This window comes from Artibeus jamaicensis, unplaced genomic scaffold (genome assembly GCF_021234435.1).
Source record: "Artibeus jamaicensis isolate MK-2021 breed Jamaican fruit bat unplaced genomic scaffold, CSHL_Jam_final contig_484, whole genome shotgun sequence".
Lineage (NCBI taxonomy): Eukaryota > Metazoa > Chordata > Mammalia > Chiroptera > Phyllostomidae > Artibeus > Artibeus jamaicensis.
This window is the reverse complement of record NW_026521859.1, coordinates 1,603,148-1,675,236: the sequence shown is the minus strand read 5'-3', so window position 1 is coordinate 1,675,236 and position 72,089 is coordinate 1,603,148. Positions and strand designations below refer to the sequence as shown.

Genomic DNA, 72,089 nt, shown 5'->3' with positions numbered 1-72,089 from the left:
CACCAACAGTGAACTAAGGACCCCTTTTCCCCACAACCTCAGAATGGAGAGTACTTTGAAGGTGACTGACATTTAAACATGTAAGAATAATACACATTTTTTTTATAAATAATTTTGGGTTTTTTTTGGCTCCCCCTTGAAAATATTATATGGCTATGTATGTATGAAATATATGATGTATGCATGTTTGCATAAATTAACTATCTAAAATATTTTTCTACATCCAGAAACAGTCAAATAAAAATTGTTATTAAAATTAGGCAATCAAGGAATAAAACCCAAACTGGTAGTGGATATTAAGTACTGAAAAAACTGGAATTATTAAAAAACCCGAGATAAGAAATAGCACAAAATTCAGTGAAAAAGGAGAAAATAACAATCAACAAAATAGTTTCTCTTTGTCGTATTAAACAACATATTTGCCTGTTTTGTAATTTAAAACTGAACTTATGAATAATATTTTGATTGGTATATAAAACCAATCAATTGTTTGGGCAATATATGCAAACAAGTTATTCCTCAAGTAATATTAGGAGAAGAAGACTCGTGGGGAATGGGAAAAGGAGTAACAAGTTGCTTCTACACCAACAAAGTACAGTATGAGTTTTTTAGTGTTGCATACTTAAGTGAGAATATTCTTTGTGGGAGCGACTTCTTTGCGAGTCCCCCCTGGTGCCACAGACACGAGTGAATGAATAATGACAGACCTGGTGAGATCTGTTTGGGGAGGAAGAGTGGGATGTGGCCAGTTTTTCAGGGGAGACAAAGGCCCAGAGCACCCTCTTCCACAGTCTTTTATAATACACAGGAATGTGTTATACACAGGTTGTAATACACAGGAATACAGGGTGGCAAGGATCAAACAGTAGATAACATGTCAAAGAAATCTGAGGGCTTAGGGCTTAGTCTGAGTCAGTGTCTGTTAGGAAGAGAGTTGCAGAAGCTTTGGGAGACATACTCATTTCCTCTCGGACCCTTATCATATGAATGGAAGCACTCTTAGCAGAGCAGATTTCACAGGTTTATCAGCAAGTCTTTGTGATGCCAGATTTTTCCTGAGGACACACTCCAGCAAGGCAAGGAGCTGCACCCCTCCCCAACAGGTATTCAGGCTTAAGAGGATTAGAGCCAGGAAGCCCTTCTCCCAGAGAACATGGGGACTCGGACTATGTCATAACCAGGGGGTGAGAGTCCATTACTCTTTGTTGAAACCCCTCCCCCTGCCCCCCCACCAGTCCTTCCATGATGGCCTCCCAAATGATCGAGTCTGGCTTAGGTTGCCCCCCCCCCCCCCCCCCCCGCTGTGAGGGGTCTTACCTGTCATTGACTTCTGACCAAGCTTTGGGGACAGGGAGAGGAAGTGAGGCAGCTGTTTGCTACCAGAGACAGGCTTTGTCTCCTGTGGCTCACGTTCCAGAGGTCATTTCTCACCCTTAGCCACAAGGGATCGAGATACAATTCCTAAAACTAGGCAGAGCGGTCTACAACAATTCTTGAAGTTTCCATTTTGTAAATCTGGTTAACGTGTCAATGACTTATCAAAACAAATCAACCAACAAACAAAATATGTATTTTTTATCTAATTACATTTTGGAATCATTGCATTTTGCAATTTGTTTTTAAGACTTTTTTCCCTAGGATTTGTTGAGAATTAGTGAGGAAAAGCCGTGACAACCTTTTAGTGCTTATTACTGACATAATGGAAACCGTGTTTGAAGGTGCCCTGGTTTCCTCTGAGTTCTCTGGGGATTCAAAGGAGAGCTGGGTAGAGTGGAGGGAAATGGCGACAAATTTGTTGTCGAATTGCACATCCTCAGGAAAATAAAACTTTTATTTGCCCTGAACTCAGGTGGCAGGATGGCATCTTCCTCTTCTACCTCACTCCAGTCCGAGGCTGAATTCAAGTGGAGGAAATGAGTTTCTCCTCTTTCCCAAAGTGAAAAATGAACACTATTGTAGGTTGCCTAGTTTATTCCAATTAAATGAGGTGTTCCTATGGATTATTAGAAGATATTTCTGCAGAATGTAGAGGGTATCGGAAAGGGCAAGATTTTCAGAAGTATTTAAAAAATATTTTTTCTTTGCCTAAATGAAGTACTGCTCATTTATATGAGCAGAAGCCATTTCCTTAGAAAAAATATCTGGATCCCACTTAAAAATAATGAAGAGAAGATAAATGTAAAGATTGTGAAGTAACCCATATAATAATTTACCTACCTCTTATCAACATTGACTTAGTATTTCAATATTCAGTAGGGAAATTATTTAATGTTTGAAATATGTTAGACCACAGGATATCATAGGACATGGTAATGGCTTTATGGGGACTGGATAGTTGGTTCCATTAGTTCTACATGTGAGCTAACAGAACACACTTACCATCACGATATAAATGGAGTGTAATGAATACCATGAGGTTCTCTTAAAACTTACATGTCAGCTGAAGAATTTTCCCAGTAATGCCAACATTTTCATTACTCAAAGCTTCTGCAGAAATAAATATCAAACTAAAAAAGAAATCGATAATACCTATCATGTGTCATGCACTAAGTAATATATACAAATAAAATCTTTTAAAAAATCAATCCAAAGATGCATGTACTGGTATATTCCAATGCAAAAGGCAGAATTATAAGGTGTCCCTGTAATTACCTTCTCCTGAGGTGCACGTGTTTGGGTAATCCCCTCTCATTGAGTACAGGTGGGACCTGTGGCTTGCTTCCAACCAATAAATATGGCAAAGGTGAAGGGATTTTGTAGGTAAAATTGAGGCACCTAATCAGCTGACACAGAATGAATCACAAGGGGGAATATCCTACGTAGGCCTGACGTTGTCAGCTGACTGCTTTGGAAGAGGGCCCGTGCCCTTCCAGAGAGAAGAGACTGGAAGAAGAGACGCTCTCCTGTTTGCGTTGAAGCTGCTAGTCATTTGTGACCCCCGAGAAGAGAGGCAGTCGTCACGGCCGGGCGTTTCCGTTCCACATCCTCGAGAAACTAAATCTGCCAACAACTCAGAAGAGCTCTGGAGAGGACTCCCAACCCTGGAAGAGGGTGGAACCTGATCAACATCACTAGGTTCGTGGCAACTAGATACATAGCAATAGATCATCAATACGTCCCATTTTACAGGTAAGGAAACTAAAGAAATAACTTGTACTCCATTGTAGCTAGTTCTGTGGGAAACCACGAGTCAGTCCCAGGCAGACAGATTCCGGAGCTTCATGGATAACCACTTTGGCATAATTTTTAAAGCTTGGTTGAAGACGCTCAGATGGTGTGGGCATAATATATGAAACACACAATATTGAATGTATGATGACTATTAAAAACTATTTAGTAAAACCTTCCACCAAAACCAAATTATCCTGAGAAGGAACGGATTCATTTTCTAAATATTTGATTGGAGAAGTAAAGATTTTGTTTTATTGCAAACTGTTGTGATTTAAACAGATTATTGTACAAATTATAGACTGCTAATTACATTAACACTTCAAAATGTTTTTAATTTCTACATGCCAAGTCTATTTTGACAGTTTTGATAAGATTAAAACTATTGCCTAATTTATATAATGAAAAGAAAATCTAATTTTTCAAAGAAGATATTTATGGTAGAATCTATGGTATTAAGTGGGTAAAGTGATTTCTTTGGCTATATAAAAGTTAACTACCCTAGAAATATTTTTAAATAGTATCATTTTCAAAAGTAACTTGAATTTCACAAGGCTTATTCTTGACACTTCAGAATCCTTAATATTTAAAAGTTGAGAGACTATTTTTAAACCCTTTGGCATGTAATGAAAAGTCCTAGTTAACTAAAATTAAATGGTCTATTATAAACTGATAGGCTGTGAGCGATTTTACTTCAACTACAAATTGCTTTCTTGTGAGTTAGTATCTAAATGTTTTCATGGGAAGCCATTAATTAAAACGAGCTGTTTTTATTTATATGTGACAATTATGGTTAGTGAGTCTTATTGGAAAAATTATATTTCAAGGACTGGACTTTAGCACCAGGATGGTGAGAGTGATAGGCCATTAGCATGGCACAGTAACATCAACTCTGCGACACATGTTTTAATGCACATTTGTTTAAAGTTGTGCTCTAATTGTGGTTAACTACTGATTTAATACACCTTTGATAAGCCCCTGACCTCAGTCCCTCTAGCAGTACAATACTAAGCGCTTGTGGAGTTTCCCGTTACCTATGCAAATGAAGCGGCCACTGTAAAGTCACAAAGTAAACTGTGTCAATAAACCCACCCAAGCCCCTAGGCAACTCTGTACAATACTATAGGGATGAAATTGGATACTCCTCAGACACCAGTGGAGGGAGGTAATTTGATGATTAAGAGTCTTGATATCCTGCTTATCACATCAATAGCAAGGCCTCCTTGAATATTCCTCCTCTGCATAGCATTATATTGGCTTTTCTTTGCATAGTCTCATTAGATAGGTAGAAACTGCATAAATTAGTATTTTAATTAGTTGAAAGCCTGGAGATTCTACCACATAAACAAAATGAAAGTCATTCGAATGAATTCTAAAATATTAAGGATGGTTAGCATTAAAGGTTTCCACTCCCCATCACTGTCTCCTCACCTTCCCCCTTCCCCCTCACCCTCTCACTGATCTGTCTCCCACCCCTAATTTCTAGGAGAATGTTCTTTTGCTGCCATGGCCCAAGGTTAGAAATATGTACTGAATAAAGAAATAAATCCTAAGGTTAAACAAATGGTGAAGAGTTTTTCCCAGGAAACCATTTGAGGGCACCGGGGAGGTCTGTTGACATGCTGACCATGAGGGGATTTTCCAGTGTATAGTTGTGGGCAGGCACAGGGCCCGTACAATGGGACACTTCTTTTTGACTTGCATGTGCAACTGTGGCAAATCACAGGCCCCCAAAATCTTTGCCCCTTGTTGTCTCATCTGTGCAACAGAGTAATTACCTTGACTTCTTTTTCTGAATTATTTTTAATGTTCTGGAGATGCTGCTGTGGACTCTAGCCAGGTCTTGCTCATACAGTACTTCCACTCAATCCATATTTAACTCCAACAAAAAAATGACATACTGTCATTATAAAATAAAGTGAAGCTCCTTTGCAAAGCCAAATGCAGAGATAAAGTAAGATTATACAAAAGTGGTTTCTAGTTCTCAATGAAGTTTTTAGTATAACTGTGTTTTTAAGTGTGGCTGCTCTTTAGTAAGGGCTTACCCTAGAACATAAACAGTTTGCATAAATTCTAGATCACCATAGTTCCTTATATGACATTTCCTTGTTTTTGGAAAAATAAATATCTTAGAGATTTCAGGGGGAGTTACCAGAATTCTCACTATTATCTCTAAAGTAGAATTAACTTAATAAAATATTTATGCTAAATAAACCCACCTTATTTTATTTGCCTATAGATTTTTGTGTTTCTCCTACTATTCATTATTGGCGTAAAATTAACACAAGGCTCAATGTTCCATGCCAACATTTCATCAAAGGTTGCCTCTCTATGACATCTGCCTCCTTGACAAGTTTGCCTTAGTTTTGCCCCAGCAATGTCTTTCAAAGTGGCCATAAACCCTCCAGCACCACATTCACCTGAATGGTTCTCCCAATGAAGGCAAACAATTTTGTCCTTCTCACCCACTTTGTAGTATTTCAGGACATCCAACTTAACCTTCGTTCTCTTATGCATATTCTTCTTGGTCGTGCCGTAAGACCTCTGCCTTTTTTTAGCACCACCTCGAAGTCTCAACACAAGATGAGGGGACGCCTTTCGAATGCTGCAGTGAGACAAAGTACATCCAACTTCCAGTAGCTTGGCAGCAAAGATCAGTCTTTGATGACCAGGAGAAACTCCTTTCTTATCCTGGACCTTGGCCATTACATTTTCCATTGTACCTGAGGGCTCGACCTTGAGAATGAGGGTCTTTTCTGCAAGGGTTTCCACAAAAATCTGCATCTTGGTGGTGATTGTACTGCAGATTGCAGATTAGAAAGATCTTACAGTGATTCTTCAGACACTGATTAGTGACAAGTGTCGTGAGTGCAGCATGGTGACTGTAGTTAACAATACTCTATATTTGCTAAGTTGCTAAGAGAGTAGACTTTAAAAGTTCTCATCACAAGAAAAAGTTATAACAATGTGAAGATGGATTGTAGCAATCATTTAATAATATATGCACATATCAATATATCAATATGTTCTACACCTAAAACTAATACGATGTTATGTCAATTAAGTTTTGATAAAAAACTTGTCATGCATTATTCTGAATATCATTATACATTTATTTAAATGTCACAGTATTTCTATTAGGTGAGTACTATTATCTGATTTACATATGAGAAAAGTATATCAGAGAGAGTTTAAGATCATATGGGAGGTGGTGGATCAGAGATTTGAACTTGATTACTAACTCCATAGTTCCTACTTTTAACTACTAGATTATTGCTATGAATTGAATTGTGTCCCCCTATAGTTCATGTTGAACCCTAACCCCTAAAGGGCTGTAGTTGGAGATAGGACTTTTAGGAGGTGATTAAGGTGAAATGAGGTCATAATCTAATAGTATTGGTGGCCTTATGAGAAGGGGGATCTCTTCCTTTCCACAAGCGCAGGACCAAACGGTAGAGAACGGAATCATCCTGGAGCCCTGAGCCCAGATTCCGGCCTTCAGACCTGTGAGAAAATTGATTTGCATAGTCTGTGGGATTTGGTTGTGTTAGCCTAATCTGACTAAAACAATGATTTTTTTCCCTAAAATGTGGACTGTAATTTTGTATATGATTCAACACTGTGTTTTTTGTAACCTTCTTGAATGGTATTACTCTCTTTCTAGTTTATATGCGTGGCTTCAATTAAGTGAAGGCAAAAGGCACATGATGCTCTTATTTCCACAACAAGTGTGCCAGCGTCGTAGGCTTCCTCTGCTTCTCAGGGTGTGGGAGCAACCGGGAAATGAAGGCATTAGATGGAAATCACGTTAACTTGGTGCTTCTGAGAAAAGTGATAAAAATATTATTAGATTCATTTTCTTTCTGTCACTTTGCTTTACTATGAATTTTGTTTCCATTTCTGCTGTAATTTAAATCACACTGTTTGATGCAGAAATATTTGGTCATTCAAATGGATTTTTGAAATTCAAAGTGATGCCTTGGTTTAGGCGAGTTTATTCAGATGATTCAAAATTCTAAGTGCTCTTTTGGTTGTTCAATTTGGGGAAAGTTTTGAGAAAAAACAGAACCTGCTAATGAAATAGAATATCATGTAATTAATAAGTAGCTGTCCTACATTCAACTGGGTTGAAAGGTGAGAAGCTGGCAGTATTTCTGAAATATAGATAGAAATTATTTACAGCAATACAAATTAATCTGAATACAGAAAAACAAGAAATTTTTAGTTACACATACCCTATCATCCCTGGATTAAGTATATTTTTAATTAAAGTACATCATATCTATAGCACTGTGCATAAATGTTAAGGACACAGCTCAGTGAATTTTACACTCAGGTTAATATATGGAACACAACCACAGAGCACTCCCAACCTGACTGGTGAGGCTTAGCAGATTGGGTGTCATCCTGTGAACCAAAAGTTCGTAGGTTTGATTCCCAGTCACGGCACAGGCCTGGATTGCAGGACAGGTCCCCAGTTGGGGGTATGTGAGAGGCAACTGGTTGATGTTTCTCTTCCTCTCTTTCTCCTTCCCTTCCCCCCTCCCTTCCCCCCCTTCCCCTCTCTCTAAAAATGAGTAAATAAAATCCTTAAAAATAGAACACTTCCAGTTACACTTCCCAATCAATAACCCTAAATAACCAATTCTTATCAGCATAGATTACTTTTGCTTGTATTTTAATTTCACAGAAGTACTCTTGTGTATGGCTTCTTTTGTTCAATGTTATGTCTGTCAAATTTATCCATGTTATAGGCAGCAGTCCATTCCTTTTCAAAATTTTAATTGCTCTGGAGTTTTCAATTGTATGAATATACTACATTTTATCCATTTTCTCTCTGGATGGTATTTCTATTTTTTAAATAAAAAATCATTTTGATTTTTTTATAAGCACATGTAGGTTCTACGCTCTTAGAAAACTTCAATTACACAATGCATGTTATCAACTCTAGTCACACATTGTAAATTAGATCATCATTTTATTCATATTATAGCTTAAAGTTTGTAGTCTTTTCCCAAACTCTCCATGTTTCTCCCACCCCCAGGCTCTGGCAAACACTTTTCTACTCTGTATCTATTGTGTTGAACTTCTTTTTATTGGAATCCACATATAGGAAGTGATGCCATGCAGGATGTGTCTTCCTGTGTCTGTCTGTCTTTAGTTAGCATGACATAAGTATCTCCTCAAGATCTATCCACATTGTCACAAATGTCAGGAATTCCTTCTTTTGCATGGTTGAATAATATTCTTATATATATATTCCTCATCTTGCATCTTGTGTGTGTATGTGTATAGATACAACGTCTGTCCAGAAAAAATCCAGCCATTGTTAATATAAGGAGGATAGTTTGCATGACCTTGATGTAACCCGGCAGCCAAGGAGAGTGGACTGGAATGTGCATGCTTGAATAATGGCAACTTCACTGTACTAGTTGGTGAGGGTGGTAGACACCACAGTGAGCATGTGAAAATTGTGGCCATCACATTCAAAATGACTGAGTGAGTAGAGCAACAAATCTGGATCAGATTTTGCATTAACCTTGAACTTTCCTCTGTGGAAACTATTCTGATGATTAGCAGATACATCCTCCAATTAGCAAGCAATTAGGAAAAATGTGTGTTAATTAAATAAAAGTTAGGGATTATCTTCTATCATTGAGAGGAAAATGGCTTTTTAGTTAGAAAATTACACACCCCCTCACAAAACACTCACATAAACATTCTTCTCATTTACTTCTAATCTTTTTCCTGTAAAAATTTACTGATAATATTATAATACAAAGAGGAGTCAAATGGTTGAAAAATTGTATCATTTCAGTGTTTATCTGGATCCCTAAAAATAATGTCTATTATTATCCAAATATATATTTCTAATTTGAGGGATATGTAAAATTATTAAATGTATATAATACACATGCAATTATATATGATTTAATACATTTAAGACCTGTGAGATATAGTAATAGAAATAGATACATATATATATAGTAAGCTTGATGACAGACATATATGTGTATAGATGTAAATGTACACACCAGGGGCTTTCAGTTTCCACTGCTCAACCTGGGCTGCTGCCTGTGACCACTCTCATCCAGAAATCGATTAAAATCGCAGTACCGGTGTTCTTTTGAAAGAGGCAACCTCCCCAGCCTTGAACTCACTTTTTACTCCATAGCTCAGTAAAGTTTTCACCCTCGCAGAGTAAGAGTGTGCTGGCCTGGAAAGTGACACCACAAGCAGGGGACCGAGAGGACCTTGCATCTAAATCCCTTTTGTAATAATTAAAACCTTTAATTGTGAGGCCAGGCAGACGTCTTAGAACAACATGTTGTCAGTTGATCAATAATTTTTTGATACCTTACATTTGACAGTGTTACATCAACCTTTCCATTATACTTAACTTGCTGAAGTATCATGTATACATTTGTATCCTTATAGAAGTACTATGATTTTTCAATTTGGTATATTTTTTAAATTTGTAGGCTTGCTATATTACTAATTATGATAATGCCCCTAAAACTATAAGATTGGAGAATTCTTATTATTTTTTGACAATTTTCCGTATGAAGAAAGGCCATTCCCGGGTCCCTTATGTTGCTGACAGTGACACACTCTTGTTCCAGACTGCACTCCGATGTTGGGGAGGGATGGTGAGATAGAAGAAGTGAGCTAAGGAAACCCTTGAGCTCCATTTGGGATTAGTTTACCAGGTGGACTGTGGGGCAAAGTGCTCATCAGCTCGATGCCTACTTTCACTGAGAGCACGTTCTGTTCCATGTCAAGTGTTTAAGCACGGCTCAAAAATCAGTGTAGAACTTTGAGATTGGTTAGTTTTCTTCCCACTTTTTCATGTACTCTACTGTGGAACCATTAAAAAGTATTGGCCCAAGAGGCATTGAAAACAATAATCCTAAAATGTTGTACCTCACGTTTAACCAAAGCACATTCATTTTTGCCCATTTATCCATGTTTTATTAAGTACATAGTTGGTGAGTGCTCCTTATGTGTCGGATACTGTGCTTGGAACTTCCCTCATGCCCTTTGTAATGCGTGGGGAGGCAGAAATCTTACAAGGTTAAAAATAAACAACTAAGGATCCAAAGTATAGAAATGCTGAGAAAGATAGTGTTTTAGAGCAAACCAAGTGGGGACCTACTTCAGGTTGTTTATTAGAAAAAAATGCTTTTATGAGGTGGCAATTAATACTCTGTTATTAATATTCATTAATAAAATAAGCAAAAGTTTGAAACATGGCCCCTAGACTCTCTGTCTCCCTATGTATATAAAGAGAGAATTTGTTAGTGGAAATGCAAAAAAAAAAAAAATGGAGTCAGTGACTTGTTTGTGATCTAATAGTGAAATAGTGACATGATTCACAGCGGAGTCCCAAGGCAGCCATACCTGTGTTGAGAAAAAGATGTGGGGCAAGAAATCAAAATAAAAAAATACATTTGTGAATCATGTTCTTAAAAAAGTATTTCAGGGTGCCTACTGGTACCAGAAACTGGGATGAAATACAGCAAACCTATAATTTTTTTAGAGCATTGGTTTGCTGAAAGAAAAAAAATTATAAACTCAAGGCAAACAAAAACTTTATTCTGAAACAAAACCATTCCAAGCCCACCAGTTTTGCATGAGCAAGAGTCACACTGGGAAAGTTTTAGGAGTCCAAAAATACCACGTCTCCAACAATCACTGCAGTTGTGGTCAAGGAGGAAAATAAACAAGAAAGAAACTTCCAGAAGGAGGAGCCCAGAGTCACAGAGAACAGAGAGAATAGATTTCTAATTCAGACCATTTGGGCAGTTGATTAATGATTGCTATGTTTCTTTCTATTCTAGTGTGGACTTTCACTGAAAATATTTTGTCCTTGTTGTTCTATAGCATATGAGGGTTAATAGCCTCATAGGAGGGAAGAACAGAGAAAACTTGAGTATTCCCATTCATTCATTCACAGATGACCATATCTAGACCTAAGGGATAGGACTTCATTCAAAGGTCCAGGGTTTGAGCTGGGTGGAGGGACTGAATGGGATGATGGCATTTCTTAGTGGAGGGAGATCCTGCAGGTTTGAAGAAGGACATTTATCTATTTTTATTTTTCATGCTTTTTGTGTGCTGCTTAAGAAATCTTTACTTCATCCAGTCAGAGTGTCTCCTGCATTTATGTCATACAGTTTTAGCTCTTCCACTGTTTTATGAATAATGATCTATTTGAAGTTCATTTTTATGTGCGATGTGAGATTAGGGTCCAAGTTTGTTTTTGCATGCGAATATGTTTTCTCAAGCACCATATGTTGAAACTTTTTCTGTTAAGTTATTTTGAAACTTGAAATTTATTTATCATGTATGTGTGGGTCTCTATCAGAACTCCCCATTCTCTTTCATTTACCTGTATTTTTATAGACCAATGACAGGGCTTTTCTTAACATAGTAAAAAAGTTAATCCTAAATGAAAAAGTATTAGTTTTAAAGGGAACATCTTAATGGGAAAACACTAGCGGCATTTTCACTAAGATCATGAATGTGGTAAAGACTATTTCCACTGCTGTTCAACATTTTACTTAAGATATTAACTAATGTGGTCTTGGCTGGTGTGGCTCAGTGGATTGAGCACTGGCCTGCGAACCAGAAGTGTTGCTGGTTCAATTCCCAGTCAAGGCACATGTCTGGGTTGTAGGCCAGGTCTCCAGTAGGGGAGCACTCAAGAGGCAACCAAACATTGATACTTCTCTCCTTCTCTTTCTCTCTCCCTTCATTTCTTTAAAAATAAATAAATAAAATCTTTAAAAAGATATTAGTTAATGTGATTAGAAAAGAGGAAAAAAAAATAGAAGTAGAAAAGCTGAAAAAAAAAACAAACCCCAAAATAGAAGTACATCTATTTACAGATTATATGATTGTATACCTGAAAATCCTAGAGAATCAAAACTAAAACTAACCCAGAGTATAAAGGGATTCAGTAAATTAGTAGGATATAAAGTTAACATACAGAAATCTACAGCCTTCACACACAAAACAATACCCAGACAGAGATGTTCTCTAAAGGGACCAGATGGACGTTTTTCTATAGAGGACCTTATAATAAATCTTTTGGTCTTTGGGGACTATAAATTCTCTCTTGAAATTACTCAGCTATATCGCTGAAGCATAGAAATATCCCCAACACATAAATAAACTAGTGCTGCTATGTTCCAATAAAGCTTAATTCACCAAAATAGGCGTTGGGCCAGATATGGCCCTTAGAAAAGAGATAGTCAGAAAAAATACAAAAGAAACCATTTAGAAATAAATGTTTTGTGTAAGAAGGAAAGGGAAGTAAGACATTTTTCAACCATCAACTAATTTGTGCAGAACACAACACATGGAGACTGAAGCAGAGAGTAATGAAATCGGTGCCTTCGGGAGGTGGGAGAGGATGGGGCAGGAGAGAGAGGAGGAGGAGGAGGTCCGAAGGCCATCTCTCTGGGCAGCTCTGCTTCTGAAACCGTGTTTATGGCTCACATAAGCAATGAGTAAAAATAACCGAAATCAATAAGAATAGGGGTAACGCCCAGATTGTTACAACAACAGAAACAAAAGAATGAGCTGTATTAACAAGTGACTAGCATAGCCACACTGAAGAGGAAAAACTAACCTTTAGGAAAATTTAAACATAGCATTTGGTTTCTATGCTCTCAGGTTAAAGACAAAAAAAAAAAACAACCCAGCTATAAACAAATATTAAACCCTAGTAGGTAGCATGGAGTAGAATTGATAATTCTGGAACTATTTTCTGTGTATTTTAGGATTGCGGAAATAACTAGATATATTGTGGTCACTGTTGGCAAAAGGATCTAGGTAAGAGAGAGAGGGAGATAGAATAAACCCTATGATAGTGGATTAAAACTGGAGATATCAAAACCTACTCATTTTAATAGACAAATATAACAGTAGATAAGGGTGGATGTTTGCATCCCCTGTTTGCGTGTACGTATGCATGTGTTTTCTAGTTGCTTTGCTGAGGAGGATCCAGAAACAGTGAGCACATATCACCTGCATCCCAGACCTTGGCTTCTAAACATCTTTTCCATTAGCAAAGAAGTAGGTCTCTTCAGAGAAATGCCTGATTCCAGTGCTGGATAACAGAACATTCATGATGAGCCTGGAATATTTAATTTGCAGGATATCATGAAATGATTAAAGAATAATACATGTCAGAATAATTCTGGATCTGGTTTCAAGGGATTCCCACATCTGGGATATGAGCACCAAAATAAACAATGATACAACATGTAATGCACAAAATAAAACAAGGATCCATGAGCCCACACCTGCAGGAAGGGAAGAAGGGAGAAAAGAATTGCGAGAGAAAAAGGGGGAAAGGAAAAGAAAATCCCTCTCTTACAGCAGAGTATCAAATAATAGTTATGAAAGAAATGATGGGATTTAAAATGACCATTTAGTAAACATCATAGCAATAATTCACACAAAAATCATCAAGGAATGGCAAAACTAAGTTGAAGCTTTGTGGAAAGAACAGGTATTTACATAATCACAAAGTATCTTCCCCCAAGATAGGTACTAGTTACAACAGGAAAAGTGACACCATTACAGTGGAAACACCCAGCTCTCAGGACCCGAACAGAGGGATCAAAGGCAGCGTCACCAGATACAGGAGCAATCAGCATCGTGTGTCTCTTGATTGAATTTTTTGAGGACATAAGATCACTTCTGTAGGGCACCTGCCAAATACGTGACTCTACTCAGGAGGAAGTATCAGGCAGACTCAAGTTGAAGTGCATTCTACAAAATTACTGGCATATATCTTGAAACATGCTGTCTGAGGAACTGTTTGAGCTGAATGTAAGAGACTAAAGAAATGTGACACCTGAATGCAAGGTGAGACATGGGATTTTCTTTAACTCTAAAGAATATTACTGGAACAGCTAGCAAAGTCTGAAATAAAGCTCACAGAGTAGAGCATAGTGTTGTATCAGTAATATTATTGATTTCGAAAATGATACTGTAGTTATATAAGAGGACATACCATTGTTAGGAACTATAGGGGGAGGCATTAAAGAATAAAGAGGCAAGATGATTGCAACTTATTTTCAAATAGTTCAGGAAAAAATGTGTATGGATAGAGAAAGTATAACAAAACAGATAGGGTAAAATGTTTATTTTACCATTTTAAAAACCTGAATAAAGGACATGAAGAAACTTTCTGTATTCTTACGATATTTCTGTAAATCTGATATGTCAAAAAAAAAAGTTAAGAGAGAAAAAGGAAGCAGAATCCACTAAATACAGTTCTCCCCTGAAGGTCAACAGCCTGCCGAGTAGAGGGTTGGAAATTGAAATATTTTTTAACATACTAGTCTTGACAATATAATTTCTGAGTCGATTGTTTACAACTTAAAGTGATGGTAGGATTTTCTATTACCTCGGAGTCACCAGAAAAGTTATAGATACTGTCAGAGTATATTCTTTTCCTACAACAGAGAAAACTGTCTCCACTGATTAAATTTTAAATAGATGGTGAAAGACAAAAATTAAACTGCATTTTTATCACCAAAGATCAGTAAAAGAAAATATTAATACCAGGTATATGTCATTTCCAAGTGAGGTTACTAGATTCATATCAGATTTGAAACTCTAAATCTGTGTACAAGTTGATGAACTGTTCAAAAAATAGCTACTTTAAATTAACAGTTATCCATGCAGTTTATATTTATATCAATAAATATCAATTCATTACTTTTTTCACATGGAAACACCAAATCCATACTGTGGAAATTTGATACCTTATTAAAATCAAGGCATGCAATCCATGGATCTTTTAAGGAAGGTGCTCATTCAAATATATTTAACCGTGTTTTTTACTACTGTAAGCTGTACTTACAAGTTTTCACTTTCATAGGAGGTTCAACAAACAAACAGTAACAAAAAAACAAACAAATCCTCCCATCTCAAAAAACTACTAAACTTGGCCCTGGCTGGTATAGCTCAGTGGATTGAGTGCGGGCCTGCGAACCAAAGAATCACAGTTCAATTCCCAGTCAGGGCACATGCCTGGGTTGCAGGCCAGTTCCCATCAGAGGACACATGAGAGACAACCATACATTGATATTTCTCTCCCTCTCTCCCTCCCTTCCCCTCTAAAGGTAAATAAATAAAATCTTAAAAAAAAAAGAATAGAAATTGGATGAAAATATATTTAAAAAACCCCAAACTACTAAACTCTCCCTGAAGAAAGCAATTTCAAAAATGACACAGGGAAAATTTTGTTTTTTTTTTTTCCCAAGAATGAATGGGCAAAGCTTTGTGTTCAATCAAATCTCTTTTGTTCTTGTTCTGGGAGTTGGTTTTGTTCCATTTCTATGTTCTATTTTGAATATGATGATCTGCATCCCAGATGAAGTGGTCTACTTTTAATCTGTTTACACTCTGATTTATTTAAATACAATTCTGAAGCTGGGAAGAAAATTTGAGAGATGCAGGCATCTTTAAGTAAAAAGGGATTATTTTGGACATTGTTTATCTAAATGTAACAACTATGCCATGGCTGGTGTGGCTTAGTGGTTGAGTGGTGCCTTGTGAACCTAAAGGTTGCTGATTTGATTCCCCATCCAGGCACATGCCTGGGTTGTGGGCCAGGTCTCCTGTAGGGGGCGTGTGGGAGGCAACTGACTGATGTTTCTCACACAGCAATGTTCCCCTCCCTCCCTTTCTCTCTCCCTTTTTCTCTCTCTAAAAATAAATAAATATAGTCTTTAAAATTAAAAAAAAAACAGATCCATGTTTCATTTAATTACAGCCTTAGCCATCTGTCCATGTCTTGGATCAAAGCGTTCATTTTCATATTAGATAAAAAATCTTAACCAGTCAGTTTGCATTCTCATTTGCTTGATTCTTTTAAAGACAGACAATTGGCACATCTGAAACATTTAAAATTTGTACAGAAAAATTAAAGCTAGGCCACAGATCATTTTACATATATTGTGTTCTTATTCTCACTACTGTGAGGAATGTCCTTTTTAAAGAAATCATCTGAAAAACAGGATAAGTAGTAAAAAAATCTGGTTCAATATTTATAATAAAATTTGTTTAAAATTAAAAATACATTCTACAACTCAAATCTTTTTGGTTTTACCAGGCTTTTCTTGACAACAGGGTTAAATCAAATCCTAATAATGAGATCAAACCCTGTTACCTATTAATGCATGATATATCTGCAGCAGGAAAAGCAGTAAAATTAATGCTATTTAAAACATATTTAGAATTATTTAATTTCAACAAAAAAAGAAAGATATTTTTATTGTAACATTAGTCTCTAACATTACGTAAGTGTAAGACGTGCAGCACTGTAAGTCAATATGTGTATGTACCGCATTGAGCTCACCACCGAAAGCCTGGTTTCCAACAGGGAAAACACAAATTACTCGTTTTGCCCACCCTCTATCCCTCTTACCAACAGATGGTAAGTTTCCATCTGTTGTCTGTGTCTATGAATTTGTTTTGTTTTTAATATTCCACATGAGCGAATCATATGCTATTTTCTTTTTCTGTCTGATTAATTCACTTAGCATAATACCCTCAAGGTTTATCTTTGTTGTCACAAAGGTGGGATTTCACTCAGTTTTATGACGGAGGAGTGTTCCATTGTATTTACACATCTTCTTTATTTATCCACTGATGAACACTTAGGTTGTTTTCATTTCTTAGTTATTGTAAATAGTGCTGTTGTAGACATAGGAGTGCATATATCTTTTTGCATTAGAGTGTTCTTATTCTCTTCATATACTTCAGGTAAATACCCAGAAGTGGAATAGCTGAGTCATACATATAGCAGTTCTATTCTTAATTTCTTGAAGACTGTTCATACTGTTTTCCATAGTAGCTGCACTCATTCCTACCGGCAGTGAATCAGGGTTCCTTTTAATCCCACAGCCTCTTCAACACTTGCCATTTTTTGTCTTTTTGATGATTGCTGCCATTCTAACAGGTAATGGGTATGAGATACCATCTTATTATAATTTGTATTTGCAATTCCCTAATAATTAATGATGTCAAACATCTGTGCCTGTCTTCTTTGAAAATATGTCCTTTCAAATATTCTTCCCAGTTTTGAATTGAACTGTTTGTTTTCATTGTTACGATGTATGAGTTCTTTATATATTTTATATATTAATCTCTTATTGTATGTATAATTGCAAATATCTTTTCCCACTTAGTAGGTTGCCTTTCTCTTTTGTTGGTAGGTATCTTTGCTATTCAGAAGCTTTTTAGTTTGTTGTAGTCTCATTTGTTTATTTTTGCTTTTGTTTCTCTTGCTATTAATGTCAAATTCACAAAAAACATCCATAAGACCCTTGCCAAGGAACAGTCTGCCCTTATTTTTTCTGTGTATTTCAAGGTTTTAGGTCTTACATTCAAGTCTTCAATTCATTTTGAGTTAATTTTTGTGTATGGTGTAGGATAGTGGTCTAGTTTCATTCCTTTGCAGATGGCTGTCCAGTTTTTTTTACCAATACCATATTTTAGATTTTTAAATTAAAATATTTAATAGTTTTTTTATTTTTCATCCCATTTGTACCCCTATATCCTCTTCACTTACCCATCTCCATCCCACTCCATAATCACCATGTTGTCGTCCATATTTATGAGTCCTTTTAAATTTTGCTCAGTTCCACCACCTGCAAACCTCCTCCTCAGATCTGTCACCCTGCTCTCTGTCAATGAGCCTGTGTCTGTTTTGCTTGTTTGTTCAGTTTGTTCATGAGATTTCATGTAAGTGAAATCGTATAGTATTTGTCTTTCTCTGACTGATTTACACTAATTTGAAAGAATAGAAACATCCCTATGTTCATTGCAGCATTATTTGCAATAACCAAGATTTGGAAGCAGCCCAAGTGTCCATCAGTAGATGAGTGGATAAAACAGCTATGGTACATTTACACAATAGACTACTACTCGGCCATTAAAATAATAAAAAAAGAAATAAATAAAATAAAGAAGAACAATTTACTGTTTCTGACAGCATGGAAGGACCTGGAAAACATTATGCTAAGTGAAATAGGCCAAAACTATTTGTAGGAGAGACTTTCCATTGTCTGTTCTTGGCTCCTTAGTTGTAAATTAGTTTGATTGTCCGTATATGTGTAGGTTTATTTCTTGCCTCTTCATTCTGTTTCACTGATCTGTGTGTCTGTCTTTCTCTGAATACCATACTGTAGTTGTTAAAATAGCTTTGTATTATAGTTGAAATCAGGGAGCATAATCCCTCTATTTTATTCTTTTTTCTCAAAATTGCTTTGGCCATTGAAGATTTTTTGTACTTCTATACAAATTTTAGGATTTTTTTGGTTCTATTTTTGTGAAAAATGTCATTAGAATTTTGATGGGAATTACATTGAATCTATAAATTGCTTTAGGTAACACGGACATTTTAACAACACTAATTCTTTCAGTGTATAGGCATGGAATATTTTTTTATTTTTTGTGTCTTTAATTTCTTTTAACTATGCCTTACAGTTTTCGTTATGCAGGTCTTTCACCTTCTTGTTTAAATTTATTCCTAGTTTTTTGTTTTGCTTTGTTTGAGAGTGTAAAAAGGATTGTTTTCTTAATTTATCTTTCTAATTTTTGTTAGTGCATAGAAACACACCAAACTAATATATATTGATTTTATACCCTTCAACTTTATTGTATTTGCTTATTATTTTTAATAGTTTTTTGTGGAATATTAAGGGGGTAAGCATTCTTAAAAATGAACTTGCCACTTTTCTCAAAAATGGTTTGTGAATTTAGCAATAAAATTCTTTTTATAATCAAAATACTCCATGGAGTTTATTAATAAAAGAGACCATATAGGTAGTATAGTTTTATGTTATACAGTCGAATTTCAAATACTTATTTCTGAAGCCAGTCATTGAAAACAATGAGAAAGGCCTTTGGATATACTGAAAACTTTGTAAGTAGTTTTGGATGAGTGTGCATTCATTGTTATAGCATCTTGAACTTCTAATTTGTTTTGTGATTATTGTTATTCTGCTTGTAAAACATAATTTGTTTTATAATTCAGTTAAGATGAGGTGGTAATAGATAATTATAAATAAACATATAACGAATTGGGCTAGGCAGTGAACACCTGAATCCCACTGGTGAATAGCACAATCTATCTAAATACTGCCAAGAAAAATATATCCTCAGCTGTCAGTAATTCAGTATTAAATACGTACATGCATAAATAAGACAAAGGAATATTTATTACTAGGTGATGTTTTATTCTTTATCCTCAGAGGAGATCTCTAATGAGCTTGGCTGGATACTAAATGAATGCTTCTGTTTAGTTTGACTTTCATTCCCACTCCACACCTAAACTAAAGTTGCTTTCTGTGCAATAACTTTCATGTCTTTCTGCCTCTGGAACACTCCACTCTGCTTCTCTCACCCCTACCCCCTCACACAGTGCCTTGCTTATTCTTAGTCACTTTTTCTGATTCCTCCTTCTCTACCCAATTTCTGAATGTTTGTGTTTTCCACTTTTGGAAGGGCAATGTCCTGACATTTTTTAATTTGAAGTCATGCTTTTATCTAAGATGACACCTTTATCCAGTTATCTGATATTAAACACCACCTCTGTGCACACAATTTTTACACTTTTATCTTCCTGTCCTCCAATCTCCTAATCTAGTTCTGTGCCAAAGAGAACTAGAACTTCAGCACCACATGTCAAAAAGGAACTTGACATTTTTCCTCTACCATACTGTTCTCCACCATCCTGGTTTTTCTGTCTCTTTATATGACTCAACAATCCAGCTTGAAACAAGTTTGAACATAGGAATTCCTATCTATTTCTTTGTACAAATCTCCTAGTGACAGTCTGACTGTAAAGTCCTCCAGTTCTACCACCAAAGTATATCTCATGTCTATCTTTATCTCTGCTGACACTATGCTAGTCTAAGCCACTTCCCTTCTGAACTGCCATAGTTACTTCCTGACTCATTCTTACCTGCTGTGAAGGGATGGTCAAACATATCTGGGCCAGCCCAAGGTCACAAGGAGCAGGGCAAAGGAGGGGCTACTGGAACCTGGTGTGAGCAGTGACTGTAGGACACCCCCGCCCCTGTTAGTAGCTGAGGCCTTTGGTAGAGGAACATGAAGGTTTCTAAACCTCAGCTCAGCAGGTATGTTTTGGGAGGAAAAATTTCCCCCAGTTTCTCTCCTTCCATCCTTTGAATTCTGCCATTGGCCAAATCCCATGGAAGTCAGAAGGCCAGAGTATCTGATTATACTGCCTAGAAAGATCAGCTTCTCAGAACAGACGAAGGAAGAAAGTGAATAGGGAGTACCAGAAAATATTCCACACACTCCGCCACAATCTTTTTTCCACACAGTAAAGTGGTCTTTCAATGTTACCATTTTATACCTTGTGAGCCAGATATGTCAAACGACCACTGAAGCTAGAATGAAATTCAGACTTCTCAGCAGGCCTCCTGCTTGTCTTTTCATTTAAACCCCCACCTCAGTTTCTCTCTGTTCTCCCTCCCTCTTCATCTCTACCTTCCTGTCTCTCCCTGTCTCCATTCCAGCTTCATCCTGCTCTGTGCTGGTTAAACAGCTCTGTACCTCCTCTGTCTAGAATTCTCTTCATCTTTTGGCAAACCTCATAAAGGGGGAAAATTAGTTCATATCTAGTGCAACCAATGACTATTAACTTTTATGAAGAACAACAAAGGAAAGTGGAAAGGGACAGAGGTATATTATTAGTTTGTACATTTTATGTATTTTGATAGCAGTCCTTGAGAAAAATCTCTAATAAGATCATGTGTAAGCAGTGACCTGGAAGGAAGTTAGAGAGGGAAACATTTGGGTACTGTCATTGAATAGCCATCAAGGCACAGGAAACAAAAAGTATAAAATCTTTGAGGTGAGAGCAGGTTTGTTATGTTTGGAAAATACAGTGTCAGTGAGGGAGAAGCCAAAAACAACAAGTCAGAGAGGTGACCAGGGCCACACCAGATAGGGCTTTGTCGGCCCTCGCCAACGTGGTGGTTCTTATCGTAAATAAAAACTTGCCCCAAAGCTCCCGGGGAGTTACATGACCTGATTTAAATTTCAAGCAGATTACTCTCAGCTGTATTGGAAATGGGCTACAGGAAGAAAAAGATAGAAGCTGGGTAGGTGTGTAGGTGCTTACTGCTATGCCCAGGTCAGGATGATGGCGGGTCAGACAAGAGAGGGCAGGAAAAGTATTTGGATTTTTGGTATTTTGAAGGAAGAGCATGCAGGATTTCCTGATAGACTACATATGGAATAGGAGAAAAAGATGTCAGGAATTGTTTCAATGCTTTAGTACTGGATTACAAACTATATTTAGTTATACACACTCTTTTATAATTTTCAATTTGTTTCACGTGAACAGCTTTTTTATCTGCAATACCATAGCCAGCATCATGAAATAGAGGACTTCATGGGGTTGCCCCCTCAGTTGTCTATCAAAACATCTAGTACCTAGTAGGCACTCTGAAATTATTTTCTAAATGGGTGTGAATGTGTTTTATTCTTTCTTTCTAATGTCAGTCTTGATGATGTACTAGTTGTGAGCTATCTCTCAGATTATGAACCAACTAAGAAACAAACACAAATTTCCATTTGTAATGTAGATAAGATATTGCAATTATCAGCTTTCTCAGGATTTGGGAATTGTCTGGTAGGGGAAATGGAAAGCCCTGTGAGTCTGACTTTTTGTTCCCCTAGAGCATCCAGCCAAGTACCAGGCTCAGAGAAGGAACTCGGTTATTATTTTGTTGCACTTTGAATGAAATAGTTAACATTTAGAAGTTTTAAAATGCTTTTTACATATTTTCCAGTGAGTTCCTTTGAAATGCATTTTTGTCTCCTTTCTGGGTCTCTACCTCATACTTGATATTTAAGTGTGAAAGGTGCATTTGATCATTTATGTCACCCTGTTCTGGTTATATAAAATTGGCAATGTGGGTTGATGCAATTGTAATAAATGAAGAAAAGGGTACTTACAAAAAATCACATAGGTACACTGCGTAATTTTTGAGGAGCAAAATACTCTAACAGTTTTTATCTGAGAAAATTCTTATAGCCTTTAGTGAAATACATGTAGTATGGAAGAATATTTTGACTCTTTCCCATAGCCACATAAGGTTGTTTAAAAATGCACTTTCTACTTGGTGTTATTGTGTATAAAAAAACTTTTTAACAATTAAAAAATTTTGATCCACCTTTTATAAAACTGTAAAAGTCATTTTTAGTTTTATAGTTTAATTAAAATAAATTTTAGCTTTATAAAACTGGTTTTAAAAAAACAACTTATAGTTTTATAACAGTTGTTTTCAAACAAAATGTAAAGCTATATGTTGTTTTAAAAACTAATGGGTTGTCCAAAATGCTTGTTTGGTTTTTCCTGTAAGTAGCACTTACTTGTCTTTAACTTCATTCAAAACAATTTTGTTACATTGTATTATGATAGCTGTAATATCATCATGCATTAAAAATAAAACATCAAAGTTGGCAAAATTTTCTATAGCCACTTTAATATTGAAGATGAAAGAAAATAGAAAACATTTTCAGCATATTATGCTTCATTATTTCAAGAAAGGCAAACATGCAACTAAAATTAAAAAAAAAGATTTATGCAGTGTTTGGAGAAGGTGCCATGACTAATTGAACACGTAAAAAGTGGTTTGTGAAGTTTCATGCTGGAGGTGTCTGGCTGGACGATGCTCCCCAGTCAGGTGGACCAGCTGAAGTTGATAGCGATCAAATCAGGACATTAGCTGAGAACAATGATCATACCACATGGGCAATAGTCAGCATACTCAAAATATCCAAATCAGTGAAGTTATTGGTAAAAATGAAAAGGGGGTCCTATTTCACACACAAAAAAAGAACTAAACAGACTTTTTGGCCACCCCAATATATGGAGTTATATATGGATTATGATATATACATGTAAACTGTACTACACATATATACACCCAGTGGGGCAAAAGTAGCTTTACAGTTGTCCACATGGAAAATAATAAAATAATTCATAAATAATATACAGGAATAAACTGTGTTTTGTGTACTCACAACTGGAAACCTACCTACCTCACCCTGTATAACAAAATAAAGGAATATTGTGGGTATGATAGTTTTTGTATATAGTTAATTTAGTAAATTATGTAGATGACACCTCAATTTTATTTATAATGTAAAACTGTTTAAAAAATGAGTTTGAATTTATTACTGAAAAATGGAAACCAATAATTCATAATACATTTTTCTTACTCAAAATAATCTATAATCATATATGACCCTTGTTATTAAATTTACAAAATGGAATCTTTAATTATATTTAAAGGAAATATTAATTGCTTTCAATCATATTTCTTCACTATTTTATGAGCTATTTGTTGATATAATTAAAAACTAACTTTTGAAATTGTCAGTACATAGTATGTATAATATTTTTCCTTTTTTAAAATGTATTTTTTCCTTATGCCACTTATTCTTTCAATCTCATAGAGATGTGAGGGGAATGTATTTAGTTGAATTCACTGTCTACTATTGATTAAAGGCCTGAGACTTAGTGAAGTTACATGTTGACTTCAGAATTTTTATCTTGTAGAGATGTTAATGATTTATGTGTGGTAGAATAAAAACACCTCAAGAGTTGTAGTTATAGCCCTTTTAAATTTAACCAGTTTTATATTTAAATCAGCAATCCTATCCTAATATTACAGGTTAATATTGAGCTTCTCAAATGCTCTTTGAATCAGTTGTGTGTGTGTTACAATAAAGCTTTATTTACAAAGGCAGGCAGTGGGCTGGATTTGGCTTCCGGCCTGTGGTTTGCCAACCCTTGCTGCATAGCATTTCATATAGCACAAAATTGTCAGCAACCTTGTCAAAATATTTAACTCCCTCTTGTCTGGACTTTCTCCCTGGTTAGCAGGCAGCTAGAGTGATTTGTCTTTCTTCCAGATTTAGGAGCTCAGAGCTGGCTTTGGTTCAGAGGGAAGAAGTAGGTAGCTCTGGGTCACCCCTGAGGTTTAGACATCCAGTCTCCAGAGCTCCTTGGTCTTGACATCTGGGTATGTCTGCTCTTCTCTCTCTACTTCAGAAATGTTGAAAGCAGTGAGATTTTTTCTAAAGCTTGGAAACATCTTTAAGTCAATTTAGCATCTTACCGTGTTAAATGAGTTAAATAAAATATTTGACATGTTTACTGTCAGATATTTGTGTGTTTACATAGGCTCATGATCTTACTGATTTAAAATTATTCTGTGACAGTATAGAAAATTGCAAACTGAATGATATAAAGAAGCTGTGTAAATATATCATGTATAATCTCAGAACATAAAGATAACCATTTTTTTATTACGATTTTTTCTCTCGTGCTTTCTGTAATTACACTTTCTGCTTTTAGGGTTAGAAAGTATCCTACCCATTCATGTCTACCTGGAATCTCAGAATGTGACCTTATTTGACAGAAATGGTCTTTGAAAATGTGATTAGTTAAGAATCTTTTTTTTTTAAGTTCATCTGTAGAATTTATTAAGAATTTATCTAAGGAGAGTTCTGGCCAAGATGGAGGCATAGGTGGAAACACTGTACCTGTTCGCACAATCAAATTTAAAAACAACAAAGATTTAGAAACCAAAACACAACCAGAACAGACAAAAATTAAACTGTACTGAAGTCCAATAACAAGGAACCATTTATCCAGACCGGTAAGAGGGGAGGAATTGCTGGCCAGCAGAGAGCGGTCCCAGCAGGAAAAAGTAGTGTTTGGCGACCTGGGTGCCTGGGCACGCCCAGGCCAGGGGAGGAAATGAGCAAACCCAGTGAGATGCACAAGGCAGTTGGCTGACTGGGGACACACATTCCAGCTCAGATAAACCAGGCAAAAAACGGGCAGTGAGACAAACTGCGAAATCCAGGGCCCTGGCTACGGGAAATAAAGCCTAAAGGCACTGATTGAAAAATTTGCAGGGGTCGAGGTGCCAGGAGTGTCTCCCAGCCTCACAGGAGAGTTTGTGGGAGAGATCCATAGGGTCCTAGAAAATACTCAAGCCCACCCACCCAGGAAGCAGCACCAGATGGGCCCAATTTGCTTGTGGGAAGTGGCAGAGGGTACTGAAATTCGAGAGAGAGCAGAGGAAGCACCACTGTTTCCTCTCTGACCCCGCCCCCACATACAGCGTCACAACCCACGGATGTGGGTTGCCCTGCCCTGGTAAACACTTAAGCCTCCGCCCTTCGTACATAATAGGCACAAACAGACCAAAACATTATGGCTCAAAAAGAACAGCGCAAAGCCCCAGAGCCAATACTTCTAAGTGACAAAGAGATAGCCAACCTATCAGATGCACAGTTTAAAACACTGGTACAGAACTGGTTGATTTTGGTCACAAATTAGATGGAGGCTACACTAAGTGAAATGAAGGAAAATAGACAGGGAACCAATAGTGGTGGAAAGAAAACTGGGACTCAAATCAATGGAGTGGACCAGAAGGAAGAAAGAAACAACCAAACAGAAAAGAATGAAGAAACAAGAAATCAAAAAATTAAGAGGCTTAGGAACCTCCAGGACATCTTTAAATGTTCCAACATCCAAATTATAGGGGGTACCAGAAGTGGAAGATGAAGAGCAACAAGTGGAAAACTTATTTGAACAAATAATAAAGGAGGACTTCCCCATTCTGGCAAAGGAAATAGATTTCCAGGAAGTCCAAGAAGCTCAGAGTCCCAAAGAAGTTGGACCCAAGGAGGAACACACTAAGGCACATCATAATTATATTAGCCAAGATTAAAATGGAGGAGAATTCTAGAATCAGCAAGAGATAAGGGGACAGTCACCTACAAAGGAGTTCCCATCAGACTGTCAGCGGATTTCTCAGAAGAGACCTTATAGGCAAGAAGGGGCTGGAAAGAAGTATTCCAAGTCATGAAAGGCAAGGACCTACATCCAGGATTGCTCCATCCAGCAAAGCTTTCATTTAGAATGGGAGGGCAGATAAAGCACTTTTCAAGATAAGGTCAAGTTCAAGGAGTTCATCATCACCAAGCCCTTATTATATGAAATGTTAAAGGGACTTATCTAAGAAAAAGAAGATAAAAAAGATGAACAATGAAAGGACAGCAAACTCAGTTATTAAAAACCATACCTAAAACAAAAGCAAACTAAGCAGACAGCTAGATCAGGAGCAGAGCCACAGAAATGGAGATCACATGGTAGGTTAGCAACAGGGGGGTGGGAGGAGGAGAAGGAGGGAGAAGTTATAGAGAATACGTAGCATAGATGGTGGGGAGAAAATAGACAGGGGGGAAGGCAAGAGTAGTGTGGGGAATGTAGAAGCTAAAGAACTTGTGACACATGGACATGAACTAAAGGGTGGGAATGTGGGCGAAGGGGGTGTGCAGGGTGGAGAGGAATGAAAGGGGGAGAAATGGGACAACTGTAATGGCACAGTTAATAAAACATATTTAAAAAAAACAAACCCTAGTCACCTCTGCACAAATCGGAATGGAGCTCAGCTCTTTGCCCCACTGCCAGCAGTTTCTGCATAAAATCTCTATTTACTGCTTGAAGAAAAAAGAATTTACTTAGGTTACTTTTATTTTATACTGTTGTTTTTTAATTTTAAAATTACAGTTGACATTTGATAGTTAAGGAACTTGAGATGGGATTAGCTTGGGTTTAGACTGGACCCTAACTCCAGTGAGTGGTTTCTTTATAAGAAGAGATGAAGGCAGAGAAGAAAGTCATGGGAGGATGGAGCCAGAGAGTGGAGCTCCGATGCTACCAGCCAACAAAGCCAGAAGCCACAGGTTGCTGAAGAGGCAAAGAAACATCCTGAGCCTTCTTCAGATGGAGTTGGGCTTTGCCAACACCTTGATTTTGAATTTCTGGCCTCCAGAACTGTGAGAAAATGCATTTGCTTTTTCTAAGCAACCCAGTTATGGTAATTTGTTGTGGCAGCTTTAGGAAACTGTTACTTTCCATTTCAATTATTTTTACTTCTTTTATGTGAAACACACACAAAAGAAGGGAAACTAATAACAAATTTATGTACCTCAGAATAGTCACTTCTCACATTGAAAAATCACTACCTATTTTACTTAAGTACCATTTGACATAGCAAAGCTTATAGTTGTAAATCATATGTTTTCATGAAATAATGAGTTTTTCCTAGTAGTATTAAAAACTGTTGTGTTTAATACTGTCCATACATATAAACTAATCCCTCTTGTATGGATACTCACCTTATTTAAATCTTTCCCTATTTTTGGGAATTAAGGTATTTTGGTTACTTGCTCTCTCAGTGTGATATTGTGTACATTAACCTTTGACTGCCTATTTCCTTAAAGAGACAAATGGAAAATACCCAGTGAAAAATTAAGAACATTTTTTTCTGAAGCTTTTTGACTCATAATGAAAAGCTGTTTCTCCATGTATATGCAAGAGCATTCAATAGTAGCATTTTAATTGCCAATTTATTTTATGAAAAAGAAAATTAAGTGTTTTAATATGCATTTTAAAATTATCTGCCAATTTTAATCATTTAAAACCATTTATTAACCATTTGTATAAACTATGTAAAATTTTATCTGCTTGTGTCCTCTGCCCCTTTATTATTTGAGGTTTGTGTTTGTTTGCCCGGGCTGCCCTAACACAGTACCATAGACTGGGAGGCTTGGACAAGAAGAGAGAAACAAGGCTGAAATCATTGACTCAGTGCTAGAGGCTAGAATTCCAATATCAAGTTGTTTTGCAGGTCGGTTCCTTCTGAGAATTCTGAGAGAGAATCTGTTCCATGCCCCTTCCTGGCTGGTTGGCTGGCAACCTTTGCTCTCCCTTGGCTGGCAGACACCTACCCCATCTGTGTCTGCATGTTCAGAGGGCATGTTGCTCATAAGCATGTGTGTCTCTGTGTCCAAATTTCCCCTTTTTATAAAGACGCTGGTGTATTGGATCAGGCCATACAGCGATAAACTTGTTTAACTTAATTACCTCTGTAAAGCCCTCAAATAAGGTCGCATTTTGAGTTAATAGTGGTTAGAGCTTCAACGTATCCTTTTTTTCAGGGGACATAATTCAGCTCAGAAGAGTTTTAATGTTTTTCATTTCTTTATAAATATCAAAATATTAACTCTGTGCAATGTTTTTAGCAATATATTTTCCTGGCTTGTTGCTTGATTTTTAATTCTCCTTGTGATCAGAAATTTTCTCCAATTTTCTTTTGCTTCTGATATCTTGTTTGTATGCATTTTAGACAAAGATGTTTTATATATTTGTGTGGTCAGATTCATTTTATTTTATCAATTGATCTTAAAGTTAGTCTTATTTTATATAGAGATTTAGAAATTATTAATTTCTGTTTACTACTTAAAGTACCATTTTATTTTTTTTACATTTAAAATGCACTCTTTTGTTCATCTGGAATTTGCTTCTGATCTTTTCCAAAATGAGTTTTCTGAGCCTATCTGATATATGAAAACTGTGCAAAATAATATTTTTTTCTCTGACTGCCGTGCAAAATCTTAATGCTCTTAGACTGAAATTTTTGCTTTACTCAATTACAAATATAAGTGCCATTTTCTTATCTTACACCATATATTTTAGATCAGACTTTCACCAGTCATATATGGTTTATAATATTGGAGTCGTAGATCTGTCACCATTCGGGTATGAGACTTTGAGTAAAGAATTTTACTTCTCTGGATGTTGTTTTCATTAGCAAAAAGAAAAAGATTTTGACTAGCATTTTCATTGAGGTATCTCACAAGACCTCTGTGATTCCGCCCGGCAAGGCTCATGTAAAATGGAGGTGATAAAATGATTTGTAGCCAAATTCAGGAGGCTATGGTGTAGTATAAAGGGTAAAGACTGAGTCACAAGATGGTTTTGGTTGTCTTGGTGTTAGTTTTTAGAAAATATATTTATTTCCATTAGAGCCTCTGTTTCTTCCAATTTAAAATAAGTAGGGTTGTTTAACGTATGATGATCTCGCAGATTAGGAATGTGATTGGAAAACACAGGGAAAAGGAGATGCTGGCAGCTTTGAATGCCCCAGGGCTCGCTGTGGGATGTTGAAAGGGAAAAATGAAACAGGTGGATATAGGCAAAAATGTTCCAGCACTTTAAGGGTTAAGTTCACATTTTAACTAACAGAATTGATTAACGGTATTATACTTTGCATTTAATAAATGATACATGTATTAAATATAAATATATTCTCCTGCTATGTGACATAGTTGGCCAAATAGAAGCAAGAATAATGAATTCAGTGGTCAGATTATGCCACATCTGTCAGCAAAGCCATTAGCAAATATAAAATTTAAAATTCGTATTGTATAGATTTCTTCCAGTTACTAAAGGGAAAAGATACAAATGCAAATAAGATATCAGAATGGATGTTCATTCTATTTTTGCCTCGTTCCCATTAAAAACAGAATCCCAACCTTGAAGACCCCTTCTATCCTGGAGCAGGAGTGCGGCACGCAGCTACAGCACTGTGCCCGCCCTAAGTCACTTCCTGTGGCGGGTCCCACCCTCTGCAGTTCCTCCAGTGTCTCCCTCACAAAGGCTGACTCAGTGGAAAGCCCTTAAGGAGGAGTAAAGATGATCAAATGGAGGACAGTTTGGTACTCAAAACTTGTCAGAATTTTTTCTTTCCCATGTTCACATCCAATTAGCTTTGAAATAGGCTTTCTGAAATTATTTTTCTTCTCTTTACTCCTGTGAAGTGAGGGGGAGGAAAAGACTGGGAAAATCTAGTAATGTCTGTTTTGTTTCTTTGTTTCCCTGTGTCTTTGAGCTTTTCCTTAATCAGCATGAGATCCATTACTTTTCATGACTGGTGGATTGGGGGTGGATAAGAATTTATCACAGCAAAAGTGAAAAAAAAAAAAAGAAAGACATTATTTATATGTGGCTTCAGACATCCAAAATAGGATTTTCGAAATTTGGGCGAGAAAGTAGGCTTGGATTCCATAGTATAAGCGTATGACTTTATTTTCTGTGGAAGCAAGAAATAAACCTGGAATATAGGAGTTTATGTAAGGGAGGTTATGGTCAGAGACAAAATATAATCATGGCCTAACTGGATTAAGAAAATGAAAGTTAGGTTAAATGTTGAGATTACCATCATTTTGTTAAGTTACAAGGGAAGACCCCCAACTCTACCAAAAAACCCAACAAAATTATCTTCTGGAGGACAGGCCCGTTATATAGTAGGCTTCTTCCGACTAGCTGAGTGTTCTAGGAACCCATCTGTATCAGTGTACCAGCTGGTGTTGTTGGGAGAGGCTGCATTCAGCTTCCGTGCACTTGCCTATGTCATGGTGGGTGATCTACGAACACACCTGCCCACACTGCACTGAATGTTCAGCAGTTTTTGACCAAAAAATGGCATGGCCGCCATGTCCCACCCTCCCTATTCACCCAATCTCGCCCTCAGTGATCTTTTTTGGTTCCCCCAGATGAAACAAAAATTGCTCAAAGGGAAATGTTTTGTGGATGTGGAAGAGGTGAAACAAACAATGGCAGAAGCACTAAAAGGCATCAAAATTGATGAGTTCAAAAACTGTTTTGAGCAGTGGAAAAATGTCCTGACGGGTGTATTGCATCAATACTCACGGAGAGTACTTTGAAGGTGACTGAAGTTAAAACATGTAAGAATAAATACACAATTTTTTATACATTAAATTCTGTTTTTTTTGGGGGGGGTCCTCACTCATATGAGATCATGTTCTTTAGAAATGTATAGGTTGTTGGTGGTGATTTGAAAAGAATCTTTTGGTGTTTTCTATGGGTGTCACAACCTCCAAGAAAGGCCCCGTCTTGGAGTCCCCTGCAACTTGGTGCAGGAACTTAGTGGTGGTGGTGAGAGGCAGCTGTTTGCAAAACCTGAAGCTGCCCCTGCTCCCCCGTGGCTGGTGTGCCCTGTGAGGAGGGAACCGCAGAGCATCTGCGTACGCCTCCTTGTTGGACTGGGGTGTGTTTAGAGATGGTTGGTGGAGCAGTGGAGGACTAGGTTGCTACAAAGAGAACAAAGCAGCCTGTGTTTGAAAACAAGGGCCCCTGCCATGGAGCCAGTGTGTTGCCCCCACAGGCCAGACGAGACCATCCATACTCATCTACTCTATGAGCTCTGCATGGAAGGCAGATTTGTGGACATTTGTGGCCCCTGCTCCAACTGGAGCTGCAAATTCGCTTAAGCCACAACCAGAGGATGATTAGGGCTTTTTGTTACCTGAAGCTCACAAGAGTTTTGGAGCTTTACTGAAAAAGGAAAAAATAGAAAACTACAAGTAAAAAATTAGGAATGGAAATAAACATGTATATTTATGATGAGAAAAATTACAGAAGAAAATGTTATCAAAATCTGTAAAATACACTTGGCTGATGTAGCTCAGTGAACTGAGTGCGGGCCTGTGAACCAGAGGATCACGGTTCAATTCCCAGTCAGGGCACATGCCTGGGTTGTGGGCCAGTTCCCAGCAAGGGACACACGAGAGGCAACCATACATTGATGTTTCTCTCCTTCTCTCCTCTCCTTCCCCTCTAAAGATAAATAAATAAAATCTTTTAAAAATCTGTAAAATGCTCTAAAAATACCAGAGGAAACGGATATAACTAATGTTTGTTTATTAGCTACCTGACATATCTGTAATACATTTTACCCCTACATTATTGACTGCTTTCACTTTAATTGCTACTTCAGATGATAAATTTGTTGCACCACTATGCAAACAGATTAGACAAGTAACTTTCTTTCCTCTAGCATGTTCAATAGAAATTGGCTTTAAAAAATCATCAATTGAAAATTAATTTCTTAAAAAACAATAATAGTTTAAGAAAAGCTCTTTTGGCCTCATGACTTATAATCAGCAACACCATGCAGACCTGCACACAGGTTGCTGACAAATCTGGAAAGCCCTCTGCCGAGCTTCTGTCATACATAAGATTTAAAAAAAATTGAGGGCATTGCAAGTCTCCTTCAATACCAAACTCTCCTTTCAATTGACTACGTTACTCCTTGAAGCCTTTTAAGACTGTGAGCAATAATTTAACTTACACAGAAATGACTGCAAAGTACAAAAATACATTAAGTATAGACCACATGCATTTTGAGCTAAATATTCCCATAGGCTAATCCCAGAATTTCCCATGGCCATAACAATGTTACCACACAAGAGGGGAATTGTGACAGGACAATCCCAGTGGAAACAGCCAGCGGTCTGCATCAGCGTGGTTAGTAGGCATTCATTTTGCAAATTTCATTAAAAATTGTATCACTTTGTGCATAGATGCCAGAGCCCTCGAAGGGACCTGTTCCACACACCCTGAAATGTAAGCAAAGGTGGCTTTCACAATCCCTCCGTGTTGGACAGGAGCCCCCAGAGTCACATGGAAAAAGGTAGCTCTGTGAGAACTGAGTGATCTAAAAGAGAACACGTAAGCTTAAAATACTTTCCACTTAGCATAACGGACCCATGTTACTATAGTGGAATAAATGTACTTCTCTCTGCCTTCTTTTCATTGCCGCCCCCCAGCTCCCTAAGAGGTGGCGACTTAGAGGAACATCTTATCTGTTCATCGAAAGTGAAGAGGCTGCATTTCCTTTGTGCTCCTGAATATGATATGAATAAATGCAAGGCATTATGACATACGTTTTTCACATTAATATTTAGTTACTTTTAATGTAGTCATAACATTCATACTATTCAATTTTTTAAATTTTATTACTGTGTTGGTTTCTTATTATTAGACTTTAAATTGCTCAATCAGAATTGCTTAATATTATTCTAAGGTCAGTGTTAGGGGCTGATACCCTATAAGATGTCAGGGTGGAACTGACATATAAGGTTCCAGGTGCAGAAATTCTGATAGTTCACTGCTCCTACAGCTATTCATTTAATCATCTTATTTTAATTTTATTCTTTTATCTTAGCTCATGATCAGGCCTAGGTAAATTCATAACATAGAGATGTTTTCCTAATTTCCCCTTTTTTTCCACTCTGAATTATTTGTGCCTATGGACTTGACAGGTACGTTAAACTCCAAACTACAAGTATTAGCTACTAAAATCACATCAATTAATTCTCATAAGTCTTAAATTGGGTTCCTGACTGAGCATACTACCGTAGCTGAATATGGACAGTGGGGTAGGAAAAGAAGTCAATAGAGCAATGGAAATGGGTTTAATTAACAAGCATTAGAACCTCATATGTGCTCCTCTTTATTATTAAGCATTTGTTCTCCCCAGTGACAGAGGAAAGGCTAGAATTAAAAGTAATTATATTTTGTTTGGGGCGCTATGATGTTTAGGGAAAGCCTTCTAGAGCAGGTATCATCTAGGCTGAGATGTAAGGTAAAGGAATTGATCAAGTAATAGGAGAATAGGTGATCCAGGGCCAAGTGGGTAGCAGTGCAGAACTGGGCGGGGGGGAGTCAAAACATGGCGCATTTTCAGTTTAAAAAGCAAGCTTGGATTGTGAGGCAAACATCGTATTGGAGGCAGGATTGGGAAGCAATCAGGGATATTTTATCGGGGAGGGTGTCCTGAATGACTGCTGAAAACAGTCCTTCCGCCTCTTAGAGACTTAAATATTTGATTAACTAGTTAAGGAGAAAGGAAAGTATAATTATGTCTTGCCTTCCTACTTATCACCAGAATCATCCTTTATCTCAAAATTCAATATTTTTACATGTAGGAAGTGAAAAGAAAATGCTTAGGATATAGTATGTATATATATTTTACGAACTCTCATTTTCCTTGATTTCGGTAATTTATTTAGCCCGTGTGATATTTAGATAGGCTAACAGTTTGCAGAAACGAAACATAAAAGCATTTACCAGAAGCCTACCTTGGGCTAGGCACTTTCACGTATGTTATCTCATAATCCTTATAAAAATACTCTAAATTATTAAGAAATTTTCTAGGGTAGAGAATAGGCTTGGAGACCTTGACCTTGATGTTAAACAATTTTATAGCAGGTGAGGCAGAACTTGAATCTGTATTTGCTTGTCAAACAAAGAAAAATAAAAAATAATAAATTTTGAATGAAGTTTAATTTAGGCTCATACCATAATGCAAGTCCCTAAAATGTGAACTTTTCTGGTGTTTTAAATGCACATATTGATGAACTGCAGAGTATCCATAATAATAATTTGCTAGTTTCAAAATTTTCAAAATGTTTGCATTTTTTACTACACAACCTCAAATTCAAAACAAATCTTAACTAGGGAAAAATGCATTATGTATACAAGGCTGAGTCCCAAATTTCCAATTACTTTGATGTGGTATCGTACTCTGTCTTTAGAACACCCAGACTCTTGCCTCCTGATGTGAATATCTGAATGCAAATTAAAAGTGAGGAGCGGGTACACAACATCAGAATGTAGATCAAAATTGTTACCCAAGTTAGTTGGTAACATTCCATTCAGAGTATGGTTATAATCAGGGGGGAAATTATAGGTATTCATCATGGTAACAATGACAAATACCTGTAATCATTTTGAGAAACCATAATTTATAAATTTGGAGATATTTCAGAGATGATCAAGTTCTCAGGTAAATGATATAATATTTAAATGTATATATTAAGGAAGTCTCACAAGATATTACTGTAATTTATTTCTTTAATCAAAGGGAAAGTACATAGTTCAAGTGAGAGAAATGCAGGATGATTAAATTCAGTGACCTGGTATGCGTAAAGCACCTGACTTCATTCCTTGCACACAGTAGTCACAGCAGAGTTGGTTTCCTTCTAGTTTAACAGGTGGGGGAAGCAACACTTAAAAAAGAATCTAAAACAAAAAGAAGTACAGAATGTGTTTAAGAAACTGAGGCTCTAAGTAAAATTCTATTAAGACAAAGATTATTACTTAAAGTTCACACATCTCTTTAGGTTTAAGTTTATTAAGTTTAATTAATAATTAAAGACTGCTTAAAATAATAGCTTTTAAATATTTAAGACTAGGTTAATATTTTTGTCTCCTTATGTTTATTTCTCTTTACATACCTCATTTTCGAAGGGTGATGAATTTAAATGGCGTTTTAAAAAAACTTTTCATTATCTATTTTTAGGCTATTCAAAGTCAAATACTTCAAGGGGTGTAGATAGGCTTCCTGCTGTATGATATTGGAATAGTCACTTCCTCTAATTATGTTTCTTCATCTGTGCAATAGAAATATTACTACCTCTATGCTGATTACATATGCAACACAGTATGTTGCATGGTATGAAACTAGTATTCTCTAACAAGCTCCAGGTGATGCCTTGAATTTGTCCAAAAATAAGTCTAAAGAACATTTGAAATTCATTGCATCCTTCTGACAAATATTTTTTTAAACAATAAGCTGCTGTGTATTATCCACTGTGTTGAATGCCAGTTACTGGGCTGGCCTAGACACAAATGATGGAATCTTGGATTATGGTACCTGAGTCAAAGAGTCCACTGGCATCTGCTCTTGAATAAGACCTATTCTTCTTGAGATAGCCAAGATGAAACTATGCTCAGTGATCTTCCCCATATTGTGTGCTGACAAAATGATCATTCTTAGAATATATGTGGTCTGTCCAGAAGGTATCCAGCTGTGTAATATGAAAAATAGACATATTTACTAAAGATGCAAGACACTTGAAATATTGTACATAGGATAATGACGCCTCGGTTCTCTTGAAAGTAGGCACCTTGGGACCTCACACAGTTCTCCCAATTTTCATCAGCTGCCCCATCATATTTTCCTGAATCTCATCTATGGTCTGATATCTCTTCCCTTTCAAAGGTGATTTTAGTTTTGGGAAAAGCCAGGAGTCCCAGGGTGCCAAATCTGGGCTATAGTGGGCTGAGTTACCTGGGTGGTTTGATGTTTCACCAAAAATCTCTGCATGAGATGTGATGCATGAGTGGGTGTGTTGTCATGATAATGCTGCCAATCACCAGTTGCCCACAGCTGTGGCCTTCTGAATCATCCAAATAGTTTCCATGGTGGAATATTCAAGTTTAATAGAAATCTGATGCAGATTTGTCACTCTGTTCGCTAGGCCATGTGATAGCCACGCAGTGCACACGCTCAGTCAAGGGCATGTACTGCCCCCACTGACTGAACAGTGAAGTTGTCATTGTTCACTCATGTGCATTCCAGCCCACTCTCCTTGGCTGCCAGGTTACATCAATGATGTGTACACCATTCTCTTTATGTTAACAATGGCTGGACTTTTTCTGGACAGACCTTGTATAACTACTAAATAAATAAGGAGAAGGCAGGCTACTTGATCTCACCCAGAAAAGTCTGGTGCACATCTTACTTTTATAAAAACTGACACCCAAACTTAGAATAAAAGCGTGGATAAAGACACATAACATTTTTGAGCACTCTTGTAATAAGTGTTCCATAGCAAAGATACCTGGGTTTTTGGCTCTTCTGTTTTTTATAGACTTTTTGCTACATATTGGTACCTGGAAGTGAGGTTTTAAGAACTAGACCTCAGACACTGGAATGGAGCGAGGTGAGACTGATAGCATTAGGTGCTCCCATTTAGCAGTGGGGAGCTAACACTTTGGGTTTGGGCAAATCAGAAAGTAAGGTATCAACCCATTATATTCTTAGTTCAGGATGGCAACCCAACTAAATCACGGCTTCAAACCACGTAGTACAGACACCATATTAAAGTAATTTGGCGGGATTATGATGTGGAAAAATAACCAGATAAACAGGCGATTCTGGTGGCCTTGTGTTATTTACATGGAGAAAGCAATATATTCAGATATTCTGACTGTAGACAACTAAGCAGATTAAGTTCCAGTATTGTGTCAAATATGCTGGATTGCTTATCCAAACAACATCCTCTCCCTCTCTTCTCTTTAAAGGATATTGCTTTTCCAAAGAATAAAATGCCACATATTCATTTTGCCTGCTTTATCTATGGGTAGGTCATGCCAGTCACCTAAGCTCATAATAGCTGGAGCCTGGTATGGGAATTGAAGGCTTATAGGAAATAGGGTTAGGGTGTAGGAAGGGTTATGGGAATTTCGGCTTATAGGAAAGGTTTTATCTATAACAATAGAAATTTTGGCTAAATACTCCTCTCCTTTGAATGCTATATTGGCTATGGTGATGCTATCAACTGCAGATCTTCTGACCCTGAGGAGCAAGATTAAAGTTGAGTCAACCCGCTGAGCATGGTTGGAAAGGAACATGAAAAGAGCCTTCATTGTTGATGATGTTACTGAGCTCTTGGACACACACTGGGAATCCCTTACTCCAGAATTTTTTTTGTACTCTAAGCAAACAAAACCAAAGAATTGAAGTTTGTTAAGTTAGGTCCATTGGTTTTTGTACTCAAAGGTGTGCTAACTTCTAGAGTCTCAACCACGTGACTCTAGAAGAAAAATGCTTCCAACTCAAATCCAGTGCTTGTGCTGCTGTGTCCCAGGGAGTGCAGTGGCGTGGGGCACAGAGGACCCTGAAGGGAAGGCTGAATTCCCAGATTTATCACCTCCTCATGGTTAAGTCAAATTCTTGTTGATAAAAAATTGGATTTCTGTTTTCTTTAAAGGGTGAGCTTTTAGACGGATTAAGTGAGGTTTTTGTCACACCAGAGCATTTAGAATCATTTTCCAAGCATTCGAAGCTTTCCTTTTATTTTCCATTTTTGCTGTTAGGATGATCTTTCCAATTATGAGACACATCTGGTAACGGGAGTTGAGATTCCTCACTGGCTCCAGCTTCATTATGCAAAACCATATTCAGGAGTAGAAGTGTGCCCAGGAGGAGTTGTACACGTTGTCAGAGTACTGAAAGAGAGTAGAAGAGATGAAGTGGTTTTTGATTTTAAAGATACTTTGTCCAGGAGACCAGAGTATGTACTTGGAGTATGCTGCCTTTTTTTTTTTTTTTTTTGACCCACCAGGAAGCACAATGAAGTGCAGTCATGGACAGTGCTCGAGAGCTTTAACAGCTTGCTGTTGTAACTGATGTACAATTACAGTGGGCTCTGCCTCATGGTGACTGCTGTGAAGAGCTGTAGCTTGACATAATTTAGGAAAATACATTCAATAGTTCAAGGAGAAAGGACTTATATAGTAGATCTGGCTATTAGAGGTCAGAAGGAGAAGCTGGTAAAGCAAATCTCCAGGAGGGCTAAAATAACCTCTTGTCCTTTCCCCCACTTGTGGGAGAAGTAACCACAAGAGCATTGCTATTATAATGGAAATGAGAACAATCAGAGTTGGTCAGCACAGGTAGTGACTTTCAACAAGAACAGGAAGTCCTACTCTAGCTTTAGAGAATGGAAACACCAGAGATAATTGGTTATACTTAGAAAGTATAGGATGAAATTTAAAAGTATTTCTTAAGATTCTATTTGATCTGTACAACCAAGGAAACGGCCCTGGCCTGAAGAAAGAGGGAGTTGTGCTTCTTTCATGCCAACAAGGCGTTGTATTGACAGTGGAGTGTGAACAGCCTGGGTTCAAATGCTGAAACCCCTTTTTCTTGCTCTCTTCAAAAGCAGTGTAAAATGGGGATAAGAATAGTACTCAACAGTTTTGTTGTAAGAATAAAGATAATGTATATTAAATGCATTATATTATTAAATACAATACGTTATAAAATACTCAAGAAATTTCTGGAAATAGTGAATGTTATATTTTGTTACTAAGATAAGATACTTGATTTCCTTAGTTATAATAGGACTGGAGACAATTAGAAAGCTAGAAAACAAAGAACTTCTGGTACAGGCTGCTATAATGACTCTTATATATACTTTTGTCACTCTTCTCTGTCTTCTTCAAGAACTCAAAAAATTATAAAGACATGTGATTATTATTTATAGAAGAAATAGCTTAAAAGTTTTAGGCATTGACCCCAGTGTTTCATGGGGGCTTACAGCATCAACTGGCAAGTGATTGTGACTGAGTTTATTTCACAGTAGTTAGGACAGGTGGCCTACATTTTTTCCAACAGCTGTGTTCCAGATTCAGGAGTACATTCTTGGCAAGTGTATTTAGTAACTGAACAAAAATTAAACTCGTGGTTCCCTATCCCATCAAGTAAAATACTTCACTTTGTAGGCTTTAGAGAACCACTGAAAAAAGTTAAGCAGGACTAGTTCGTCCCCACATTTCTGCAGAATACGGGAGGTCTGCAGTTGCTGACAAAGCTGAACATCAAGTGTTAAAAGCTCAAGGGAGGACATTTAAATGTGACTTTGGTGGTTAGACACAAAATTATATGTCTCGTAGTAGAATCCTAGTTGTCTTTTGAGAAAGAATACTTGATATTCCACAAGTACCTAGAGTACAAAAGCCTGATCATGAAATACGGGTGACCTAGAGTCATGAACTATTGTGCTCTATTACCTGTTATATGATCCACTAAACCATAAGTTTGGGTATGCCCAGGTAAAGTCTGCCATTAAATGGAAGTGGTCTTTTTAGGATCAAGGGTCTGGGTATACTAATCGAACAAATTTTCCCAATATTCATTGACTCTGTGTAGGTCACACTGATGATCTCTCTCACTCAACCTGTGCCTAGGAGTTTATAGAAAATTTGCTTTGTTCCACTTAACAAGGATACAAATATTAAGATACCCTTATAGGAAATTCTTCAGCGTATGAGGGCACTGCCCCAAAGTGGATAGCTACAGTTTTAGAACACTCATAAGAGATAGCTTAAAAGATGATGGACTGAGGAAATCCTCCCACTCAGCAGAACTTCAACTGAGACATTGTGCAGCTTGTTATGCCCGGAAGGAAGTCTAGATTGAAATTCGAACTTACCTTTATCTGGGGAGAGGGGCGGGCATTTGGCTGAAAGATCACGGACTTTAAAAAACTATAATTGGAGGATTTGTGCCCTAAGGTTTTAGACAAACACTGTGTGGATAAATCTTCTTTACAAGGCCAGAGCCTTGTTATCTCACCAGAGAACAGAGACTTTATTTGGATCTAGTGGTTTGTTTTCTTCTTACCAAGGTAACTGACTGCAGCCATAACTGAAGGCCAAATCTGCCGGCAACAGCAAGCTCTGAATTTTTAATAGAGCACTATACTCTGTTAGAAAACAGCTAGCTGATGATGTGATGTTGATTTCATCAGATTTTTTTGCAGCATAAATATGGCATTATTTACCTTCACTGGAAAAGACTATTAGGAGTCTAACCTTATTTTCTGTGGCCATTTTGCTTTTGTCAGTGACAATAGACTTACTGAATGTCTCATGTACTATCAAGTTCTTTCATCAGTGTTGCTTCTGATGAAAGAACTTACTTCCCAGAAATAAAAGCAATAAGCTGAAAGGAACTACTATTATCTTCACACCATGTATAAGTGGTTGGCCTTAAATAATGATAAGCTGCTCTATTGACAGCTCATTCACACTGTCCCTCCATTCACCGTAATGGAAAGATCTGCCTTATGTTGTGTGGTAAGTGGTCTGACAGAACAGCGAATACACTTTAATGCCTCATTTGTAACTAAATACATAGGTCTAGGGATTGAGAAAGTGTAGGAGTGGAGCCTTTTAAAATCTTACATGATGTCTCTCTTTCAAGATATTCTTCAAATCTCTGCATTATAAGCTCATAGGTATGAAAGTGATAATATCCAAGAGAGGGACACATATTTATATTTCATGTAAACTGTAGAAGTGGTTCTATTAAACTGTAAACTGTGGCTGGTACCTGATGGTCTTGGCATCTCATGACATACTAAAAATAGTAAGATCATCATAACAACTATAATTATATATATATATATATATATACACACATATATATATATATTTAAAAAGATTACTGGGTTGGCAGAAGATCAAGCTCTTCTACCCCCAGAGCTTGAACAAATCATCAGTGAGTAGGTGAACTAGGGGATTTGGGGGATACCTTTTTATTTCCTGATCACTGTCATTGGGGAAATATATCTCTAGACATCTTAGAGATCATAGTCTATACTATTCTACAAGGTCAGCTAAGGAACTAGCTAAAGGCAAAGGAAAGAGAATAAAAGTCTGAAACTAAAAATGGCTTTGTGGTAAGTTGTGTAAATAAGGTATTATCTACAAATTTTGAAAGTATATAAATGCCACTCAAGATTAGATTGTTATATTAGAAATTAGTTTCAAAACAATTGGAAGACTTATTTGGCTGCAAAAGTAAGTCATAGTTTTGGCTGCAACTCAGTTGGAAAGGAGATGGATGTAGTTTTGGTTCGATGTGAACGAGCTATATTATTAAAAAATTCTTTGGAAGTGTAGAGCTAGGGAGAAAATGTTGAGTCTAGCAAGTATTTTCTTTAATGTAGAAGAAAAATGAAATATCTACCAATTACACTGCTCCATTTGGGGGCAAAATTTCAAAATGGAGCTCTTCTCTTCAAGTAACTCGGATTCTTGTCATATGTGTGTTGAGTGAATCCAAATCCATTGTCCTAGGCAAAAGTGATTTAGAGGAGATCAGAGTGAGAATGAAAGGCAGACAAATTTAACTCAACATAGTTTCTCTGCATTGTTTAGCTTCAATGTCATGCAGGTCTTTTCATGCAATAATAAAGTGCTAGAAGTTGATTATACCGCCTTCCATGACACCTCATTTTCCTGATTTGTCTCTTATCTTTCTTTCATAATATCATCAGTCTTGTAGCTGCAGCACTTTAGACTTTGATACCTGCACCGCTAACCCCTTCATCTGTTTCAAGTTGTTGCTCAAATGTCATTTTCTTTGAGAGCCGCCTTACTCACTGTTGCATTCCATCAGCCACAGCACTCCTAGTCCCACTCACCTTGCTCTATAGCTCCCTTTTTCCACAGCTCTTATTCCTTTCTAGCATGCTAAATGTTACATAAGCATGTTGATTATTACATATTATCTACTTTCCTCCCCTAATTAGAATGTAAACTCCATAGAGTGGGAATGTTTGTGCTGTAAGGTTTCACTGATTCAACAGCCCAGCGCAGAGCCTGCTACATAAAGATACTCATTAATATTTGTTTGGGGGGGGGACTAATGAAGTCCCTTAAATACAAAAGAAAAAGATTATGTCTTTCTGATAGTAAAATCTCTGTCAAGAATTCTGGTTCCTATAATATGGCCACAGGGTCATGTCTGAACTACTCAAAGACTGGGGATATTAGCCAGGCCTGGATCACATGACTACTTCTGGCACTGGGCTGACAAAGTCAATTCTAACAAAACCAAGAACCTGGAATGGTGCTGCTATGGAAGAGGGCAGAAATGACGCCCCAAACAAGAAATGGTGGGCAACCACGCATCAATGCCATGTGTGAAGGTTAACTATCTCTAAGGTGGCTTGAATGAAACTTCATTCCATATTGCCACTCCATTTTGGCTGGTGAAAAACTGATCTAATTAGATTATGTCTTTTGGAAGTAAAAGCAGTAGATGAACAAAGAAAATGAAGGTTCCTGTTAGTAATCTAAATATCTATAGTCACTTTTCTAGTTATCCATGGGGGCTTGTTATGTTGCCCAGCCTCAGAAACTGAGTCATAATAATGTTACCAGAAACAAACAAAAGTATGCCTTTTACTGTACTACATATTGCCTTGATAATAAATATGAGATACTGATGACAAATCACGGGTTATCTCTTCAAAACCTGAAGGAAGATATTCTTAAGGTTTTTTTTTCCAGATTACGGTAAATGCAGTTCAGAAATGACTGCTGCTTTTTAAGCATTTCTTCCTTATCACACCACAATCTACCATCATTTTTGACAGTTAATTTCTGTTGTAGATAATCTTGCCTTGGAGACATAAAGCAATGTACACATTACATTTGTTCACACATTGCAAATACTGGGACAAAATAGCTGATGACATCAGTAACTGCTAACAATAACCAGGGCCCCCAAACTTTGTCTCCTTAATTAAGATGAGTCAGTGAAACACTAAGAAGTAGTTCCCATCTTCCAAGAAGTAGGCCTGAAAGAAGAATAGACCAATTAAAAAGGATGAATTTTTTTTTTAAACCTGATATTTCCATGAGTATCTCAGCATGGGATAAAGACATCATGAGAAAGTGGATGATGCTTATAGCTGGAATGCACTCTTTTTTAAAAGGTTATCAAGCATTTAATGAGTATTTTCATAAAGGAAAGGCTGGGTAAATGCTTGGCACAGTACTGAGATGCCTGTCAGAAGGCCCATTAGCAGGTCCCACAGGACTGAGCACCTGGGCCCTTTGCCATCATCAGTTTAGTCACATCCTCGTACAGGTTTTCCCTTCTTCCCTCCGTGTTCTGCTGTCTTGTTCTCTGGGATTCTCAGGTAAATGACTGTGTATAAACTTTCATCTCAGGCTTTGCTTTGCGAGGAACCTAGGCTAGGATAGCATTCTAGTTCAAATTCTTTTCTTTTTCTCTGTTTTTTTATTGTTCAAGTACAGTTGTCTCCCTTTCCCCTTTTCTCTTCCCCCACCCTGAATGTACTCTTGAATAATGCACTCTTAAATGCTGTATTCTTTAGCAGCTGCCTTCCTATTTGTTTTAGTTCTGCTGAATTTTGCATATTATTCAAGATACAGCAGCTGAACGAATTTAAAAATAGGCTTCCAATCTAATAAATTAGTCTTAGGTTAAATGAGCCAACTAGGATTAAACTTCCTGTTCTAAAATATCAGCCTTAGAGGAGATAGGCCAGGGCAGTCCAGCTCCTGATGTTGGTTTCAGATGTGGGATAAACAGATTAAACCAGGAGCCAGCAAACTTTTTCTGTAAACAGACAAGACTAAGTATTTTAGACTTTCTGCCATCCAATTTCTGTGTCTAGTGCTTAACTCCACATAGTGGGAAACCAGTCACAAATGAATATAAATGAATGGGTTCGGCTGTTTCAAATTTTACTTATGGCACTGAAATTTTTCACAGAAGTTCCATGTTATAAAGTATTATTCTTCTTTTGATTTCTTTCGAATATGTAGCAATTTAAAAACTATTTTAGCTTGCAGGCCATAAGAAATTACGCAGATTGAGTGTGTCCCCTAAGCGGGGGACTGCCAGCCCCTGAATTAAGCCACGGATGGTCTCAGGCTGTCAATGATTGCATTATCCTATGTGCTGGGTGATTTCCTGACCTAAAAAGATGGTTAGGAGTTTCAGATAGACACAGGTCTTTGTCCAAGATGAGTCACTGTGTTCCCATTCATTCCCAGTTGTATCCTTTCCGGAGAAAAATGTTGTGCGAGCAAAAAGGAAGACCAAAGGGAACAGGTAGTATAATAACGAGAGCCACGGCTTGTTGCTCACCCCCGCATACACAGTCCGTTCTTTGTGCGGAACCCGGGTTTCTGAGGGCCTGTTTTGATCAGTGTGTGGGAGGCTCTGGACGGCCTTTAATCCTCAGGCTTACTCAGAACTCTGAGAAAAATAGAGCTCATTTCCAGTGATTAGTATGATCAAATCATGCAAGTCTTTGCTTTCAAATATAATAAATATGCTATGGAAAAAACAAACAAAAAAACAACCAAAAACCTAGAACAAAATGTGAACAGTGGCTCTCTTTGACTAGTGGGATTATGGTTGTAAGTGTACTTTTCTATCTTCGTTTCTTGTTTTTTTCTACTATTTTATGTTCTCTATTTTTGTTTTTAGTACAACCAATTTATATCGTTTAGTAATAAGTAAGTCATTATATTCAAAAAATTTAATTGACCAAAGTTGTTTTACTCCAAATACACCATTTTTTTAAACATTTTCAAAAGCAGTATGATGAGAGCCGGAGGGAAAGGGGGTTGGGGAAAGAGAAGGGAGCAAAGGGGGAATGAACGGTGATGGGAGGAGCCTGTTCCTTGGGCCAGGGTCACGTGATACAGTGTTCAGATCATGTTTCATTGAGTTGTATACTTGAAACCTGTATGGTTTAATAACCAATATCACCCCAATAAATTCAATAAAAAGGAACTTAAATTCCTTATTAGAAGTAATTCTGGGCCCTAATATTCATACTATAATAGAATTAATATATTTCATTGCTATACATTAAAACTAAGAAATTTCATATAATAACATTGATTGTGAAAAATATATCTTGTATTTTGTACTTCTGAATTATCACTTGTGTGTGCTTGGATTTTCTTCAGAAATAGTCTGTAGAGATGGATTTTGAGAACCTAAAAAATTAAAAAAAAAATGTTACAAACCATCTTAAACCTGACTAAAAAGAAAAAAGTTAGTCGTATTTCACACTTCTTTTACAAATTATTTTTTTGTGTAAAAGAGAAGCACTCATATGTAGAGTGAAGGTGAGCAAACTGCATTTTATTTTGACTTGCAAATGTCATCTGCACAATAGCTTTTCTCAGATCTTGGTCTAAGTATAAATTGATCTCAGTAAAGTGAAAAAAAAAACCCTGCATAAGAAAATATAGACAGAGATATTTTTTTAGGTATTTAATATCCTTTTCTTAAGAGCCAAATATGTTCAAAATAGTTATCTAGGCACAATGAGAGGTTGAGATAAGTAAGACTCAGCCTTTGGTTTGCAAAGGGATTTTTTAATGTTGTGAATCATGATTGATTGAGAAAGCTTCACAGTGTTATTGTTCCTGAGCTGTAGAAAGTGAAATTATGGGCAATTTTAATGACTAACCACTTTTATATTCTCCGCTGTGTGGGAGTTTTTATTTTTCACTTTAGTTATTTTTTTGTATAGACAACAAGCATCCGTTTTTGGAGAATAAGTCTGTATGCAGTGCTTCCTATTGTTTGTAAATACCTTCCAGAAAAATAGAAGCAATGAATATAGAGATATACTTAACACTAACAGGAAGTTTCATTCCATTAAATGCAAACTGGTTCTGGAAGGTGTATTTTACCTTTCAATTTATTTGGAGTAATCTCTTTATTTGGCTAGATAACATCTTGAGGCCCTGTGTGGTTTAACAATTAACTTGAGGTCAGTGAGATAGAATGAGAACAAATATGCCAATTAAGAATATATACTTTGAGTGATTATCACAGTGATAGGATTCTGGATATTGTATTTTTATTTTTTAAAATCTAGGTATTCTGGCATATATGTGTGTGTGTATACACACACACACACACACATATATACTTGTTTACATGTATACAGATACATGTGTTTATATATGTATATATGTGTATATGTGTGTATTAACTCATACACACAAGTTTTATAAAAATGTACTTTATAGATACACCGGACTTACAATTTCAAGACAGTAGAATCAACATACTTTACTCCTTCTCCTTTAAAAAATTATCTGAAAATGTCAAAGAACAGAAATATGAATTCTGAATTTAAATGAAACTAAGAGTTCTATAACCCTCTTATCTCAATGTATAATGATATAAGGCAGATGGGGAGAAGTACATGACTTACTAATGTCTGAGCAATTGCTGGGGTGGTTTGGCAGTTCACTCCTTGGGACCCCGGAAAGCTCTGGGAGGGAAGAAGAGCTAACACGCAATGCAGAATGTGAGAATGTGTAAGGAGTTGGCTCTAAGGGAATTGCTGTACCTTCAGGCTTATACCCTAAACAAACTTAGATAACTATCCCTCTTTGATTCCACCCACCACGTAAGTCTAGATACAGAGGCAAGCACTCAGGAGGCCAAAGAACAGAGTTATATATACCTAGAGAGATTAGATAAAGGCATGCATATGGAATAATGAGAAACCCCCCTATATCTTTCTTAAACTAGTTTTAAATCTTCCTGCGATGGTACTAGAGGATAGTTCTCTGGAAAATGAACCAAAGGTGGCAGGACTTATCAATATTTACATGGGAAGCTTGAGAAAAGCTAGTTGCTCATTCAGTCACCCTCCAGGGAACATCAGCTACTGATACTGAGCTGCTGATTAACTTTGGTGTTTCCCTCTTCAGTATAACCAACACCCTATAACCAGGTAATTGAGGAAATTCCCCAACATGAAAAAGAGCTGCAAAAAAAGTGCTTGGAGAAAATGTAGGTCAAAGTAACTATAATCAGTGTCTCTGAGAGGTAAAAGAAAATATTGCATTAATGAGGAAAATGGTATAAAAATGGAGCCATTGGAAAAACTTCTGAAAATTATAAATTTTATATACAAAATAAGAATTAGAGTATAGGGCATGAAAAGAAAATATAATAGACAAAAAAGGAGAACAAAGCAAAAGTGTCGGACAAGAACAAAGAAAAATGAACAGAAGGACAGCCCGCATCATGGCTTCTCATGGCCATCTCGTTGGACAAAAACAATCTTCATGTATCTGTTGATCTGAGGGACGCCCAACTATTTACCTCTGTATGTCTGAGCTTGCCTCCTTTTCTCACTAGATATACTAATATTGAGAATGCTCATTTTCTTCACTCTGGCATGCACGAATCATGTAAGACAATCATAATACCTGGCAGTAAATTTCCCCCTGATATACCACAACTGGGATTTACTCTGGGGCATCAAAATCATAGGTTTAGAACTCCTCCAACAATTGTTATGTTACCTGTTTAATATGTGCATGTTTCCAGATGCCTATCAAATTATAACCATCTTCCTCCTCCAGAGGCATCTGCCTTGACTCCCAAAATGAGGCTTTTCCAACTTCAATAATTTTAATAATTCCATTTTAACCAGGCAACTTGCTATATTACATATAAGTAAGGGACATTTTATAACATTAAAGAGTATTTCTAAACTAGAAGTAATTTTTTAAACCTGATTCAATGAAAGCAGGGTAACATTTTAACTTATACTAGAATGACGATGTTAAGAAAATGCAGTATTTTTAATTTTATGCATTACTAAATGATTTTTTCTTTTGAGACCCATATATTAAGTAGTAAAATAATAACAATAATGAGTCCAATCTGGTTTAAATGTTAGTTAATGCTAATAATTTTCTAAGTACCTTTTTATAATGCTCAGCCTTTCTAATTATTCAGATTTCTTGAGTCTTCCACTCCACCTCATTACCCCTGGTAATTCTACAAGAAAGCTTCTGGGAAGAAGAGTATGGCTTTTACAACTTTACGGAGCAGGAGAGAACAGTTCTAGGGAATTGTATATTCTGGCTCTGCATCACGTTGTATTTGTCAAAGATGGCCTCACAAGATATATTGCATTCCATGAGTTGTCTTACAATATGACATTGACTGCACCTCTATCAAGAGGTAGTTTCCTCTTCTTGAACACAATGGGCCTTTGAGATAGTCTTAACCCATAGACTGGGGTAGAGATAATGCCATGTGACTCCCATACCTAGTTGCTAGGTCGTAAAGGCAAGGTGGTTTCTTCCCGGTTCTCACCGTCCCTGTCTCGTGTTCATTCTCTCTGATGCTGGTCCATAGAAACTAACCGCTATGTTAACCATTCCCCAGTTGTAAGAAAAATCAGGGCACTTACAAATGTTACACATAGATGTTGGAAGTGACAGTCCAACTATACCTTCCACTCACAGCACCAACTGCCAGGTATGCACCTGAAGGGCCTTGAGAAGCTGCCAGCCTCTGGGCCTCAAGTGTTCCCACTTAGCTTCCAGATCGTCTGAAAGCTTTTGCTTTCTGTGCCTGGTCTGAATGCCTAACCCTCAGCACTCGTGAAAGATAGATGGTTGTTGTTCTTTAAACTAAAGAGTTAAATTTGTGACATAGCAATAAAAGAAAAATTTACGTTCTCTGTTACTTTAAGTAGGAGCTGTTTCATAAAATGACGTATGTGTTGAAGTGTGTGGTTGGTGAAGAACATTGTTCAGATTCCTGACCCCCTCAGCCACACACGGGCTGCTGTGTGTATGGTAGATGCCCTCTGAGTTCTGGCTGTGACTTCAATTTAGCATTGACCTTAGTAAAAACCTCTTTTATTTTTCTGAGTGTTTCATGTACTTTGGTTTATATTGATCCTTAAAACAAGCATGTGAGGTTGCTATGACAGGTGTTATTAATCCAAATTTGAAGATGATGAAATAGGTTGATAGAGATGAAGGCATTACTTGAAAGACTGCAGTAGTAGGTGGCATTGTGGGAATTTAATCCAGAACTTCTGACCTTATAATATATCTGTTGCCAACTTGATACACTTAATACATTAAAATATTGTATTGTGAAGAAGTTATTGCCACTTATCTTTTTTCCCACATATACAATTTCTTACATTAATACATTTCTATCAGTGAGACTTTTATAGCATAAGTGTTGAGAGAAAAGCCTTAAAAATGTGCATAGCTTTGCACCCAGAATTTGTAGTTCTAGGGGTTTATCTGAAGAAAATAATTAGTAGCATATGTAAATATTATAGCTATAAGAATATTTTGGGGTAAAACATTAAAATTTTAATGTTAGTCTGGCAGTGAAATTATGATCTAATTCTCCATGCAAAAATGAAAAACTACTGACAAATATTTTTGATGAGGACTAATATATAAAATTTAAAAGGTTATGAAGCATGTACTGTTTTATTCCAATCTTTTGATGTGTCCGGCATCTGTATCTACCTATATACACATGTGTAAAATATTAGCAAATGTTTTATTTGGTATTGAGATTTGGGTGTCCAAACTCAGTGCACGTCTTCACTGTCATTATTACTGATTTCAACACTACCATAGAGGAAAACCAGAAATAAATTATAATGGAAAATCTAATGCTCATTTTACTAAAAATATGACAGTTCTAGCCTAGACTATGTCATGTATCACAGTTGTATCAGAACTTGAAGATCGACTTTAGTTCCTCTAGTGAATAACCAGCCTGAGTTCAATTGTGGTGACTTTTTCTAAGTAACTTTCTGGCTTTCTCACCTCAAACAAGACATGCCCTATGGCCTCAAATAATAGATCATAAATGTATATAGTGAAAATTATGTTTAAAGTCTATCTTTTTATCTTAAATATGGGATGAATCAAAATCCCATATTTAATTTGAGGACGAATCAAAAGATTTTAAAGATTTTCATATTTAACTGGACACAGCCCAAAATAGATGTAACTATTCTGTCCATTTTTTCAAGGTCAGTTTCTACTTTCCTTCATACTATACACACAATTCAAAGGGCATTTTTGGGTAAATTTAGCTTTAAACTAATTTTATTTTGTTTTGGGGGGCAACAGGAAGCTTATTCTGGATTTTGGCTTTTCTTTCTAGACTCTCACATCATTTCACTCCATCACATTCACTCCTGGTTATCTTTTGTACTTGCCTTTTAAAGTCTGAGCTCATCAGTCACAAATATTCCTGTTTGCCTGTTAGGTCTTTACCTTAGTGTTTCTTCCTTTCAGATCATTTCCCCTCCCCCCTTTTTTATATAGTTACTTATCTTGTCTATTTTTCCCTTTTGGAAATTCATTTAATGGGCTCAAATATATTTTCTTTGGAATTTTTGAAACTCGTATCTTAATTCAGGCATAGGTTAAAATTTGTATAGAGTAATGTTAAGCTATTTCTATGTAAAATGAATAGAAACAGTTCATTTCTAGGAGGAGACATGGATGAAGCTGAAGCAAATGTCATAATTGCCTAATTGCTACAGGTATTATTTTCCAAATTGGCTTAGCCCATCTATCAATACATGGGAACAGAAACGGAATGACCCCTAAGAAGAACAAGCAGGGACTTTGGATTACTGGGCGCAGTGCGGTGCTTAAACTGAAATTGAGGGGTTTCAGGAGACAATGCATCTTAGAGTTTTTTGACAGCCAATTCCAGTAAAGGTATGAAACTAGAATGTTCTGGAATATCAAAGCTTACAGCATTGCTAGAGCTTATCCAAAACCAAAATCATCTGTAGATGGAAAAAAACAAGGAAACACTTGCAAAAATGCTCAATTAAGTCATGTCATCAGTCTGTACCTAGGTGATTTATGCCTTTCAAACAAACTCTATTTTATTGCTATTAAATTTAGTGATTAGTATTAAAAATGTCATTTAATTTAAATATTAAAAAATTAACTGTGACTTCCAACCCACTAAAGCTGTCTGTTGATCAAGCAAAGCTGAGTTCATTAGACATAATGCCATCAGGGAGAAAAGTACTTTGAGAGAGTCTTAGAAGTTTCTCAGAAGAGTGGGATCAAATTGAAAATTTATAATGTACTAGTGCCTGGGCTAGAAAATTTAAAGGTCACTTTACAAGGCAAGAACTACTTGAATTTAGCAGATTTTATCAGATAATAGCTTTGGACTTATGGGCTCAAAGAGGTAAGGGTTTTGAAGTCAGTTTTTGATGATTAACTGTTGCTTTTCATAAGTAGGCATTTTTAGTTACTTTACATACTTATCTTCCAGAAGCAAATATTCCCTGGAGCAAGGAGCTAAATTGTGTTTGCTTAATCCCTGCATTCTTTAACATAGGGAGAAGAAAGCATGCCTTGTCCCAATATAATTTAACACATGGGAAGGAAATTTTGTTGGTTTTACTCTTCACTTGCATTCTTGAGTAGGAGATTTGGTCAACACCAATTATGAAGCTGGGTTACACATCAGACTCATCTGTGCTGCTCTGAGTAAAATGTTGGTTGTAAAGGCCCCTTCTCTGGAGATTATGATTCAGAAAGTCTGGATAAGGCTTTTGTATGCTTAAAAATCTTCATACTTAATTCTGATGAATAACCAGAATTGAGAACATCCACACTACAGATACCTTATGCATGACCTGCTGTCTTCATCCCTTTGGCCTGCCACAACAGAATACCATAGACTGGGTGTCTTACAAGATAATTAATGGCTCACAGTGACAGAGGCCAGGTAGTCCAAGATCAAGGTACCAATAGATTTGGTGTCTTGTGAGAGTACATTTCTTTATTCACAGATGGCCACTTTTTGCTGTGCCCTCACAGGGCAGAAGGGGAAAAGGTGTTTTCTTGGAGTCTCTTTCATAAAGACACTGATGCTATTCATATGGGCTTTACCTTCATGACCTCTTCACTACACAAAGGCCCCATCTCCAAATATCATCATATCAGGCATTAGGATTTTACATCGGAATTTTGGGGGACGCAAATATTCGATCTATAGCACCTGGTGTCAGCTAAGTCTGACATGTAGACAAAACCACCTCTGTGGAGCATGCTACCATGGCCAAGTGCATTAAGTGATGACATATGTAAAGTTGGAGAAAGATACATTTGCAAGTAATAATATGTGTACCTAACACTTAACACAAGAGAGATTTTAGTTCCAGTAATGTGCACCATTACTGGCATTTTTTTTTCTAAAAACTATTTTCAGTGAGAGTGAAGATAATGATGGGTGAGTAATTTCCGTAATTTCCTTTTTCATTAAGCATTACAGAATTGTTATTAATGCAAATATTCCCAATCAACTACCATTTTGCTCTTTGATAACATTCAATCACTCCTAACATTTTTAACCACTTCTGAAATAATTCAGTTTTTCTTCTTTTAGAATCAAATTTTATTTCTCACTTTTTTACTTTATTTTTTTATTGTTCATTTGCAGTTGTCCCCATTTCCCCACATTACTTTCAATTTTTAAGATCACCTACATAAAAATAAGTAATCAGTGGATACTATAGATTTTCAAGCAAGATGCATATACTGTGATCAAATGTGCTCTGCATTGCAGCTACAAATCATAGATAATTTAAAATTTATTAAAGTGACTTAGTTTAAAGTCTAAAATTTCTCATCAATGAATGCTTTCTATTCTTTTCTTTGCAATATGTTCTACAAATAGCTAGGCTTACCGTGCTGCTTATAGAAATGATTTTATATCTGCTCCTAAACCGTATTCAGGCTGCAAAGTGATGCACTCTTAGAAGGTGCAGTCCTTTCAAAGCTGCAGAGCATTGAGATTAAATTCTGTGAATCAGAGTTGCTTAGGGCCCATTCAGTTCAAATTAATTAGTTAGCATCCAGCGTGTCTATTGGGAGGGGAACTTAAAGCAATTTAGAAGCTGTCTGCCAGAGAAAGTGGTGGTTGGAAAAAGACAATCACAGAGTTTTCATTCAGACCAGAGACTTCATGCTGCTGCATAATTCTTGTGTCTTTCTGTTTTGCCAAGAAGAGAGGAAAAGAAACAAGGACCTCAGAAGGAGCACAGCAGGGATGGCTGGTATTCAGCAATCTAATTGGGAATGCTAAAAAGACAATTCTTGCCTGCTCTCTGGTTAAGATGGAGCTGATCAGTTTTCTCCCTAGAGTGAAGAGCAAAGGAGGAAAATATGCTATCTTTAGAAAGTTTAAAAGAGTTTCTGAACACCTGGAAAACTCAGGCGCAGAAAATATTATGAAGTAAAAATGCATTTTAAAAGGCAATGCACTTAAACATAAAAAAACCAAGAATGTGGTTAAAACATAAGTAAAATACACAGAATAGTTCTGAAGTATGTATATATATATACACACATGCATACATACATACACACATAATATATACATTACTGAAAAATAAATATATACTATATATTTATAAAACATACTTTCTGTCATCTACTTAAAAATAAGTAATTATTCTAGTTTATAAAATGTATAACTGTTGTAATAAAAACAAAGAAACAGAAAATCTATCTTTGATAAAAGCAATTGAATGATTTACTCAGGCTTCTTCCCTATTTAGACCTTCAAATTATGTGTTAACAAATAGTATCATATCCCTACTCTAAATTCTTAGGTTGCTTTGAGTCGCCTACACTGCCTGTTATAGTGCTTTACACTTAGCAAAGTCTAAACACATTCTTTGTTATATGTGTATATAAACTTTATGTACAGTGACAAATACAGCTCTTAAACATGCAGTTCAGTGAGTTCTAACCAGTGTCTGCACCCAGGTAACCAACAGCCCAGTTGAAATATAGAGCAATTCCATCCAAGTAAGTTCCTTTCTGTTCTCTTCTAGTCAGTCATCACTAGGCAACAGCCGCTGTTCTCATTTCTATGGCCACAGACTAATTTTGCCTGCTTTTGAACATCACCTAAATGGAGTTATTAGTATCCTTGTCTTTTTTCTCAATAGGTTCGTTTTTAAGCTATTTAAACTACATCCATGTTATTACTTGTATTGTTATTATATTCTATTGCTGAGTAGTATTGTGGGAGTATACCACAATTTGACTTCTTATTCTCTGTTGGTGGACATTAGTTCTTCGGTCTTTCCAGTTTGGGATTATTTTAAGTAAAGCTGCTATAAATATGCCTCTGTGATCTTTTTTTGTGTACACATACTTTCACTTCCCTTTGTAAATACTTGTGATTAGAATTGGTAGGTGGCAGAGTAGGCTTGTGTTTAACTTTATAAGAAACTTCCATAGAACTTTCCAGATGGGTAGTGGCGATTTACATCCCCACTAGCAATGCAAGAGAGTCCCAGGTCTTCACATTCTTGGCAACATTTTATGTTATTTTTTTTATTTTGATCATTCTAGAAGGTATGAAATAACACTTCATTGTGGTTTTATTTGGCATATCCATGATAAAGATATTGTACAACTTTTTGTGTGCTTATACATCATTTGGAAAATATTGTTAAATGTATTTTTAAATCCTTTGCTTGTTTTTTAATGAGGTTGTTTGCCTTCCTGTACTGAGTTATAAAACTTCTTTGTATATTAAGAAAACCAGTTTTTTTGTCAAAAGTATGTTTTTAGTCTGTTTTTCCCCATCATTGGCCTTGCCTTTTTCTTTTCTAAGTTAAATGTATTGGGGTGACATTGGTTAAGAAGATCACATAGGTTTCCAGGGTACATGTCTATGATACGTGGTCTGTATATTGCACTGTGAGCCCACACCCAGAATCATATCATCTGTCACCACCTTTTTATTTTCTTTATGCTGCTTTTTAATGAGCAGAGGGTTTTACTATTGATGAAGTCCAAATTCTTTTTATTGTAGTTATTTTTGTAGCCTCTCTAAGAATAGTGCAGATATTCTCCTATACTTTCTTCTGGAAGAATTACAACTTCTACTTTTATCTATAGGTCTATGCTTCATACGGAATTAAATTTGTGGATGGCATGAGTTAGAGAAATCTTGTCTTAGCACTATCTGTTGAAGAGTTCCATTCCTGCTCTTAATTGGGGTCAGTGGTGTTTTTTGAAATCCATCAATCATCTTTTTTTCTCTTCTATGACTGTATATATCTATTATTTTGCCAATACCACACTGTCTTTATTAGTTTAGGTTCATGGTAAGTCTTAAAAAAAGGGAATGTGAGTTTTCTAACTGATTCTCTCCTATTAAAATTGTTCTAGTCATTTTTTTACAGGTTTCTTTTCTTATACCTTCATTCACCATGTCCATTTTTTTAAGACCTGGAATATATTTATAATAGTTTCTTAAAAAAACAAAAACAAAGCTTTCCACTAATTCTGATACCTGAATCATCTCAGAGTCTTTCTTTATTGACACCTAATTTCTCTAATAATTGGTCAATTTTCCCTGCTTCTTTGCATGGCTAGTAATTTGTATTGTAGACTAAACATTTTGGTTAATTTTTTTAAGAGAGTTGAGATTATGTTGCCTTTTAAAAATAGCTTTACCTGGCTGATACAGCTGAGTGAATTGAGCGTGGGCCTGAGAACCAAAAGATCATGGTTCGATTCCCAGTCAGGGCACATGCCTGGGTTGCAGGCCAGTTCCCAGCAGGGGACACACAAGAGGCAACCACACATTGATATTTCTCTCCGTTTCTCCTTCCCTTCACCTGTAAAGATAAATAAATAAAATCTTTTAAAACATAGCTTTCAATTTTGCTTATAGGCAATTAAATTACTAGAAGATGCTTTTGTTTTTTCAGTTTTGGTTTTATCTTTTAGAAGGTAAATCTGCTTCAGTTCCTCCTTGTTCTAGATTGTAGATCCTATTTCAGGGCGTGATTCTCCCTTTTAAGGCATGTGTTTTCCAGGTTTTTCAACTAAATGCCCAAGTTGATCAGTGAGGTCTCAACACTGGCTGGGGCAAAATTGTGATGTCACTTCATCCTGTAAGTTTTCTACTCTCCTCTTTAGCTCTCAGACCCTCTTCATTCACTCTGTGCCAGGCATTGGGGAATCTTGCCCTCGGCATATTCAGCCTTGTCCTCAGCTAAGAACTGACACGGGATCCACGTGCGAACTGGTAGGCCACCCTCTATGAAGGCTGCTCCTCTTTGGTTTCTATCCCACCAAGGTCAGTGGCTCCCTCAGCTCTGACCCCTGATCTGTGTGTGCCTTTGTCCTGCCATGATGACCTCCACTCATTGTTTGCAACTGCCCTTCTTTGTGCACTTTGGGGAATTGCCCCTTCGTAGAAGACTTCAGGGAATGTGAGCTCATCTCTTATTTTCATTGTCTAAGAAAGTCCCACACTGCCCATTTCAAAGCCTGAAAGCAAAGTTTCATACACATTGTTCAGTTTTAGTATTTCTGAGCAATGGAAGAATGTCATCCTGGCAAAAGTATAGAAGTTGATAAACACTTTTAGCATTTTATGTGAATCAATGCTATAGTTGCAAATGTAGACTTTAGCAGAAAAGCAACCAGACTTCCAGGAGGATCCATTGCAAACACATTTATAAAGTAGCTCAGGGTCCACTGGACTTGTCTGATTGACTGCAGTTACAGTTCTCTGCAATATAATATTCATTCACCAAAAAATTAAATCCATAATTGAAATTCACCTTGGACTTAAAGACTTAAAGCTGAAGCTTTCTCTTCTCTAGAAAACTTCTCAATAATAACTTACTTTGCTCCACCACTTTGATGCTTTCCCTTCCCACCAAATCAAACGATTGCTTTCTATCATGCGTTTCAGTCATAAGTTGTTCTAATTTTCAAGTGTTTTGAAAATTCCATAAAGTAAGTAAGTAAGTATATTTTTGTAGCCTGTACTTACTTATTCAAGAAGAGCCACCAAAGAGAATATTTGTTAACAGGTTTGTTGCAACACTGCTTCATTCTTATGACCACCAATGCAATAATTTTGGATGCTTTATTTAGCTAAGGCAAATAGAACAAATTTCTTGTTTTTTTTAACTAATACTGGTAATTGGATAATTCACAAGCCTTTATCTTTAGATACCACTTTTCTCTAGAACTGAAAACTAGATGTCTAAATATCTGCCAACAGGCTCTAACTGGTTGTTCTACAGAATGTTTTAACTCAAAAGTCCAGAACCAATATTTCCTCTTTCTACTCTCCAAATTTTTTTTCTTCTTAAGATTTTTATGACCTCTGCACCATCACTGAGCACCTGATTCGAGCCCACTTCAATTTAAACTCCCATGTTATCTCAACCATACTGTTTATTTCACATGTTAGAATGTGACTTCAGTGAATCTAATCAGGAGGAACATTTAGATTTTCATGGGGACTACTAAAAAAGGAGCTCACTATTTCCAGGGACTTTTCTCTGAAAAGATGAAACTCATGCAGCCATTTTAGCATGAGGACAGAAGATATCCAAGAAAGAAGAGGCCAGAAAAAGAGGTGTAGCCAAGAGGTGGAGAGGAAGAAACTGGGTACTGATGCTATATACGAAACACTTTATATAGCTGAGACTAAACCTGGCAATGGCTGGACTTGTTATGTCAGGCAATAAATACTTCTTTTTGCTTAAGTCAGTTTGAATTTGGAATTTTCTCACTTGCAAGAAATGCAGCTAACTGAAATGGGTTTAGGCATTAATCCATGGCACTATTTTTCCAATACTGAAGTCACTGTAAGCAAGAGATGCAAATTAAAAATGCATATTTTAACTACATAGTTACGATTTATTTTGATGAGAACTTTTCAAAGATTTAGTTTCCTAGCAACTTTTAAATATATAATATAGTATTTTTTAAATTATAGTGACCAGGCTGTGCATCATATCTTAAGGTCTTATTTATTTTATGATTAGGAGTTTGTACCATTTGACCACATTCACCCATATCACCTGCCTCCCACCCCCTACACCTGGCAAGCACCAGTCTGTTCTCCATACCTGGGAGCTTGGCTGTTACTGTTTTTTTTTTTTTCTTTAGATCCCACATACCAGTGAGATCATACCGAAATTGTCTTTCTCTGTCTGATTTATTTCACTCAGCACAATACCCTCAAAGCCCATCCATGTTGTTGATGGCAAGATTTTGTTATTTTTTTATGACTGAGTTCTATTCCATTATATTCATTCATCCATTCATGGATACTTTGGTTGCTTCTGTGTGTGGGTTATTATTGTAAATAATGCTGCAAAAAAATGGGGGTGCATATACCTTTTCAAGTTAGTTTTTAAATTTTCTTCAAATAAATACTCAAAAGTGAAATTTCTGGAGCATAGGACAGTTCTTTCTTAAAGTGTTTTAGGAGCAACCTTATTGGTTTTCATTCCTCTGGCTTTGCCAATTTACATTCCTAACAACAATGCACAAGTATTTGCCTTCCTTTACACCCTCACCAACACATTTTTTTCTTTTTGATAACCATTCTAATAGGTGTGAAATAAAATGATATCTCATTGTAGTTTTGATATCTCATTGTAGTATCTCATTGTAGTATGGTATCTCATCACATCTCCCTGATGATTAGTGATGCTGTACACCTTTTCATGTATCTGTTGGCCATCTGTAGTCCTCTTTGGGAAACTGTGTATTCAAGTCCTTTGCCCATTATTCAGGTGTTTTATTTTGTTTTTTTGCTATTGAGTTGTATTAGCTATTTATATATTTTTAATATCAACCATCTATCAAATATCTTAATTGCACATATTGTGCATCATCCCATAGATAGCCTTTTTATTTTTCTGATGTTTTTCTTTGCTCTGAGAAAGTTTTTTAGTTTAATATAATTATGCTTATTTTAGCTTTTTTTGCTTTTGCTTTTGGTATCAAATCATATATGTGTGTGTATGTATATATATGTATATGTGTATATACATATACATATATATTTATATAGTCAGCCCAGAAGTTACCCAGCCATGTACTATGAAAAATAGAGACATTTATTGAAGAAGATACAAGATATAAGAAACATTGTACATAGGGCAATGACACCTCAGTCCCCTTCAAAGTAGGCACCTTGGGACCTGACACAGTTCTCCCAGTCACCAGCAGATGCCCATTGTATTTTCCTGAAATCACCAATGGTCTGATATCTCTTCCTTTCAAAAGTGATTTTAGTTTTGGGAATAGCTGGAAGTCACAGGGCACCAAATCTGGGCTGTAGGGTGACTGAGTCTTCTCACTAATTTGATGTCTCAACAAAAAACTCAGCAGGAGACATGCTGCATGAGTGGATGCATTGTTGTGATGAAGCTGCCAATCACCAGCTGCCCATAGCTGTGGCCTTCTGAATCATCCTAATAGTTTCTGCAGAGGAATGTTCAAGCTTAATGCAAAATTTGATGCAGATTCATTGTTTTACTCCTTCTGTCATTTTGAATGTGACAGACACAAAGTACATAACTCACTCAATGGTGTCTACTGCTCCTACTGATTAGTACAGTGAAGTCATCATTGTTCACACATGTACATTCCAGTCCACTCCCCTTGGCTGCCAGGTTACATTGATGTTGTGCAAAACATTGTTGTTATATTAACAATGACTGGACTTTTTCCAAACAGACCTCATATGTATATATGTATAAATATGTGTGTGTGTGTGTGTGTGTATATATATATACACACACACACACACACACACACATGTCATTGCTGAGCTGATGTCTAGGAGCTTACTATCTTTTTCTAGGAGATTTATGGTTTCAGCTCTTTACATTCAAGTCTTTAATTCTTTTTAAGTTAATTTTTGTGTTTGATGAAAAGAGTGCTCTAATTTTATTTTTTTTTTGCATACGGCTGTCCAGTTTTCCCAACACCATTTATTGAAGAAACTGCCCTTTCCCTATTGTATGCTTTTTGCTCCTTTTTCATAAATTTACTGTTCTTAGGTCAATATTATATTGTTTTGATTACCATAGCTTTGTGATATAGTGAAACCAGTAATCATGATACCTCCAGTTTTATTCTTTTCCAGATTGCTTCCGCTATTTGGGGTCTTTTGTGGTTCCATACAAATTTTAAGTTTGTTTGTTCTATTTCTGCAAAAAATGCTCTGGAATTTTGTTAGTTGCAAGAATGCCAAATTTTTATAAGTACATACCTTATCTTACTATACCACTTTTCACTCGCCGACAAAGATCTTTGTCTATTAGTTAAATACTTAACTTAAAATCAAGTTATGACAAATGCTTTTCCAGGATTTTCAGTTGGGGATGAGAGATAATGAAGCAACATTACCTCTAGTGGCAATGTACCTCTTGTGGCACAAGCCAGTCTAACTGAACAAAACATGGAAATCAATGAACATGTAGACTTTTCAATAAATTTCTCCTTCTAAAATTAGCTTGAGTACTGACAAAAAACAAAAAGCCTTCAATGCAAGACTTAAATTCTGGTCTGCCGACCTGAATCACATTCTCATTTACCACTGTGGTACAGTATGATGTCCCCTTGGTGCCTGAGGCGATACTTGACAGAGTGAATGCATTTTTGTTGACTAGCCTCATATACTAAATTCATGTTTGGTAAATAATTTTTTAAAAGAAGTATTTAAAATTGTGTAGAAATCCCTTGAGCCAATGCTCTTTAGTTGTTTCCTATCACATGGCTTATTCAAGAAACAGCCTGGCTATAGGGAGGGCATCTGTGTCTGTGCTTTACTGGGAATGCTCTGTTTTGGCCAGCCTGTCCCTGATCACGTGTAAATTTCTTCTATTAAATAACACCAGGTACATCCGTACTGACACACAAATGCGTGAAAAAATGTCAGTCTGCAACCTAGGCATGTATCCTGACTGGGAATTGAACCCACAGTCCTTGGTTTGCAGGCCAGTGCTCAGTCCACTGAGCCACACCAGCCAGGGCACAAACAGGCATTTTTATAAGGATAATCTGAAATACATTTTCAGAATCCTCCTCCTGTCTCAGCTTCACCATTACAAAGTGGGTTAAGCAATGTAGTTTTCTAAGAGATTTAGACCTAGTAGCTCTTCATTTGTTGTAGCAAATTGTAAAAGACTTTCAAGGTCAGCCAAACTAAGTGTAAATTCTGTACCTCCCACCATTCTGATGAATAATCCTCGGCCATTCTAACCTAGAGGTGGGATTGACTCTCAGGAAATCCTTTTCCTCTTTTCATCTGTAGGATGATTACCAATCAGAGTGCTGAGTCTCCGGGGAAAGGAGGTTGCAGGGAAAATGCTGATGGGGATGCTCAGGATGGAGCCTCAGTCCCAGTGAGCTTATCAAGCAATCAGTGTGCTTTGGCCGATAACTTCAAAACAGTGTTCGGTGGAGGGAAATTTATCAGGGGAAACATTTTCCAGTGAGTTTCAAAAGATAAGAGCCATATATCAATCATATGTTTTTCTGCCAAAGTAACATTCAGCGGGCAAGATGGAAGGGACATAACATGAGCAAAAAGAAATGCTTACTTGTTCAGTCTAAGGAAAGAGTTCCCTTCTCACTTCTGACCAATCTATGTTAGCTACTTATTTAACATCCCCTTCATTTAACTCTTGAAATATCTTAAATAAAATTATAAAGAAGGAAGTGGTAGAAGGGTCTTTGGATATGTTGTAGAAGCCATCATCATTTCTGTCGTATTTCCAAATGGGAACTGAAAAATAAAGACAAGAGGAGGATTTCTTCCTTTTTGAATTATTTTTAAAGGTTTTATTTATTCACTTTTAGAGAGGGAAAGGGAGGAGAAAGAGAGAGAGAGAAACGTCAATGTGTGAGAAAAGCATCAACTGGTTGCCTCCCACCTGCCACCCACGGAGGACATGTGAGAAGGTGTGTGCCCTGACTGGGAATTGAACCAGCAACCTTTTGGTTCTTAGGCCAATCCTCAACCCACTGAGCCACACCAGCCGAGGCATTTTCATCTTAAAGAAATTAATTTTCAACAAACGGCAGTAAATTCAGGTCTAATGGAGTTTGTGAAACTAATTACTGTTCACCTTTAAACTAAGGTTTCATATAACTGCCTTAAAACACCCCATGCTGCAGTACACTGGCTTAACCCTAAATTCTGCTACTCCGCTTTAAAGTCACAATACAGCCCTGGCAGGAAAGCTAAGATGACATCTGAAAGGAGGACTGGACTGCTCTTTCACAATTCCCACCTCCAGCCGCTCCACCCAAAGTGAGAGGATTAAAGCTCCTATTCTCTCTGGAGATGAAAAGTTAGGAAGATCTAAGGGCACACACATATTCAGTCCCTTCTCTTTCACAACCCTCTGTAAGGAGACTCAGCTGTCCTTTATCTCAACATGACAAAACACGGAAGAGCTAAGGGCTCCCCTAGAAGTGGAGCCGGGGAGGAGCAGACAGCCCATCTGCCTCTTCACTTCTTGTCCCAACTCACCTTGTCTGGGAACTCGTCATGAGCCTCCCACTGCCACTAGAAAGTGGGGACATAGGGGTTTCACCTGTTCACTTGCTGACACTCACTTCCAGAACCCCACGATCCTTTAGGGATTTACAAAGACTTAAAGATGTGCTGAAGGAGCTCATATGAGTTAATGGTTAATGCATACATGTGTTGGCCTAGAAAGATACGTTTTATGAATAGTGATAATAATAGTGGACAACAATGTAGTTACTACTATCAGTGAGACAGTATTCCAGCCCCAAAATAAAATTATAGATTTTTAAACAATGTGCATGGACTGTAACTAATGCTATCACATGACTGAGGTGGATACTGTCAGCATCCAGCCCATTCCCTGTATGTGTTTTCTGAAATGCAGAGCCCGGGAACCTAAGAACTGCATTTCCCATACAGCTCTACCCGGAGTTGAGGAAGAGAACTAGATTCTACCAATTACATGCATTTCCATGAGATTTAGAAGACATAATGAGGCTAAAACCCTGTTTCTGCTGCTGCTGCTATAAGCAAATCAGGTTCTGCAGATTGAGATATTGATGACAGTTGATTCTTTAATAACTGGATCATTGTTTCATTAACATACCCTTGAATTTAATGGTTTCAGTGGTAGCTTCTTGATTCCTGTTCCTCAAGTCATGGGCATGAAAGCACCTTTTTATTTGTATTAAATTGCTCTCTTAGAATATTTTAAAGTGGTCTGATCGATGCATTTCACTGGGGAGCCTGGGGTCAAATTTTCAGTGCTACTAAGTGAATCCAACCGTGTTTCTTGTGGGCACTCCATCCTCACAGCTGAGACCAAGGTCTTGATAAGAAATCCTGGCTAGACTGCAGGATTACAGAAGAGAGGTGAAAGCATATTGCAACTTTGACTGGACGTACAAAACCACAGGGTGAAAGGAGGGAACGATAAGGAAAGAGTATTGTGCTGAAGTGCGGAGCCTCGGTTCCAGATCTAGTTCTGCCTCTGCATCATTGTGTGACATTGGGTGGGCACAGTGTCACCAGCTGGAGCCTCTTGCTCCTATGGTGCTCCCGTGGACTTATATCTTTGAATGCTGAGGATACCCAAAACATAGACTCTTGGTTTGAAGAGAAGGCCCATTTGGAGAATCAATTTTCTGGGAAGAATGAGACAGAGCTTTTTCAGGACAAAACTCCTTGAAAAAGGCAAATCCTCAGCAAATTATTGTCATACCTTTGAGACCAGTTGACCATACTTATTACAAAGAGTCAGGAAAAAAACTGGTGCAAGAATGCATTCCCTCAAATGCTTGTTCTTCTCTGGATGTCAGGGAACCCTCTGCTTGGAAGGACTTGGCACAGAAAGAAACTACCATGTAAAAATGAAAGCCAAGAGATACTCTGTTCCTGTCATCGTCAGCGAAATTCCATCCTCCAAAAGAATGCAAGTTTCGAACAATGAAAAGAAGCCAGAAGAAGAGAAAGATGATAGTTCTCATCAAGACTCTTCTGGTAAGAATGAGTCTTCCCCAGAGAAAGCCAAGGACAAACGTACTGTGCCTTGTATATCCCCTGTCAGGCAGAAGATTCTAAACACTGAGGAGCAAGAGTCAGAGAAGAGCATGAAAACACAGGAGGAGATGGAGATCTGGAAAAGGAAGGAAGAACTCAAGAAACTTGCTCTTGCAGTTGCAGGGCAACCTGTGAAGAAATTGGTGGGCCAGGTAACCAAATCAGTCAACTTCCACGTCCACACAGGTGAACAAATCAACATTCTAAGAAGCAGGAGGAGTATAAGGAAGTGAACTTTATATCTGAGTTGTGAAAGTATTCTCACTCTCCTACCCAAGTGACTAAGGGACACACCATTATACAGCCTTTCAATCTGTCCCAAGGAAAGGAAAGAACATTTGATGAAAGGGCTTTTTCATACGTATCTCTTGTATAGCTGTTCGAAGCCTTCTATAAATGAAGTGCTAGTAGATATCACTGGAGGAGCAACAAGGATGATCTTACTCTGTTACCCCCAAATCTGCTATGGCCAAGATTTCCAGTGACCCACAGACTCCTGTGTTGCCAACCAAACAGTGCATAAAGCCTGTTGACCTGCAAAAGATGCAGCAGATCAGGAGGCTGAAGAGCTTGAGAAACTGCTACAATACAAATTCAAAGCACAGCAAGTTGATCCCAGAATGCGTGAAGGTTGCCCAAGAAACCACCTGTGAAGCCACCCACATAGCACATTGGCTTTGACCTGGATAGTAGGAAAAGGATCCAGGAGCAGGAGTCAAAAACGAAACCAGAGGATGAGCGATTTGAATTTCATTCCAGATTTGCCCAACAAATATCTTGGAAGAAGTCGTGGGTGTTCCTGAAAAGAAAATACTTCCAATCACTCTCCCCAAATCACTGCCTTTACATTAAAAAAAAAAAAACAAAAAAAACAGAATCTGAATGCCCACTGATGATGTGGAAGAGGAGCCCGTAATGATAAGAGGTGAACCTGTGCCACATTCTGGGGTACCTTTTAGGTCCCATAACCCAGAGATTAAAAACTGTGGGATTAGGTCCTTTCTTTTTTGATTCTAAAGATGTAGAATGTCAGTTACAAAAGGAGAAGAAAATAAAAGAACTGCAGAAAGGTGAGGGGCCCAAGTTCAAGGTATTTCCTTTGCCTCATTTTGATACCATTAACCTGCCAGAGAGGAAGATGAAGAATACAACCCAGACCAATATTTCTGCTTGGAGACTGACAAAGAAGCATTGTGAAGGTACTGACTCGGAAGCACCAGCTGAAGGAAGAACTGAGTCAGCAGAAGGAAGCAACTTGCTTCAGGGCTCCTCCAAACACTATCATCTGCCAAGCAGTCCTTTGTTCCCAAGAGATAAAAAAAAATCTGTAGATGTTCAGGAACCTTTCCAGCTGGCTGTGGAGAAGAGAGCCAAGGCGAGGCAAGAACTAGAGAAGAATATGGCAGAGGGGGAAGCCCAGAGTCCAGTAGGTAGAGGAGGCCGGGCAGCTGGGGAAGAGCAGCAGAGGATGCTGCTGGCCAGGCTCCAGAAAGAACTGGTGGTGCACAGACAAATCTAACACACAAGTGACCGGCCTCTGACTGTGCCTGTATCTCCCAAGTTCTCGGCTCAATTCCACTGCTGAACTCAGCCGTGAGCTGCAGACACTGCCTGGGCACAGGGCCTCTTTTTCTATCACATTTCTTTCCTTGTCACGGAAACATGGAGAGAACCCATTTCTTCTTTTTCCTAACAATGGCTGTCATAGCCCACCTACAAATACGAATGTGGACAATACTTTTGTTGAGAATTGTTATCTTGTGTTATTGAGGCTAATACCGAGACTCAACTAGTGCATGTGTTGATCGGACTCAATGTAGTTATTTCCTTGGAATCATGAGTTGACCTTTAAAATGGGTTTTAACTTTGAGTAGGATTTAAAGTCTTTATATTAGCACAGTGTAATTGCTATTGACCCTTCCCTCACTCCCCTCCCTTTTTTCTATTTTAAAGCAGAAAATGAAGATAGTTAAATACTGAGATAGGATTTAAGTTATGACTTAAGTTACAAGGAACAATCAGTATATCACATCCTTTCCTCTTCTCTGCACAAAACAAATTTAAAGTTAAGGAGCCTGTTGCTATGAGAAAAGCCACTGCTTGAACTGCTGGGGAACCTCACAGTAGCCATGGGCACACTGTGGGCAGACCTGCTGCTATTATTAATGCATGGTCTTCCCTTACCGGTGCCGATAACAAGGAATGCTGTGCAGCAGGATTGTTTTAAGTCCTCCTATACCCTGGACAGGAATAAACATGTTTGCCTCCTAAAAGAAGAACAATTTTCAACTGGCTTATGTTTCTTCAACTGAAACCTGACTGATACCATAAATGCCTGCATAGAATAGAGCTATAAAGAAGAAAATCTGTGACGTCCATCTTTGCTGGTAGGATCTGAAGACAATGATGACCCGCTTGTTGTTGGAAAATGAAACATTAGCATTCCATAGACTGAAGGCAAAAGAGTCACCTAAGTTAGCTTCAGTGATTATTAGCTTGCAGCTACACATTCCTGGAAGGCAGCTCTCGCTGGACCAAATTGGCGAGAGTAGGGCAGGGCGTGAATGAGGCTCGCAGACACTGTGGGCTGGCCAGGCTAATTCCAACAGCACTGGGGTGTTACAAAGTATTTAAAAGTAAACTCCTTCAAGAGAATAAGAAAACAAGCCCAAGATTGGGAGGACATTGTTGCAAAAGATGTCTCTAAAGAAAGGACTGTCATCCAAAATGTGTAATATTACAATAAGAAAATTTAAAAATCCACTCAAAAAATGGTCAAAAGATCTGAACAGATACCCCACCAAAAATGATACACAGGTTAGAAATAAGTACCTGAAAACATGCTTTATATCGTGTATCATCAGGAAAATGCAAATTCAACCCACAGTGAGATACCTCTAACATATCTATTTGAATGGCCATGAATCAAAACTCTGACAACACCAAATGCTGGTGAGCATGTGGAAGAACAGGATCTCTCATTTGTTGCTGATAGAACTGCAAAATGGTACGGCTCCTTGGAAGGACATGTGAGTCAGTAGTTACACTCTCTGATATTTACCAAATAAATTGAAAACTTATGACCACATAGAGATCTGCATGTTGATGTTTATAGCAACTTTATGCATAATTGCCAAAACTTAGTAGGTGAATGAATCAATTATGGTACATCCAAACAATAGAGTATTATTATTTTATAAAAATAAATAAAGCTGTGTAGGAATCTTAAATGCATATTATAAAGCGAAAGTGGACAATCTGAAAAGGCTACATTATTCTAACTATATGGTATTCTGGAAAAGCCAAAACTAGGAAGATGATAAAACAGTCAGTCTTTGGCCCTGGCTGATGTGACCCAGCGGACTGAGCACAGGCCTGTGAACCAAAGGGTCACCGGTTCTATTACCAATCAAGACACAGGCCTGGGTTTCAGGCCAGGCCCCCAGTAGGGGGTGTGTGAGAGGCAACCACACACTGATGCTTCTCTCCCTCCCTTCCCCTGTCTCTAAAATTAAATAAAATCTTTTAAAAAATCAGTATTTGCAAAGGGGAAGGACGGGATAAATAGGTGGAGCACAGGGCACTTTTGGGAAGTGAAAATACTTTATGTGACAGTATTTATATAATTGTGGGTTCATGTCATTATACCTTTGTCAAAACCCATAAATATCTAACAGTAAGAGTGAATTCACATGTAAGCTGTGGCCTTGGGGTGATGGTGTTAGGTCAAGGATGTTGATAGTGGGGGAGACTGTATGTGTATGGGAGCAGAGGCAATGGCAATTCTCTGCACTTTCTGCTCAGTTTTGCTGTGAAACTAACACTGCTCTAATATAGTATGCTGAAAATAAAACATAAAGCAAATAAATCATTTCTTGCCTGTAGGCATGATCAGAGGACTAGGGATAATTTCCATCACTGGCTTAAAGAAATTTCAGAGCCAATATTTCTGAAAATGAGATAGAAAATCTGATCCTATAGATAAATGAAATACAATATAAGTTGAATTTATAGTTGTATTAGATCTTCCATATGAAGATTGGTAACCTTTCAATTGAGAAGGATAGAAATGCTGAGTAATGGAATTGGACTATTTCTAGAAATTTAAGTAAATCTAAGCACCGTGAACTTAAATACCCCATTCAGTTTTCTGTGCTAGCAAGAGTAGTTTTTTTTTAAGTTGTTTTAGCAAACTAATCCCACTTTACCTGCAGATTCCTCAGTGACATTAACAGCTATGTTCATTTCGTGCAGCAGGGATTTTCCTTAGGTTCTTTCCCTAGGTTCTTTCCTTAGGACTCATTGCCTCAAGCAGGGCCTCACACCCAGGTCCCAGAGGCCATATATTGTTACAAAGTTTAACCCAGGAAGATCTTGTTAATTTGTATCACTAGGAATCTGAGGAATATATGTGATAATAGATTCTAAGGATGTTAAACCTAGAGAAAAGGCCATAATTTTAGATGAAGTTGATTTTGTTATTATAGGAACATGAGCCAGATTTACTTGAATTTACTGTGCTAGTCCAACCGGCCGAGAGTGGCTTTGTGTGGCCGGGTGGTGGACTGAAGCCTGCACGCACTGGTGGCCTACATGAAATGCAGCCCAACGATGGAAAGCTCCATCAGGAAGTTACAGGCAGGCCCCAGGGGTGTGGAAAAAGACATGACCTTTTTGCAGATGACTATTCTGCTTTGAGAAATGGCTCCTGGCTTGGTACTGGGCACTGATACAAGGAAAATGCTTGGCCAGGAGACACAAAGTGTCCACGTGACTGAATGGGTCCCCTTCTGATCCACAAAGTCAGAAAGGTGGGAGGAGTCAGCAGCAGTATCCCACACTCAAGTGGAAATTCAATAAAACACGGCCGGCCACACGTGAGATCAAAAAGCCACAAAATGCAATACCAACAATAACAAAGTAGGAAATTATAACAAATTAGCAAAGCAAATAAAAACAAAAGACAACAGTCAAATGTCTATGAATAAAGATAAGAGGTGAGCATGGTTGATACTTTAAAAATTTAAATTTTCTGAAAAAGCATCAAGGAAGACGTTAGTTGTTTACAGACATAAAATTAAAGAATAAGACTAAGCATTGAATAAAACATCAATTTTCCCAAATTAAGCTCTAATTTGTATACAATACTATTATGAATACAGTTAAAAAAGACAGTAAGAAAGGTAACAAAGAGAGCCATAGAAAAATTAAATTAATGTTGCAGAAAGGAAAGTTTTCAGACTGGAAACACATGTTTTTTCCCATAAAGTAAATGGAATTTCCTGCAGCTGGAAGATACTCCTTTTCTTTATTTTTTAGCTCTCTTTTTCTCTTTCTTCTTTTGTGGTGAGGAACTTGGCAAAATGATTATTCAATTTATCTAGATGAATACAGTGGTTGAATAATGAAAATGATTTTAAGAAAGATATCGAAACATCACAAAGTGCCTGTTAGTAAACGATTATGACATATTAACATAAAAATTGAAAACCATTAAGAAATGATTGCAAAGTCCAGAGCCACCCAATAAAAACATGGGAACTTAATGCTGGATAGCACATGACATTGCAAATCAGTGGGATGCAGGTGGATTACTGAAAAGTGGCATTGGAATATTCGAGCACACATTAAGGGAAATAGCTTTCAGCCAGACACAAAAGAGAAAACTGAAGTTAAGGTCCATTAAAAATTTAAAAAATGTAGCTCTGCAAATTAAAAGAGGGAAAATTTGAAGGATATTTGTATAACCCAAGGTTAGAAAAAAAAACTTTCTTTAAAGCAAAGTTTGAGGAGAGCATTAAAAAAGGCTGTTTTGAAAAAAAAGGCTGTTTCATGTTTTAAAATTATAGTATTAACAAGACATGAGTTAGTTTGAATAACTGATGATAAAGTGAAAGAAGTTTCATTAAAAGTGTAACAAAGTGTGAGTCCCATAGACCAGAGTCTCTGCGAGTCTGTGAAAGAGTAATGTGCAGCCCCAAAACAAAATGAACAAAGAATTTCACCGCTGGGATGTTGACATTTTTGTTTGTTTTTTATAAAGAAGTAAAAATGAAAACAAAATAACATTGCAGGTAAACATGTGAGGAGTTGCAAACAATTAGAGAACTAAAAAATCATAGCAATAAAATATGATTTCAGTCTCTAAAATTGGTCAGAACTGGACAATATGTTTAAAATAAGTGATAGAAAATGAGTATACAGGTGTGTGAGACTCTTAGCTAAAAAGTTTTGGCATACAATTTTGATAAGGGTATACAATTAAAATGTGACTTGTCAGATCTAAGACTTTCTCCTGCAGAAATTCTAGCAAAAATGTGTTCACGATTCTTAGTATTCATCATAGCACTGATTGTGATAGTGAATGATCTGAAATATCCATCAAATGACAATTCTTAATATACATTAACCTTAAGCTGTGAAGGTTACATTTGTGCTCTATGTACATAAATGGAGAGATGTGCCCAATAGATAATAAGGCAAAGATTAAGATGCAAGATAGTGTATGTGAATACATGTATTTATATAGATAAATCCATGTGCATATCTCATATATTTATGTAGCTAAAATTCTATTATATATATTAAATTAGAAATTCTGTTGGTATTTGAGGGTACATGTTACATATTTATTTTTATAAACATATTTTAAATTTATAATAAAATAACTATTTAAATATCATTAATGATCAGAAAAGGGACCTCATTTCTGACTATGTAATGCAGAATTGTTGAGAATGTTAGTTAACATATATGGATGTCTTTTTTTCAAGTACTGATGTCTGAAATGTTTTATATGTCTAATCTCATTTACTCCTTATTATACGTCTGAGAGTAAACTCCCCAGATTTCAGCTGAGGAAGCCAAGTCAAACAAAAGTTTCAATGCTTGCTTAGTCAAGTGACTATGAAGTTATGCAAGCCAAGATTCAAAACCAGGCAGTATGGCCTAAGAGTTCTCATTCTGAGTATTTGAGAATGATATTAAGGATACTTTGTATTGTGTGTGAGTAGAAAAGAAAACCATATTATATTATACACAAGAAAGTTAAGAGGAATCCTGTCCCCACCCCAGAGAAGGATCCCTTTTATTTAGATGATTGCCCAGGTTTTGTTAGGAAATTTGCAGGGAATGAGGCCTTACCTACCTCGTCACATGATAATCCTGAAAAATTATGAACAATAGAATGGCAGAAAAAATACACGTCTATGAGCAATTGATCTAAAAAACAAACTAAGCAAACAAAAACATAAAACTATGGATAGGGAGAGAATTTTGGTGGTTGCCTGATGAGATGGGATTGTGGGGAATGGGTGAAGAGGTGAGGGGACTGAGAAGTACAAATAGGTAGTTACAGAGTAGCCATGGGGAAGTAAAGTACAGCAAAGGGAATGGAGTAGCCAAAAAACTTATATACTTGACCCATGAACATGAACAATAGTAGGAGGATTGCCAAGAGAGCGGTGGGGGTGCTGGGTTGGGGGAGCAAAATTAGGACAACCATAATAGCTTAATTAATAAAATATAACTTAAAGAAATAAAATATAAATAAAATGACTGATGGATTTAATTGTAGTGTTAAGCTACATCCTCTGCCCTTAATTCCCAACTATTCTTCTAAGTTTAGGTGTCTGGAATAATAAAACTAGAAAATAAATATACTTCCTCTTTTATATAATAATTTTTCATATGATGAATTTTTAATTGCTTCTTCTTTTGTCATAAGTACAATTTAAATAAACAAAGTCTTTGGGAAAAAACTGTTTCTCATATAAAACGGTGTCAACATCCTGGCGATCCTTCCTGGAGAAGCCGGTTTGCCAAGTCACTGATTTGGAAAGGGAGCCTGTCACTCCCCTTTCCCCACAACCTGTAGGCCGAGCACACCAAGTGACAAAGTGAGCCAACAGGGAAGATAAAATCTCTCAGATTACATGCAAGTACAGTTGCCAGCACCCCCCCCCACTCCAAAATTACAGATACAAAAGTTTGTTACTCAAAATCTTGAAAGTAACACGTGACAGCCATTCTTTT

The 72,089-nt window shown here is 37.1% G+C and overlaps 1 protein-coding gene and 1 pseudogene across 1 annotated transcript; one reads left to right on the top strand and one right to left on the bottom strand.

The window, feature by feature from the left end:
* Positions 1-5,388: 5,388 nt before the first annotated feature.
* On the bottom strand, positions 5,389-5,952 carry LOC119057108 (ubiquitin-40S ribosomal protein S27a-like). The gene has a single exon (XM_053668294.1). The coding sequence runs from the start codon at positions 5,950-5,952 to the stop codon at positions 5,389-5,391; it is 564 nt and encodes a 187-aa protein (XP_053524269.1).
* Positions 5,953-16,526: 10,574 nt separating this feature from the next.
* Positions 16,527-65,640, top strand: LOC119057100 (targeting protein for Xklp2-like; annotated as a pseudogene).
* The last annotated feature ends 6,449 nt before the right edge of the window (positions 65,641-72,089 follow it).

Coding starts and splice junctions, on each gene's coding strand:
- LOC119057108 (XM_053668294.1), bottom strand. CDS start 5,952: ATGCAGATTTTTGTGGAAACCCTTGCAGAAAAGACCCTCATTCTCAAG.